The following is a 72,089-nucleotide window of genomic DNA, read 5'->3' as shown; positions in this document are numbered from 1 at the left end:
TTAGAAAGAAAACGACTCCGAACACAGATATTAAATAATGTCCAATAGGTACATGGAATGGCACATAATTATAGGTATACAATACTCAATGAAAAGTGGACTTAAAAACAAGCCACAATACATGTATATATATAAAGAATACACCTTAAAGTGCCTAAGTAAACCCAGTACACTAATGTAAACAAGAAGGACATATAAAGAAGTATAGCTAGTATAGTGTCATTTGCCCAGTGCTATCGGCAGTATGAATACAGGGAGACAAGGATGTTGCCCATACATATCTGAGGGGAAACAAACCACCTCGGTAAAAGTTGGAGCATCGGTTGTCCCTGAAAAAAGTTTTATTAAACATATAAGACTGTCCATGCACCTAGCCAACTGACACCCAGTTATACTTACAAAGGTCGGGAGCCTACCCCTACGTCGTTTCGCTCACTCGCTTCCTCAGGGAGATTTCATTAACAAAATCTTGGGAGACGGCAGGGGCGTTGCACAGGCCAAAGGGCATGACCAGATACTCAAAGTGTCCATCTCTGGTGTTAAATGCAGTGTTCCATTCGTCCCCCTCCCTGATGCGGATGAGATTATAAGCACCTCTTAAGTCCAGTTTGGTAAAGATGTGGGCACCTTGTAGGCGATCAAAGAGTTCCGAGATAAGAGGTAAGGGGTAGCGGTTTTTTACCGTGATTTTATTAAGTCCGCGGTAATCAATGCAAGGGCGTGGGGAGCCATCTTTTTTGGAAACAAAAAAAAATCCAGCTCCGGCAGGAGAGGAGGACTTGCGGATAAACCCCTTTTTTAAATTCTCCTGGATGTACTCCGACATGGCAAGAGTCTCTGGAGCAGACAGAGGATAGATTCTGCCCCGGGGTGGAGTAGTACCCGGGAGGAGGTCAATAGGACAGTCATAAGGCCTGTGAGGAGGTAAAGTCTCAGCTTGCTTTTTGCAAAAAACGTCAGCATAGTCCATATAAGCCTTAGGAAGACCGGATACAGAGGGAACCATAGGGTCACGACAGGGAGTACTGAGAACCGGTTTAAGACAGTCCTTGTGACAAGAAGTACCCCAGTTCTTGATTTCTCCTGTGGACCAATCAAGGGTTGGGGAATGACGTTGAAGCCACGGTAATCCAAAAAGAATTTCAGAAGTGCAGTTGGAGAGGACCAAAAATTCAATTTTTTCGTGATGAGGTCCGATGCACATTAGGAGAGGTTCCGTGCGGTAACGCACGGTACAGTCCAATCTTTCATTGTTAACAGAATTGATGTAGAGGGGTACGGCGAGACTGGTCACCGGGATGTTGAACCTGTTGATGAGAGAGGCCAAAATAAAATTTCCTACAGATCCGGAATCCAAGAAGGCCATAGCAGAGAAGGAGAAGGTAGAAGAAGATATCCGCACAGGCACAGTAAGGCGTGGAGAAGCAGAGTTCACATCAAGAACTGTCTCACCTTTGTGCGGAGTCAGCGTACGTCTTTCCAGGCGGGGAGGACGGATAGGACAATCCTTCAAGAAGTGTTCGGTACCGGCACAGTACAGGCACAGATTCTCCATGCGGCGTCGTGTCCTCTCTTGAGGTGTCAAGCGAGACCGGTCAACTTGCATAGCCTCCACGGCGGGAGGCACAGGAACGGATTGCAGAGGACCAGAGGAGAGAGGAGCCGGGGAGAGAAACCGCCTCGTGCGAACAAAGTCCATATCCTGGCGGAGCTCCTGACGCCTTTCGGAAAAACGCATGTCAATGCGGGTGGCAAGATGAATAAGTTCATGCAGGTTAGCAGGAATTTCTCGTGCGGCCAGCACATCTTTAATGTTGCTGGATAGGCCTTTTTTAAAGGTCGCGCAGAGGGCCTCATTATTCCAGGATAATTCGGAGGCAAGAGTACGGAATTGGATGGCGTACTCGCCAACAGAAAAATTACCCTGGACCAGGTTCAGCAGGGCAGTCTTAGCAGAAGAGGCTCAGGCAGGTTCCTCAAAGACACTTCGAATCTCCGTGAAGAAGGAGTGTACAGAGGCAGTGACAGGGTCATTGCGGTCCCAGAGCGGTGTGGCCCATGACAGAGCTTTCCCAGACAGAAGGCTGACTACGAAAGCCACCTTAGACCTTTCAGTAGGAAACTGGTCCGACATCATCTCCAAGTGCAGGGAACATTGCGAAAGAAAGCCACGGCAAAACTTAGAGTCCCCATCAAATTTATCCGGCAAGGATAATCGTAGGCCGGAAGCGGCCACTCGCTGCGAAGGAGGTGCAGGAGCTGGCGGAGGAGATTGTTGCTGGAGCTGTGGTAATAGCTGCTGTAGCATCACGGTCAGCTGAAACAGCTGGTGGCCTTGTTGCGCTATCTGTTGCGACTGCTGGGTGACCACCGTGGTGAGGTCGGCGACAACTGGCAGTGGGACTTCAGCGGGATCCATGGCCGGATCTACTGTCACGATTCGGCTGGCTGGAGGTGGATCCTCTGTGCCAGAGAGGGATTGGCGTGGACCGTGTTGGTGGACCGGTTCTAAGTTGCTACTGGTATTCACCAGAGCCCGCCGCAAAGCGGGATGGTCTTGCAGCGGCGGTAGCAACCAGGTCGTATCCACCAGCAACGGCTCAACCTCTCTGACTGCTGAAGATAAGCGCGGTACAAGGGAGTAGACAAGAGCAAGGTCGGACGTAGCAGAAGGTCAGGACAGGCAGCAAGGATCGTAGTCAGGGGCAACGGCAGGAGGTCTGGAACACAGGCTAGGAACACACAAGGAAACGCTTTCACTGGCACAATGGCAACAAGATCCGGCGAGGGAGTGCAGGGGAAGTGAGGTATAAGTAGGGAGTGCACAGGTAAACACACTGATTAAGCCTGCTGCGCCAATCAGTGGCGCAGCGGCCCTTTAAATTGCAGAGACCCAGCCCGCGCGCGTCCTAAGGAGCGGGGCCGCGCGCGCCGGGACAAGACAGACGGGGAACGAGTCAGGTACGGGAGCCGGGATGCGCATCGCGAGCGGGCGCCTCCCGCATCGCAAATCGCATCCCGGCTGAGAGTGATATTGCAGCGCACCCGGTCAGCAGGTCTGACCGGGGCGCTGCGAATGAGAGGATGCTGCGAGCGCTCCGGGGAGGAGCGGGGACCCGGAGCGCTCGGCGTAACAATAATGGGTGTACTGGCCCAGTAATTTCAGAGCTCCGGCGTGCGTGCGCCCTAGGAGACGAGGACGTGTGTGCCGGAGCTGAGAGGAGGAGGCGGCAGTGGAGCATGGTTATTGATGGGCTGGGACTCGCATGCGGGCCCTGCCGGCAGGGGATTCGGGGACCATGCGCTCACGGCCGGTACTTGCAGCCTGAGCGCAGTGTATGACAAGAACAGATCTGTTCATGGTCGACCAAAGAAGTTAAATTCATGTTCTCCTAATATTCAGAGGTTGTCTTTGGGAAATAGATCCATGAAGGTTTGGGGCATCAACCTGTCAGTGCTCAGATTATTTGCCACACACTGCAAGTTGGTCTGCATGGCTGTCATTCTAGAAGTAAGCCTCTTCTAAAGATAAAGCATAACGTTTACTGGAACCATGTCCTTCTGTCTGATGAGACCAAGCTAAACTTATTTGTTCAGATGGTTTCAAGTGTGTGTTGCAGCAACCAGGTCAGGAGTACAAAGACTAGTATGTCTTGCCTAATGTCAAACATGTTAGTGGGAATATCATGGTCTCGGGCTCCATGAGTGCTGCTGACAATAAGGAGCTATAGTTCATTGAGGGAACAATGAAAGGCCATATGTACTGTGACATAGCGGTCTATGATGCTATCACAGCGGCAGCAACTCAGGTCACAGAGGTTCGTCTTGGTGCTCTAGGTACATCCCCTAGTGTTTGAACATTCGTAATTTAAGACCAAATTTTTTTGGGGAAAACTAAAAAAATCTAAAGAACAAGCACTTCTTTGCAGTGCAGAGGATCCTTTTTCAACCTCCCAATGGAAAATGTTGTATAAATTCTTTTTTTTTTTTTTTTTTTGACATTTATAAAAGTGTTTTTTTACTGTCTTCAGAATGTCCACTATTTTGAGACACCGTCTCACAGTCAATCCAGTTGCTACTCCCAATAAAGGCAACATTTTTGACATGCTTGGAAAAAGCCTCTGGCCACTTCTAATACCTCTGCTGCCTGTGTACCTCTGGCAGGCATTTAAATGCAACCAGGGCTACTTTATGATGCTTTATTCTAGTGTGAACAGTGCTTTAAGTGGTCCGGAACGCGGCGGTTCCAAAAATGCCTCTTGACAGAACCAGCACCTCTCCGTGCGCCCAGAATGTGCTTTTAGCATACCAGAACGCTAATTTGAAAGCAAACAAGGTGAAAACCAGCTCACCCCACCCCGGACAGTAGAGCACGGATCCAGGTGCTGGACGGCATCAGCCAATAGCAAGAAAATGAAGGAGATCGGATCCAGCTCAATGCAGATAAAATCAAGTTTAATCCATAGAGCAAGGAAGGAACAAGTAACGCGTTTCAAGCGCTATAAGCGCTCTTAGTCATACAACAAATGCATGTTACAAGTCGGTTTAAATAGGCAGTGAGGTAATTGCGGCCGGTCACAGGTCATGTGACCGGCAGGAATTAACCCCTTACAGGTAAAAAGGGGCAGTGTAATAACATGAGATATAAGCTTCAAGTATCAGGAAGGTAAATAAACACAAATACAATACTGACTACAAAAAGAATGGTGTCTGAGAATAATAAATGACCCATGTGTAGAAAAAGAATGGGAAAACAAACTGAATGGCAAAAAATATACAGTGGTCCCTCAACATATGATATTATTTGGTTCCAGGAGAACCATCATATGTTGAAACCATCATATGTCGAGTACATATGTCTAAATGTGTAAAAATGGTAATTGGTTCTGGGGCCTCAGAACCATTGTATGTTGAATACATATCTCTTTGGGAAACTGCTAATTGGTTCTGGGATGACCATTGTATGTGCAGTGTATGGGGAGTGTTTAACAAACCAGGGTGCCTCCAGCTGTTGCACAACTACAACTCCCAGCATGCATGAACAGCCATTGACTGTCTGGGCATGCTGGGAGTTATAATTTTGCAACAGCTGGAGGCACACTGATAGGGAAACATTGATGTATGGGGTGTATAGTGTGTATATATATTGTATGTGATGTGTGACATTGCATACAGAACTGTACAGTTCTTTAAATACCTTCAGGGGGGGACAGAATGTCCTCCATTATGATCCTGCCCACTACAGCTCTATAGGAAAGGAAGGAGAAGGCAGCCAGCAGCTCATTGGATGCCTGCAGCAAGATACTGCAGGCTATTGGCTATGGCTGCACTGGGGGGCGGGGCTTACACGGAGCTCACAGTGGAAGCCTGCGTGAGTTAGCAGGACAGCATGTGAGTTACAGGAGGCAGAACGGGGCACACGGGGCACATTAAGCAACTATCTGTCAGCTGCTGAAATTGTCAGCGCTGTCAGATAGCTGTTTGTACAATGGACCCGACACACAGCAGCATCATATGTCGATGCCGCCTTCAACATACCATGGGCTCTGAGAGGCCATCATATGTTGAAATGATCATATGTCGGGGCCATCATAAGTCTGGGGGGGCACTGTACTATTATGCATATAGGCTGGAAATAAACCAATAGTCAGTAGTGTTTATTTACCTTCCTGATACTTGAAGCTTATATCTCATGTTATTGCACTGCCCCTTTTTACCTGCAAGGGGTTAATTCCTGCCGGTCACATGACCTGTGACCGGCCGCAATTACCTCACTGCCTATTTAAACCTACCTGTAACATGCATTTGTTGTATGTCAAAGAGCGCTTATAGCGCTTGAAACGCGTTACTTGTTCCTTCCTTGTCCTATGGATTAAACTTGATTTTATCTGCATTGAGATGGATCCGATCTCCTTCACTTTAGAATGCTAATTTGTACTGTTTTAATTCTTTGGCTGCGCGTTCGGCACTGCCCGGGGTGCCGCGGAATTTTGCCGTTAATTTTTTTAAAAGTTTCCCGCCCCGGCCTGCGCGCCTGTGACTCACAGCACGCAGGGGGGAAGGGAAGTATCTGTGCGCTTTGCTGTGTGTGCACACACAGCGTCCCCCTGCACATCCCATCGTCCCCCTGCATCCCACCATCATCTGCCCCCCCCTCCCCCTGTGGCACCGCCACCTGTGCCGTTGTAGGGATTCGTCCCCCTCCCCCCAGCAGCGCAGGGAGTGCCCTGCCGGAGCCCGGATAGGGGAGGAAAGTGGAAGCTCTGCCGGATTCCTGTGCCAGCCATACGGCACAGGTAAATTTAGTGTTCAGTCCCGTGCCACTTGAGAAACCTTGGCGTTGGTGTGCAGGCTCAGGTATGTCCTTCATTTAAGGATATACTAGCTAATGTCTAAATTTTTACATAATTTTGAGGGTTAGTCATATGTTACTGTCGACATCTACCATAGTAGTGCACCTAAATGAATGTATTATTCTATATGTTACACATCCACACTTTTCATCGGGTGTAGGATGCCATTGTGGCACTTGTAGTCTTCTGCTGGCATCCCCCATTGAATGCATTTTATGCTGGGGATTGCCCTTAGCAATGTAGCATAAGTGATCTGCTCCCCAGCATAAATGCACAACTGCATTTGGAGTTGAGCAATTCCTGCCATTTGAAACCAGATTTTTTTCTTGTTGTTCAAATCTTGTACTTGGAGGTGTATAAACTCCAAATCTAATTCGCCTTAATCACTATTATAGGCAGCATTAAGGTTCACCTGTGAGGCCGGCAACATATCAGCCTACTTGGGTGGGGCTCATAGCCTTCCTCCCTCCTCCCATTGTATGTGTGCCCAGCCACACTGGAGTGAACTGGGAGCAGGCTGTGAGTTGGACCTAATGCTGTTGTAATTGCCCACTGGCCCCTGGTATTGCCCATACAGCACAGGGAGGTTTAGTGTTAGGTCCCGTGCCACTTGAGAAACCTTGGCGTTGGTGTGCAGGCTCAGGTATGTCCTTCATATAAGGATATACTGACTAATGTCTCAATTTCAACATCATTTTGAGGGTTAGTCATATGTTACTGTCTACATCTACCAGAGTGGGGCACCTAAATTTATGTATTATTCAAGAAGTTGATGTTACTATGGATATTCTCTGCAGGTCTATTTGCAAATGATCTAACCTTAATGGAGTTTAATGATGAAACCTGTTCACATGTCACTTATTTATATTTCTGCAGATACAAAAAAAGAAGGCCTTTTTTATATAATGTGTGCAAAACCACTTTCTCATAGACTTACATAACGCACATAAATTTTTCAAATATGGACCCACAAGTTCTTCGATTCTAAAGATGCATTTTTTAAAGAAAAAACTAATAATTCCTAAAAATACACTGTGTATACATAGCCTAAGGCATATAGAAATACTACCAATAACACTGTATATGTATCCATACAAGAGTGCACATTTAGTACCTTTTCAATTTGTGGATCCTGTATACACTTGGGTCCTAAAGCTTTTCTTACTACTAAGATTTAAAAAAAAAAAAATAAATGTTGTTCAGTTTTAACAGATGTTGCTATGTAAAAATAAACAAAATAGGCAAAATAGGATTGTGGGATATCATTAACTAAATGTATTTTTCATTTAATGTGTGCAATTATGGTAATATACTAGAAATCATTGATATTCTAATAACCGGAGGCCAGACATCTACTGTAGATCTTCAGTATGTCACAATTAAACTCATGTAGTGGGGCACAGTTGGTGTTCATTAGCTTCAAAGCAATAGATAATCATGATTATTTCATCCCCAAATGTTAAAAAAGCTAAATATTTAAAGATTATAAACTGCTGCCAAAAACGGTACTTAAAGTGGATCTAATATATATGGCATATACTGGGGATAGAACACCAGATTATACCGGCTGCATAACCTCTTTGATTTGTCACATAACTAAATGTTTTTTTAAGAATTACATAGGGAAACTGATCAATATATGGAGTGCTCGGAATCAGTCAGAGGCCTGGTGGATGATCGCTCACAGTATGAGAAGACCAAATTTCTGCCCACATCTCCTCCCCTTTATCCACCCATACCCCTTCTTTCATCCATCTTCTCCCCTCCTTTGTTAAATTTAAAATGTGTCTTTTAACCACTGGCTATGCAAAAATTTGCTATGTAACCCACTATTCTCTAGTTATTCCTGTAGCAGTTACTAATGATATTTGTTGTGCATACACTGCTCACACTTGCCTCTGAAGTGCCTATCTAGTTAAAGGGTACACCGCCACTAGACATGTGACTGATCGTGGGAGGTCAAGCCTACAGCCATCATGCCCCCACACACAGACACGAATGGAGGGAGCGTGATGTCACGACCATGGCCACCTGAACCCAGCCTTCTGAACATAAATATAGTTGCAATAGAAGGTCAAGTGGCATTTGGGTCCAGGAGTTTATGCCCACAGTAGCCTTACAGAGACTATACCACTGGATTGATGCTGCTCTTTGTAAGGGCAGTATGAATTAATTACAGATAATTACCAGGATTTATTACTTAGTGTAATTCAGCTGTTCCTATGATTTTTTTTACTAATATCAAGGACACTGAGAACAGGGAAGTAGCCTTCCCCATTATGAATGTAAACTTGGTAGTGATGCTCCCTCTACCCACCTGCCACTTATTAAAAGTGTTCTTCCTATACTTTGTGTTGGCAGACAACAATTGGTGGCAGGTGGGTGGGAAATGATGGGCTTTGCTTCGTCTCCTGGATATGAAAAAAAAAAAAAACTGCTGTATTACACAATGTAGGTAATAAATAGTTGTAAACAGCTCAGATAGGGCAGCAAAAATCTAGTAAAAAAAATATATTTAACTACTGATAACTACAGAATGACTAGAAAATCATGTCATCAGCTTTATTTGAACTATTGAACATAGTTTTATATTATTTTAAAAAAAAGAAACATAACATTAAAGGAAAACATGAAAAAGTTTAACTAAAGTAAAATATTAAAACTTTCTTATCAGGTCATTTCAATATCACTCAACAGAACAACTGAGACCTAGTTAAACTTTGTTGGTTAACAAATAAGTGGTTTTAAGTCCTAGGAAACCATTAGGTTGTAAGTGATATTTATGTCTTCCTGCATTAGTAAGTCAGACATGTTACTTGGTTCTTTGCCCAGAAAGTGTTATAGACCAAAATATAGCTAATTGTTTTTAAATGATGAAAGAAAGTGATGTCTATTCAACTTTCCTCTGGAGTAAACAATACATTTAATTGTTGTCTTCACCAATAAATCTGAACCGAGCATCATGTTATTTCATTGATATGTTGGTGTTTGCCATTGCATATGAAAGAGGAATGCCTATAGAACAGAATTTTTAAAGTACAAAATTTATTTTATTTAAAGTTGGACCATTTAAGAAAAGATATTTGAAAACTAGACTATTACTTTTAACAGTTTATTATTATTATTATTATTAATAATAGTAATAATAATAATAATAATAATAATAATAATAATAATAGTAAAGCTAGATTCCCATAGCATTTTTTTTGGGTGCATTTCATTCATTCATTCATTTCATTGGTAAAAATGCATCTGTAAAATCATAAACAAATTGCATTTACATTTTTAACAATGTGCTCTATGTCTATGGGAAATTAGTTGTCAGTGGAGTGTATTTTTTTTTTTGTAGGTTTTAATTCCCCACAATTTTTTCCACAGTATTTACTAATGCTTCCCTATATTTTGCATTTTTTTTTATACATGCTCTGATCTGTCGGGTTTTTCTCAGCTCAAATCTGCCACATTTTCTGTGGAAACCTTAGTAAATATGTTGGATTTTTGTGAAAATGTTGGGGACATGCCCGCTTTTCGGCGACCACACCCACTTCTCCCAATGACCACGCCCCTTTATGCATTTTCTCAGTAAAATGGAGAGTTAGTCAGGTTTTTTTCAATTCTGGCGCAAATTCAGGTGCAAATTCTGGTACAGGCAGAATTTCTGGCGCAATGTGCCAGAATCTGGCGCACAACCTGACAAAAAGTGTCGGGTTTACAATAGTAAATCAGGGCCAATATGGCCTTTTTTTTTAAAGGCTGTGCAAATAAATAACATATGACATGAATTCTAAAGCTGATGGCACATTGCTTGGGTATGCATTGGGTAGTCAAGTCTTATAGAACTTACCAATCTTAAGTATTAAGGGGCTGAGTAACACTCATTGACACCTAGCCATGTGTTGTTCTGTGAACTGAAGCACATCTTATTGAGGTGAATGGGTCCAGCTGCAGTTCGGTGCAGGGAAAAGCTAGAAGTTCACCTGGTGTCAAACCAGCAATATAACTTTAGAAGATAGAAAACCCTTGAATATTAATGTCACTTAGAGAGGTCTCTCACTTGGGGCCTCATTTAATAAGCTGAAACTGACCAGTTTTTGTTGGGTTATTTTGGCACAGTGTCCGCGACAAGTCTGTGCCAGTGTGCACCAGAAAAATCAGACAAACCCAATGTTGCACTGTAAAAAGCCTGAAAAGGGGCATGGTCTGTTGCAAATGGGGTGTGGACCACCCAAAAAGGGGTGTGGTTTCACAACCTGACCTATTTACTATTGAATTCACAGAAAATCCTGTGGATAAATGTCTGGGAATTTCCACCTAGAAAAAAGCTGGTCAAAAAATTATCTCGACTTTTCCCCATAGTAAATAGAATGGAATCCTGCATGTCTGAAACAACATTTCCCACTAATAAAAACCCAACACTCTTAGTAAAGAAGGCCCTTGGTTTCTAAAAACATAGAGGACCTGGCTCAATCATGTTCAATATAGTTTATAATTGTTTCCAAAGGTCACCATAATACATTTTCTACAAAAAGATGTTTAGGGCTGTAGCCAAACCTCCCCAGAAAAATCACTAGTACACTAACCAATCAACGTCATGATGTATTCTTTTATGCCAACTCCCTGGGTGTCTATATACCTTGTATAGCCATCACCTGCCATGTCTCTCCTACTTTTCCTACCACTATAGGCAGGCACACTGTGTCATACTTCTCCAGCAGATGTCTACTGCACTTACACAGTATAGACATTGGCACTGTTTTGAATGTGCAGTTCCACTGGGTAGATGGTCTAGAGACCTAGTCAGCGGTGTTTATGTGTCAGTAAAGGGGAGAAGTAGATACATTGTTTGCCTTCCACTCTCTGCTGGGGTAATATATGTTGTCTATTCCCACCTTTCCCTGAAATTACAACCCACACTAACAGCAATCAGGGAACTAGATATGGTTAAAAAAAAAATCTCCTCTCCTCAATCCCAATGTGCCACCCTAGATACCAGACCTCATGTGCAACGTGGCCCTGAAAATATACTGGCTAATTCATTCAGTGATTGTCAACTGGACATATTACAATCTGCTCTGAGTGGTGTCTATAGTTCCAGAAACTTTCTCCTGATGCTCAGACAGATGAAACTCCCAGAAGGGGCATGAAGCAATTGTCACGGCACCTGTGCTCCTGCAATGGCGTCCTGCGGATGCTGTACTGCTCCAACCCTGCACTGAAAATAAAGAAAACTGCTGCACCGTGAAACCGTGAGTGCCTTCTCATTCTCTATTTCTTATTTATGGATGTTGCACTGTATGTTCTGGAGGATTGAGCACCTCGTTTGGTTCCAGCTAGTTGGTTGCTTTGCTGCAGCGCTGAGTGCTTGGCAGATAGCTAGAGCCTGCTAGAGACTGATTAAAACCATAGATGCCAGTGTCGGTATTTGTCTACCTTTTTCATTATTTACTGACCATTTTAACCAAAACAGTTTTGAAAAAGAGGAATCTACCACAGTATTAACCTTATAGTCACACTGTATGGTTGCTAAACAGCAGATTTAATAGTAATGGCTGGATAACCATTTAGCCACTTAGACGCAACTGGAAATTATAAGAAAGAAAGGACACCCTTTATCAACACATTCCCCTCGGGACATGATTATAGGGCAACTCTGGGTTGTTATGGCTAGAGATGAGCGATTTTTTGAATAATTTGATTCGGCCGATTCGCCAAATTAACAAAAAACAAAAAAACTATTTGTTCCGAATACATTATCGGCAAAGTTTTATTAGTAATGTATTTTAATGATTTGTTTAATAAAGTGTGTGTGTGTGCATTTCAGTTTTTTTTCTCTATTTTTTTTTTTTACATATTTTAGGTAGTACTACTACTCCCAGCATGGAATAGACTGTTCCATGATGGGAGTAGTAGAACCTGTGCTAATGACAGATCGCCCCGGGTGTCACTCCCGACACCCGCTGCGATCGTTCTGTATAATGTATAGATGCGGGCAGCTTTCTCGCATTGTGTGTCGAGGAGTGACACCTGCTGTGATCTGTCCTTAACTGCAGGTACTACTGCTCCCAACATGGAGCACACTCTGCTCCATGCTGGGTGCTGTAGTACCTGCATTATTCGACAGATCTCAGTGGGTGTTACTTCTGACACCCAATGCGATCATCTTGTATAATGTATAGATGCAGGTGGCCGGCCGCTCTTCTCTGGTCCCACTGTAGTATGAGTATATGCCGTATTTATACATATTATTCATATTTCATGCAGAGAGCTGTGAGTGGCTGGAACCATCTGGCCAATCACAGCTCTCTGCAGGAAATTTGAATAAGTGATGTGAATTCTATTCGGAGTATAACGCAGAGATGCGAGTACAGGAGAAAGCCGCCTATCTCTGCAATAGAGAGGTCAATCACATCAGGTATCAGGAGTGACACCCAGGGCGATCTGTCTTTTAGTACAGGTACCACAGCTCCCATCATGGAACAGTCTGTTTCATGTTCGGAGTAGTAGTTCTACGTAAAAAAAAATTAAAAATAGAGAAAAAAAAAGTGAAACACACATACACACACACTTTATTAAACACAATATTAAAATACATTACTAATAAAAAATAAAAATGAATTATAAAAAATATATTATTTTTACATTTAAATGGCCCCTTTCAACATTTTTAGGTTCCTGCCCGCCCATATAAATTGATCCGTGTTTAAAAATTAACATACATTTTTTTTTTTTTTTTTGGTGGCTTTATAATTTTTTACACACCCAAGAATGGAGTCTACATTTTAGGCTGCTTTCACAATATGAGTATTCATCCGTTAATAAAGATTTTTATTGAAAATTTAACAGGTAAGTAAAACATGTTAATATACATTTTGAGACAATTTTCTGTATTGTATAATTGAAAAACAGATGTATAATAGCGGATGGAATAACGGGCATAATCATCCGTTAAGACCCGTTATAACTAGAGATGAGCGAACTTACAGTAAATTTGATTCATCACAAACTTCTCGGCTCGGCAGTTGATGACTTATCCTGCGTAAATTAGTTCAGCTTTCAGGTGCTCCGGTGGGCTGGAATAGGTGGATACAGTCCTATGAGACTCTTTCCTAGGAATGTATCCACCTTTTCCAGCCCACCGGAGCACCTGAAAGCTGAACTAATTTTGGAAGGCTAAAGTCAGCAACTGCCGAGCTGAGAAGTTCGTGACGAATCAAATTTACTGTAAGTTCGCTCATCTCTAGTTATAACATCCGTCATGTACAGTTATTTTATGGATGTTTTAACACCTCTGCCTACAGACTCCCGCAGTTGGGACTACTACTACTCCCCATCATGGACCAGACTCTTCCATGATGGAGGTTGTAGTACATGGACTGAGGGATTGATCGCACCAGGTCTCACTTTTGAGACCCAATGCGATCAGAAGTTATTAAACACCTGCAATGTACAATGTATTTTTACTTTAACTTTTAAATTCCCCGCTGGGAGCCCTTAATGACTGCCACTGAGGAGCTATTCAGGGCTCCCGGCAGGGTTTTTAAACTACTAATTTGCCCCTCAAATGCATGACCCCATGCATATTTTTAATAATTCATTGGCCCCAGTGTGTTTATAATAATTCATTGGCCCCAGTGTTTTTTATAATAATTCATTGGCCCCAGTGTATTTATGATAATTCATTGGCCCCAGTGTACTTATCCTTATTCCTCTCCCTCCCCAACAGTATCCTTATTTCCCCTTCTGCTGCCTGCTCCTCATCTTCTTGGAGCAGGGCAGCCGTGGGACCTGTGGCTGTGAATGAATGAAGCCGACATGTCCTGCATGTAGGCTTCATTCATTCACCACCGCCTGACATGACCCCGCTGCTGCCCTGCTCCTAGCGCAATCAGCGCTCCACCAGGAGATGCTTATTCTCTGCTGCTCATCTCCATACGGTGATGAGCAGCAGAGAGTAGACAGAGATGAACAGCAGAGAATAGACATGTCCCGGCGGTGCGCTGATTGCACTAGGAGCAGAGCAGCAGCAGGGACATGTCAGGCGGCGACAGTGAATGAATGAAGCCTACATGTGGGACATGTCAGCTTCATTCATTCATTCACCGCCGCCGGCTATTGACATGTCGAGAGGCAGAGGGAGGGGAAATAAGCACATTGGGGGGGATAAGCACACTGGAGCCAATGAACACACTGGGGCCAATGAATAATTATAAATATGCATGGGGGCATATATTTGGGGGTTAAATTAGTAGTTTAAAAATCCCACCAGGAGCCCTGAATGGCTCCTCGGTGCCAGCCATTCAGGGCTCCCGGCGGGAATTTAAAAGTGAAAGTAAAAATATACCGTACATCGCAGGGGATCGGAGCATGCTGCCAACTTCCCTGTTTAATAACTTCTGATCGCATATGTGATCAATCCCTCAGCCTCTGTACTACAACCCCTATCATGGAACAGAGTCTGTTTCATGATGGGGATAGTAGTACAAACACCAATGTAGCCTGCCCAGCTACCAGCAGACTCCCGCAGCCGGGGAACTACTACTCCCATCATAGAAACAAGTCTGTTCCATGATGGGTCTAGTAGTAGTCCTGGCTGCGGGAGTCTGTAGGTAAAGGTTTTAAAACGGCCAAAAAATAATGGTACATGACAGATGTTATAACGGGTCTTAACGGAAGAATATGCCTGTTATTTTGATGGACATTATTCAGCCATTAGCATCCGTTATTAAACCCCTTAACCCCTTAAGGACTCAGCGTTTTTCCGTTTTTGCATTTTCATTTTTTCCTCATCACCTTCTAAAAATCATAATGCTTTCAATTTTGCACATAAAATTCCAAATGATGGCTTATTTTTTGCGCCACCAATTCTACTTTGCAGTGACATTAGTAATTTTACCAAAAAATCCACGGCGAAACGGGAAAAAAAATAATTGTGCGACAAAATTGAAGAAAACATTTCATTTTGTACATTTTGGGGGCTTCTGTTTCTATGCAGTGCATTTTTTTGTAAAAATGACACCTTATCTTTATTCTGTAGGTCCATACAATTAATATGATACCCTACTTATATAGGTTTGATTTTTTCGCACTTCTGAAAAAAATCATAAATACATGCATGAAAATGTATACGTTTAAAATTGTCATCTTCTGACCCCAATAACTTTTTTATTTTTCCGCGTACAGGTCAGTATGATGGCTCATTTTTTTGTGCCGTGTTCTGAAGATTATATCGGTACAATTTTTGTTTTGATCTGACTTTTTGATCGGTTTTTATTCATTTTTTTATGATATAAAAAGTGACCAAACATAAGCTATTTCGGACTTTGGAATTTTTTTGCATGTACGCCATTAACCGTGCGCTTTAATTAATTATATATTTTTATAGATTGGACATTTACACACTCGGCAATACCACATATGTTTATTTTTATTTTTATTTACAGTTTTTTTTTCTGGGAAAAGGGGGGTGATTCAAACTTTTAATAGGGAAGGGGTTAAATGACCTTTGTTAACTTTTTTTTTCACTTTTTTTTTGCAGTGTTATAGCTCCCATAGGGACCTTTAGCACTGCACACAATGATCTCTTATGCTTATCCTTGCAGAGCCATAGCTCTGCACGGATCAGTGAGATAGGGGCTTGATTGCTCAAGCCTGTAGCTCAGGCTTGGAGCAATCAAACCCTGATCGGACGCTGCGGACACAGGTAAGGAGACCTCCGCCTGTGTCCCAGCTGATCGGAACATCACGATTTTTATCACGATGTCCCGATCAGCCCGACTGAGCTGCCGGGAAGCGTTTAGTTTCACTCAGACCCGTCGCAAGAGGACATGTAAATCAAGCAATTGCTTGGGGCCCCGAGCTGGCCCGGGTCCCCCGAGCAGAGCCGGTCTCTGCCTGTCCTCCTGCGCTATACTGTTCTGCAGGCAGCTCGCCCTGTCGGCCTGACGGGCCAGCAGTGCGAGACCCTGCCTGGAGCGGGAAGCAGAGACTGAAGTCCCTTACTCTGGCTCCTTTTTGTGCCCCGTTCCGGCTCACCTTCACTCAGTCAGTCCAGGATGCGTAATTTTGCGCGTCACCGTCATGACATCACAGCGCTGAGTCCCATAATTCAAAGGCTGGCATCCTTACGTCGGCCCTAGAGCCAGACATGACGTGTCACGTGATGGTGTGCGGTGCGCAAACTCACATCCTTGTCACAGGATTACCGTGCGCCGTTTGGTGCTGCGATAGTGACAGTGAGTAAATGCAATGTTATTTAAAGTTCTAAACTACGTGCCTACTGGGTCTGGGGGGAGGAGGGGAGGGGGTTAATCAGGGGTACCGACATACTACCTTCCTACAGGGAGGGGGGTTAATTGGGGGGGGTACTACCTTCCTACAAGGGATGGAGGGGGGTTAATCTGTGGGTTATTACCTTCCTACAAAGGAGGGGGGTTAATCTGCGGGGTACTACCTTCCTACAAGGAAGGGGGAGTTAATATGGGGGGTACTACCTTCCTACAAGGGGGGGGCAGTTAATCTTGGGGGGTACTACCTTCCTACAAGGGGGGGGGTTAATCTGGGGGGTACTACCTTCCCACAAGGGATGGGGGGGTTAATCTGGGGGTTACTACCTTCCTACAAGGGAGGGGGGTAATCTGGGGGTTACTACCTTCCTACAAGGGAGGGGGTAATCTGGGGGGTACTACCTTCCTACAAGGGAGGGGGGTGATTAATCTGGGGGGTACTGCCTTCCTACAAGGGAGGCATAATCTAGGGGGTTCTACCTTCCTACAAGGGGGGGGGTTAATCTGGGGGGGTACTACCTTCCTACAAGGGAGGGGGGTTAATCTTGGGGTACTACCTTCCTACAAGAGAGGGGGGGGGTAATCTGGGGGGTACTACCTTCCTACAAGGGAGGGGGGTAATCTAGGGGGTACTGCCTTCATACAAGGGAGGGGGGTGTTAATCTTGGGGTACTACCTTCCTACAAGTGAGGGGGGTAATCTGGGGGTACTACCTTCCTACAAGGGAGGGGGGTTAACCTGGGGTGTACTACCTTCCTACAAGGGATGGGGGGGGGTTAATCTGGGGGGGTACTACCTTCCTACAAGGGATGGGGGGTTAATCTGGGGGGTACTACCTTCCTACAAGGGGGGGTAATCTGAGGGGTACTACCTTCCTACAAGGGAGGGGGTTAATCTGGGGGGTACTGCCTTCCTACAAGGTAGGGGGGTTAATCTTGGGGAACTACCTTCCCACAAGGGAGGGGGGGTAATCTGGGGGGTACCACCTTCCTACAAGGGAGGGGGGTTAATCTGGGGGGTACTATCTTCCTACAAGGGATGGGAGGGGGGGTTAATCTGGGGGGGTACTACCTTCCTACAAGGGATGGGGGGTTAATCTGGGGGGTACTACCTTCCTACAAGGGTTGGGGGGGGTTAGTCTGGGGGATTATACCTTCCTACAAGGAAGGGGGGGGTTAATCTGCGGGGTACTACCTTCCTACAAGGGAGGGGGTAATCTGGGGGGTACTACCTTCCTACAAGGGATGGGGGTTGGTTAAACTGAGGGGTACTACCTTCCTACAAGGGATGGGGGGGGGGGTTAATCTGGGGGGTACTACCTTCCTGCAAGGGATGGGAGGGGGGGGGGGGTTAGTCTGGGGGGTGCTACCTTCCTACAAGGGAGGGGGGTTAATCTGCGGGATACTGCCTTCCTACAAGGGAGGGGGGGGGGGTAATCTGGGGGGTACTACCTTCCTACAAGGGGGGGGGGTTAATCTGCGGGGTTCTACCTTCCTACAAGGGAGGGGGGTTAATCTGGGGGGTACTGCCTGTCTACAAGGGGGGGTAATCTGGGGGTACAACCTTCCTACTGGGGGGGGGGGCAGGTAGTACCCCCAGATTAACCCCCTCACCCCCAGTAGGAAGGTAGTACCCCCAGATTAACCCCCTCCCCCAGCAGGCATGCACTGCCCCCAGATTAACCCCCCCCCCCAAGTAGGCAGGTAGTGCCCCCATACCGTATGCACTGACTGGGTGCCTGGTAGCGCCCCCTACAATACAGGGAGGTATTACATGCTCTGTACTCTTTACCTATATTACTGAAGTGTATGTACTGACTGGTGTCTGGTAGCGCCTCCTACAGTAAAGGGAGGTATTACATGTTCTGTACTCTTTACCTGTATTACTGAAGTGTATGTACTGACTGGTGTCTGGTAGTGCCCCCTACAGTACAGGGAGGTATTACATGTTCTGTACTCTTAACCTGTATTACTGAAGTGTATATACTGACTGGTGTCTGGTAGTGCCCCCTACAGTACAGGGAGGTATTACATGTACTGCACTACTCTTTACCTGTATTACTGAAGTGTATGCACTGACTGGTGTCTAGTTGCGCCTCCTACAGTACAGGGAGGTATTACATGTTCCGCACTCTTTACCTGTATTACTGAAGTGTATGCACTGACTGGTGTCTGGTAGCGCCCCCTACAGTACAGGGAGGTATTACATGTTCTGTACTCTTAACCTGTATTACTGAAGTGTATACACTGACTGGTGTCTGGTAGTGCCCCCTACAGTACAGGGAGGTATTACATGTTCTGCACTACTCTTTACCTGTATTACTGAAGTGTATGCACTGACTTGTGTCTGGTAGCGCCCCCTACAGTACAGGGAGGTATTACATGTTCTTTACTCTTTACCTGTATTACTGAAGTGTATGTACTGACTGGTGTCTGGTAGCGCCCCCTACAGTACAGGGAGGTATTACATGTTCTGTGCTCTTAACCTGTATTACTGAAGTGTATACACTGACTGGTGTCTGGTAGTGCCCCCTACAGTACAGGGAGGTATTACATGTTCTGCACTGCTCTTAACCTGTATTACTGAAGTGTATGCACTGACTGATGTCAAGTTGCGCCCCCTACACTACAGGGAGGTATTACATGTTCTGTACTTTTTACCTGTATTACTGAAGTGTATACACTGACTGGTGTCTGGTAGTGCCCCCTACAGTACAGGGAGGTATTACATGTTCTGTACTCTTAACCTGTATTACTGAAGTGTATACACTGACTGGTGTCTGGTAGTGCCCCCTACAGTACAGGGAGGTATTACATGTTCTGCACTACTCTTTACCTGTATTACTGAAGTGCATGCACTGACTGGTGTCTGGTAGTGCCCCCTACAGTACAGGGAGGTATTACATGTTCTGTACTCTTAACCTGTATTACTGAAGTGTATACACTGACTGGTGTCTGGTAGTGCCCCCTACAGTACAGGGAGGTATTACATGTACTGCACTACTCTTTACCTGTATTACTGAAGTGTATGCACTGACTGGTGTCTAGTTGCGCCTCCTACAGTACAGGGAGGTATTACATGTTCCGCACTCTTTACCTGTATTACTGAAGTGTATGCACTGACTGGTGTCTGGTAGCGCCCCCTACAGTACAGGGAGGTATTACATGTTCTGTACTCTTAACCTGTATTACTGAAGTGTATACACTGACTGGTGTCTGGTAGTGCCCCCTACAGTACAGGGAGGTATTACATGTTCTGCACTACTCTTTACCTGTATTACTGAAGTGTATGCACTGACTTGTGTCTGGTAGCGCCCCCTACAGTACAGGGAGGTATTACATGTTCTTTACTCTTTACCTGTATTACTGAAGTGTATGTACTGACTGGTGTCTGGTAGCGCCCCCTACAGTACAGGGAGGTATTACATGTTCTGTGCTCTTAACCTGTATTACTGAAGTGTATACACTGACTGGTGTCTGGTAGTGCCCCCTACAGTACAGGGAGGTATTACATGTTCTGCACTGCTCTTAACCTGTATTACTGAAGTGTATGCACTGACTGATGTCAAGTTGCGCCCCCTACACTACAGGGAGGTATTACATGTTCTGTACTCTTAACCTGTATTACTGAAGTGTATGCACTGACTGGTGTCTGGTAGCACCCCCTACAGTACAGGGAGGTATTACATGTTCTGTACTCTTAACCTGTATTACTGAAGTGTATACACTGACTGGTGTCTGGTAGTGCCCCCTACAGTACAGGGAGGTATTACATGTTCTGCACTACTCTTTACCTGTATTACTGAAGTGCATGCACTGACTGGTGTCTGGTAGTGCCCCCTACAGTACAGGGAGGTATTACATGTTCTGTACTCTTAACCTGTATTACTGAAGTGTATACACTGACTGGTGTCTGGTAGTGCCCCCTACACTACAGGGAGGTATTACATGTTCTGTACTCTTTACCTGTATTACTGAAGTGTATGCACTGACTGGTGTCTGGTAGTGCCCCCTACAGTACAGGGAGGTATTACATGTTCTGTACTCTTAACCTGTATTACTGAAGTGTATACACTGACTGGTGTCTGGTAGTGCCCCCTACAGTACAGGGAGGTATTACATGTTCTGCACTACTCTTTACCTGTATTACTGAAGTGTATGCACTGACTGGTGTCTGGTAGCGCCCCCTACATTACAGGGAGGTATTACATGTTCTGTACTCTTTACCTGTATTACTGAAATGTATGCATTGACTGGTGTTTGCTAGTGCCCCCTACAGTACAGGGAGGTATTACATGTTCTGTACGCTTTACCTGTATTACTGAAGTGTATGCACTGACTGGTGTCTGGTAGCGCCCCCTACAGTACAGGGAGGTATTACATGTTCTGCACTCTACCTGTGCCAGGGTTAGCTGCTCCTTTTGGACACCAGGTGAGGGTGGCTACATTTTGTGTGTACTGTACAGGACCCTGAAGAAGCTCCTGTCCTCTATATAGACCAGTCTGTTCAAACCAGGGTCCCTCCAGCTGTTGCGAGCCTACAACTCCCAGTATGCCTGGACAGCCTTTGGCTGTCCAGTCATGCTGGGAGTTGTAGTTTTGCAACAGCTGGAGGCACTCTGGATGGGAAATAACTGACAGACATTGATTTACAGCTCCCAGCAGATCTTTCTTACCTTTACAGTAACCCCCCGACCTGCCATGGCCCCGACATATGATAAAATCGACATACGATGGTCTCTCAGAGGCCATCGCATGTCGATGTCAGCATCGACATACGATGCTTTTATATGTCGGGGCCATCGCATTAACTGCTATCCGACAGCGCAAAATGCTTAAGCTGCTGTCGGATAGCAGTTTACGCATCCCGGGCAGGTTCGCCTACCTATTCCTGCTGCTTCGGGTCCACTTCGCGATCCTCCGGCGTCTTCTGCATCTTCTCCAGGGTCCGGGCCTCGCTTTCTGGCGTCGTTATTACATCACGCCGCACGCCACGCCGGCGCAGCAGCGTAATAACGTCACCAGAAAGCGAGGCCCGGACCCTGCAGAAGATGCGGAAGAAGCCGGAGGATAGTGAAGAAGACTAGTGTTGCTCGCGAATATTCGCAATTCGAATTTTATTCGCGAATATCGCAAATTCGCGAATTCGCGAATATTCGCGAATATAGCGCTATATATTCGTAATTACGAATATTCGTGGTTTTTTTTTTCATTTTTTTTTTTTCACAGTACACATCACAGTGATCATCCCTGCTTCCAGCTTGTGTGGTGTAAAGAAGGCTCTAATACTACTCTGTGAGACCGGTGTGCGAATTTGCGCATATGCGAACATTTGCATATGCTAATGTTCGCATATGCGAATTTTTACTTATGTTAATTCTTGTATATGCAAATTTTCGCACTCGCAAAAATTTGCATGTGCGAAAATAAAACGAGAATATTACGAATATGCGAATATTCACGAATATGAATATGGCCTATGCCACTCAACACTAAAGAAGACACCGGAGCAGCGGGACAGCATCGGGAGCCCCTTGGACAGCATCGGGAGCGGTGAGGACCTGGTCCTGAGTGGCGGGGACAGGTGAGTACAGCTTCCTATACTTTACATTGCACGGATCCCTCAACATACGATGGATTCGACAAACGATGGGTCATTTGGAACGAATTACCATCGTATGTTGAGGGACCACTGTATATGTAAGGATTTGCTTTATCTATATTAGTTATCTACTTATTTTTCTTTAATCCTCACCTTTTCCTATTTCGGATGACATTTTGGGGCTTCAGAACCAATTATCAGGTTTCCATAGAGTTATAGTCTCAAAATACAATGGTTTCAACATACAATGATCGTCCTGGAACCAATTAATATTGTAACTTTAGGGACCACTGTATATTGGATTGTATCCAATATACATTAAACATTTGTAAAAAAAAACACCACTGTACCTTACAGTTTGTATGGTACCGTGTTTTTTTTTTTTTTTTTTTTTGTTGCTAATGTTCATTTGTTCAAAATGTGCAAATTTCATGCACATTAAATGCAACAGCAGTATCTGCACAATACTGCTGTTGCATTTAATGTGCATGAAAATTGCACTGTAAACCTCCTTTATTATTTATATAAAGTGTGTTTGAACTTAAACTGTATGGCTATGCTGTGGATCCTGTAGGCTTTGCGTGCGTAAGGTGGGGGGGGGGCTCCATGTCTAACTTGCTTGGGGCCCCCAAATTCCTTCAAACGGCCCTGTTCTCACTTTCAGACGCGGCGGTCAACTTTGATCGTCTCGTCTGAATGGTTAACAGCGTGCGGCACAACGATCGGTGCCGCGCGCTGTTAGCCCAGGGTCCAGGCTATGATTACCAGCCGGGACCGACCCGGTGTGATGCGGGGTCACGGCGTGACCCCGTTTTAAACACCGGGAGCTTGGCTCAGGACGTACCAGTACGCCTTTGGCTGTCTGGGCATGCTGGAGGTTGCAGTTTGGCACCCACTAGGAAGGGCAGCAGTAAATATCCCTTACTTCCCCCTTCCTCCCCCCCACCCCCCACCGTCGATTCCCTACCTGCGATGTGATCTCCGCTGACTCTGCGATGATCTTCGGTCCCCACGCATCTTCTTTCCTGGTACCGGCCTCTATCTTCTCCCCCCCCGTTCTGCCCAACATCTCCCCCCCAGTTCTGACCAATGGCAGGGGATAGGAGGAGATCGCAGTCACTGACAGCTCCGATCATCCCTATTTTCCGGGTGATGAGGTCACCAGAGACCCGATCAGCCCGGAATAGCAGAAAATCGCATGTCTGAATTGACATGCGATTTTCTGCGATTGCCGACATGGGGAGGTCTCAGGACCCCCCTCGGTGATGTGTCGGGATGCCTGCTGAATGATTTCAACAGGCATCCCGGTCCGGTCCCCAACCGGCTAGCGGTGGGGACCGGAATACCCACGGGCGTATGCATACGCCCCACGTCCTTAAGGACTCGGGATGCAGGGCGTATGCATACGCCCGGCGTCCATAAGAGGTTAATCTGATATTATATATCTGTTTTTTAATTATACAATACAGAAAATGGATGTTTAATAACGGATGAATACTCATAGTGTGAAAGCAGCTTAAAATGTAGACTTGTTTTTAACAGGTTTCAATTTATGTGGGCGGGCAGGGACCTAAAATGTAGCCGACAACAATAAAAATGGGCCATTTAAAAAGGGGCCATTTAAATGTAAAAATAATATATTTTTAATAATTAATTTTTTATTAGTAATATTTTTTAATATTGTGTTTAATAAAGTGTGTGTATGTGTGATTCACCTTTTTTCTCAATTTTTTTATTTTTTTACGTAGTACTACTAATCCCAGCATGGAACAGACTGTTCCATGATGGGAGCTGTAATTCCTGTACTAATAGACAGATCGCCCCGGGTGTCACTCCTGATAGCCAATGTGATTGTCCTTTCTATTGCAGAGATGGAGCGGCTTTTTCCTGTGCTCGCATCACTGCACTATACTCCGGCCGGCCAGTGATGTGAAAAGAATAGTGATGCGATCGCGGATGTCCGTCAATACCGCAGGGTCCCTGGCTGCTGATAGCAGCCGGGACCTGCCGGGCATGACGCGAGCACGGCTCCGGTGCTCGTGATCATTGCGGTGCGTAAATGTACGTCATGGTGCATTAAGTACCACGTCACCATGACATACATTTACGTCCATTGTCGTTAAGGGGTTAAGTGTGGGAAGCCTTGCTTCTATAAAGACATGTTATTTTTTCTGCATCATTGACAAAGTATTTCATCTTATCAAAAGTTTATTTTGCTATTCCTTGTTAGTTCCACTTTCACTAAATTATGAAGTGCTACTTTACACAACATTTGAAGTAATGAAAAAGGTTCTAAGAGAATGGAGGGAAAGCATACTTTATGTACTTTAAGTGTTAAGCAAGATTCTGAGAATAATATCTTTGTTTAGTAAAATCCAGTATTTAAAGGGTACATAAAATGTAAATGTTCATCTTGTCTGTGTTTACTTTGTGTGACCCCATAGCAGCAGACCTAAACAGATGATGAGTTGAGGTAAGTAATTTTTCTTTCTTTTTTCTTTTCATTTTAGTCCCCACAGCCATTCCGTGCCATGAAATGATTTTGATATCAGAAGATGCAATATTGGCCCTTGGCATCCAAGACGCTGATCCTCTCTGTACACATACATAGCACACACACGCACACAACACACACACACTAGCAGTGTGCAGTAAATTAGGGTGATTAAAAGATTAAATAATTATTCCTTGTTAGATATTTTAAAAAAAATGTAGAGCCAAATTATGTTATATCTGGCACTAATTATTTATTTATTTTTTACCCAGGATGAAATCTATTTCCTCTTATGATGGGTGGGGAAGTGAAAACTTCAATTTTGTGCTCATAGATTTGTCTGTAACTTCTTATCCCCTAAAATTTTAATTTCTTGAATTTCCTAACATAAGTAACTTAAAGGGGTATTCCAGGCAAAACCTTTTTTTATATATATTAGCTGGCTCCGGAAAGTTTAACAGATTTGTAAATTACTTCTATTAAAAAATCTTAATCCTTCCAATAGTTATTAGCTTCTGAAGTTTTCTGTCTAACTGCTCAATGATGATGTCATGTCCCGGGAGCTGTGCATGATGGGAGAATATCCCCATAGGAACTGCACAGCTCCCGGGACATGAGTCATCAGAGAGCAGTTAGACAGAAAACAACAACTCAACTTCAGAAGCTGATAACTATTGGAAGGATTCATATTTTTTTTATAGAAGTAATTTACAAATCTGTTTAACTTTCCGGAGCCAGTTGATATATAAAAAAGTTTTGGCCTGGAATACCCCTTTAAATAATATCTGCAATTTATCGGAATGAGACAGGTCCTGTTCATTGTTGACTATCACCATTGATCCTACTGTAATACATCACTAAATGCTGTTAAAAAAAAACAGCTCAGGCAAGATGGTAACCCCTATAATAATGTGATTTTTTTTTAAATATAAAATACAATCAGAATATAGAAAACAGATAAGAAAAAAATACCATGTCTTAGTATCTGTCTCTAACTAGAAAACAAAATCTAAAATAGTAAACCTTAACCCCTTAAGGACCACAGGTTTTTTCATTTTTGCCCTTTTGTATTTTCCAACTCACCTTCTAAAAATCAGAACGCTTTCAATTTTGCACCTACAGACCCATATGAGGGCTTGTTTTTCATGCCACCAATTGCACTTTGCAATGACATTAATCATTTCACCACCAAATTTACGGCAAAAGCAGAAAAAAATTATTTGTAGTGAAAAATTGAAAAGAAAAAAAATGCTATTTTGTAACTTTTGGCGGTTTCCAATTCTATGCAGTGCACTTTTCAGTAAAAATGACGCCATATCTTTATTCTGTAGAACCATACAGTAAAAAGGATACCCAATTTATATATGTTTTATTTTATTTTACTACTAAAAAAGAAATTATAACTACATGCGCGAAAATTTGTATGTTTAAAATTGTCGTCTTCTGACCCCTATAACTTTTTTTTATTTTTTTGTATACGGGGCAGTATGGGGTTAATTTTTTGTGCTGTGATCTGAAGTTTTATGGGTACCATTTTTGTTTTGATGAGATGTTTTAATCACTTTTTATACCTTTTTTTAAGGTATATAAAGTGACCAAAAATGTTTTACGATATATTGTTATAGTTCGTACATTTATGCATGTGGCGATACCACATATGTTTATTTTTATTTTTGTTTACTTTTTTTTTTATAAAAAAAGGGGGGGTGATTCAAACTTTTATTACTGAAGGGGTTAAATCACATTTATTATTATTATATTTTTTTTTTTTACACTTCTTTTTTTTTCAAATTAGAAGTTTATTGAAGTTTAAATAGTGTAGTACAAACAAGGTGTAGATATGTAAACATAATACCATCTAACGTACAAGATATCCATTTCTCACTGCAAGCGTTTAAACAAGACACAGCAACAAATCACAAATATCACTATATTGTTACGCCTAGCGCTCCGGGTCCCCGCTCCTCCCCGGAGCGCTCACGGCGTCTTTCTCCCTGCAGCGCCCCGGTCAGTCCCGCTGACCGGGAGCGCTGCACTGTCATGGCCGTTGGGGATGCGATTCGCACAGCGGGACGCGCCCGCTCGCGAATCGCATCCCAGGTCACTTACCCGTCCCGGTCCTCTGCTGTCATGTGCTGGCGCGCGCGGCTCCGCTCTCTAGGGCGCGCGCGCGCCAGCTCTCTGAGACTTAAAGGGCCAGTGCACCAATGATTGGTGCCTGGCCCAATTAGCTTAATTGGCTTCCATCTGCTCCCTGCCTTTATCTGACCTCCTCCCATGCACTCCCTTGCCGGATCTTGTTGCCTTGTGCCAGTGAAAGCGTTTAGTGTGTCCAAAGCCTGTGTACCTGAACTTCTGCTACCCATCCTGACTACGAACCTTGCCGCCTGCCCCCGACCTTCTGCTACGTCTAACCTTGCCTCTGCCTAGTCCTTCTGTCCCACGCCTTCTCAGCAGTCAGCGAGGTAGAGCCGTTGCTAGTGGATACGACCTGGTTGCTACTGCCGCAGCAAGACCATCCCGCTTTGCGGCGGGCTCTGGTGAAATACCAGTAGCCTCTTAGAACCGGTCCACTAGCACGGTCCACGCCAATCCCTCGCTGACACAGAGGATCCACTACCTGGAAGCCGAATTGTGACAGTAGATCCGGCCATGGATCCCGCTGAGGTGCCGCTGCCAAGTCTCGCTGATCTTCCCACGGTGGTCGCTCAGCAATCGCAGCAGATTGCCCAACAAGGACAGCAGCTGTCGCAGTTGACCGCCATGTTACAGCAACTTCTGCCTCTGCTACAGCAGCAACCATCTCCTCCGCCAGCTCCTGCACCTCCTCCGCAGCGAGTGGCCGCTCCTAACCTCCGCTTGTCCCTGCCGGACAAATTTGATGGGGACTCTAAACTCTGCCGTGGATTTTTGTCTCAGTGTTCCCTGCATATGGAGATGTTGTCGGACTTGTTTCCTTCAGAACGGTCTAAGGTGGCGTTCGTAGTAAGCCTTCTTTCAGGAAAGGCCTTGTCTTGGGCCACACCGCTCTGGGACCGCAATGATCCTGCCACAGCCACAGTCCAGGCCTTCTTCGCTGAACTCCGGAGTGTCTTCGAGGAGCCAGCCCGAGCTTCTTCTGCCGAGACTGCCCTGTTGAACCTGGTCCAGGGTAATTCTTCCGTTGGCGAGTACGCCATACAATTCCGTACTTTTGCTTCTGAACTATCCTGGAATAATGAGGCTCTCTGCGCGACCTTTAAAAAAGGCCTATCCAGTCGCATCAAGGATGTGCTGGCCGCACGAGAGATTCCTGCCAACCTCCAAGAACTCATCCATTTGGCTACCCGCATTGACATGCGTTTTTCTGAGCGACACCAAGAGCTCCGCCAGGAAAAAGACTTAGATCTCTGGGCACCTCTCCCACAGCATCCTTTGCAGTCTTCGCCTGGGCCTCCCGCCGAGGAGGCCATGCAAGTGGATCGGTCTCGCCTGACCCAGGAAGAGAGGAATCGCCGTAGAGAAGAAAATCTCTGTCTTTACTGTGCCAGTACCGAGCATTTCTTGGTGGATTGCCCTATCCGTCCTCCACGCCTGGGAAACGCACGCACGCACCCAGCTCACGTGGGTGTGGCGTCTCTTGGTTCCAAGTCTGCTCCTCCACGTCTCACGGTGCCCGTGCGGATTTCTTCTTCAGCCAACTCCTCCCTCTCAGCCGTGGCCTGCTTGGACTCCGGTGCCTCTGGAAATTTTATTTTGGAGTCGTTTGTTAATAAATTCAGCATCCCGGTGACCCGTCTCGTCAAGCCGCTCTACATTTCCGCGGTCAACGGAGCCAGATTGGACTGCACCGTGCGTTACCGCACAGAGCCCCTCCTCATGTCTATTGGACCCCACCTTGAGAGGATTGAGTTCTTCATTCTCCCCAACTGTACCTCTGAGGTCCTCCTCGGTCTGCCTTGGCTCCGGCTTCATTCCCCCACCATTGATTGGACCACCGGGGAGATCAGGAACTGGGACTCTGCCTGCCACAGGAAGTGCCTCTCCCCCCCTCCCAGTCCCGTCAGGCAAGCCTCTGTGCCTCCCCATGGCCCCCGTCCTGGTGTCACACTGCCCCGTGCCAGGCCTCGCCCTCTGCCCTCCCTCCCCATCCCCACTCCTGCTGTACTGCCTGCCGTTGAGGAAACCCTCCATTCTTTCCCGGTGTCCTCATCCCAGGGGAGGCAGTTACCGGACAAAGAGAAGGGGAGACCTAAGGGGGGGGGTACTGTTACGCCTAGCGCTCCGGGTCCCCGCTCCTCCCCGGAGCGCTGACGGCGTCTTTCTCCCTGCAGCGCCCCGGTCAGTCCCGCTGACCGGGAGCGCTGCACTGTCATGGCCGTTGGGGATGCGATTCGCACAGCGGGACGCGCCCGCTCGCGAATCGCATCCCAGGTCACTTACCCGTCCCGGTCCTCTGCTGTCATGTGCTGGCGCGCGCGGCTCCGCTCTCTAGGGCGCGCGCGCGCCAGCTCTCTGAGACTTAAAGGGCCAGTGCACCAATGATTGGTGCCTGGCCCAATTAGCTTAATTGGCTTCCATCTGCTCCCTGCCTTTATCTGACCTCCTCCCATGCACTCCCTTGCCGGATCTTGTTGCCTTGTGCCAGTGAAAGCGTTTAGTGTCTCCAAAGCCTGTGTACCTGAACTTCTGCTACCCATCCTGACTACGAACCTTGCCGCCTGCCCCCGACCTTCTGCTACGTCTGACCTTGCCTCTGCCTAGTCCTTCTGTCCCACGCCTTCTCAGCAGTCAGCGAGGTAGAGCCGTTGCTAGTGGATACGACCTGGTTGCTACTGCCGCAGCAAGACCATCCCGCTTTGCGGCGGGCTCTGGTGAAATACCAGTAGCCTCTTAGAACCGGTCCACTAGCACGGTCCACGCCAATCCCTCGCTGACACAGAGGATCCACTACCTGGAAGCCGAATCGTGACATATATGATGACATGACAGTACATCATATCAATAAAGTAGAGGGTAGGAACATGTAACATAGTGAATATTCAATGTGTGACTCAACAGAGCGTAACATGAAATAAGAGGTAGTGGCATTTATACTTATCTTTAGTCCCCATAGGGGACTATTACATGCAATTTTTAGATTGCATACACTGAACAATGCTATGCCATAGCATAGCATTGACAAGTGTTATCTGTGCTTGATTGCTCAAGCCTGAATCAGACAGCATAAAGGAAGCTAAGCACCCTCCCACTGTCCTCTCAGCTGTTCAGGATGCCATGATTTTCCCCCGGCAGTCCCGAACAGTACTGCTGAGCCAACCATTTTAGACACCGCAATAAAAGGGTTGATACCTGACATCAGCCCGATCGGCAATGTCCTATGTTTTTGAAGTGGGTCCCGGTTGCTGATAGCTGCCAGTTACAAAGCGTGCTTCACATAATGGGAGCCTGCCACAGACGTAAATATACGTCTGTGGTCATTAAGGCGCTAATTTACCATAAAGGGATACTCCCCTGGAAAAATATATTTTTTTTAAATCAATCAGGTACCAGAAAGATAACTCAATCAGATACCTGGATACGAATATATGAAAAAAACGACCTTGGCAGCAGGCGCTCAGGATCCCAGAAGAAGTAGTCACATTCAGGTCATAAAGTGGCAAAGTGCTGCGACTTTATTTGATGTATAAGCATTAAAACAATGACGCATTTCAGGGTGAAACTATCCCTTCATCAGATTACTGTGGAACAATCAGATACCAGAATGATAAACAGATTTGTAAATTACTTCTATTTAAAAATCTTAATCCTTCCATTACTTTTCAGCTGCTGTTGTCATCCACAGAAAGTTTTTTTCTTTTTGAATTTCCTTTCTGTCTGACAACAGTGTTCTCTGCTGAAACCTCTGTCCATTTTAGTAACTGTCCAGAGTACAAGCAAATTCCAATAGCAAACCTACCCTGCTCCGGATAGTTCCTAAAATGGGCAAAGGTGTCAGCAGAGACCACTGTGGTAAGACAGAAGGGAATTCAAAAAGAAAATAACATCCTCTGGAGTATACAACAGCTGATGAATAAAGGAAGGATTACGATTTTTAAATGGAAGTAATTTACAAATCTGTTTAACTTTCTGGCACCAGTTGATTTAAAAAACAAAAAAAGTTTTCCAGGAGAGTACCGCTTTAATAGTGAACCTTATTTTAGTTGTAGAAGCCCGGGCATTATGGTAATTTTTTTTTTTTTTTGCCAGATTTCTTCTTTAAATACATGAAAGCCAACATTTCTTCAATTTCTTCATATCCAGTTATACATAGGTCAAAAAGGATACAATATGAACTTGTTGTGCACTTAGGTGGTGAATCTTGGGTAGAACAAACCCCACTTTTTGTGTCACACGCCTACCTAAAAGCCAAAATTAAATTCAAGTTAACCCCTTAAGGACAAAGCCTATTTTAACCTTAAGGAACAAGCCAATTTTATTTTTGCGTTTTCGTTTTTTCCTCCTCACCTTCTAAAATCCATAACTCCTTTATTTCCATCTACAGACCCATATAATGGCTTGTTTTTTGCATGACCAATTGTACTTTGTAATGAAATCTCTCATTTTACCATAAAATATACAGGAGGAAATTTTAATGAAATGAAATTTTATTTTCACACTATACACTTTACGGTAAAAATGATATGTTTTCTTTATTCTGTGGGTCAATATGATTAGAATGATACCCATGGCTAAATACTTTTTTTTTTTTTTTTTTGTACTGCTTAAAAAAAATCTAAAACTTTTTGCACAAAATCAGTAATCTAAAATCGCCCTATTTTGACCACTTATAACTTTTTCATTTTTCCATAAATAGGGCGGTATGAGGGCTAATTTTTTGCACCGCCATCTGTACTTTTTATTGATACCACATTTGCATATATAGAACTTTTAGATAATTTTTTGTACATTTTTTTTTAATAAAATGTGACAAAAAAGCTTTTTTAATTTTTTTAATTTACACCATTCTTCGTACGGGATAATTAACATTATGTTTTTATAGTTCGGACATTTACACATGTGGCTATACCAAATATGTTTATTTAAAAAATTACGCTTTTTGGGGGTAAAATGGGAAAAACTGACAATTTTAATTTTTTTGGGGGGGAGGTAATTTTTCACTTTTTTTTACTTTTTATTTTAAAATTTTTCAACTTTTTTAAATACTTTTTATGTCCCCATAGGGGACTATCTATAGTAATCCTTTGATTGCTAATACTCTTCATTGCTATGTATAAGACAAAGCACTGATCAGTATTATCGGTGATATCCCGCTCGGTCTGCTCGATCTCAGACCAGAGCAGAAGACCCCGGGAGATGGCTGGAGCCAGGTGAGAGGACCTACGGCTGCCATGCTGGATGACCGGATCGCCGCGGCAGCGCTGCGGGCGATCGGATCATCCATTCAAAGTACCGCACTGCCGATCAATACAGATCACGGCATCTGAGGGGTTAATGGTGGACATCCGCACGATCGTGGATGTCGGCCATTACCAGCGGGAACCTGCCGTGTATGATGCGAGCACCGTTCCGATGCTTGCGGCCATACACAGGACGTAAATGTATGTCCTGGTGCGCGAAGACCCGCCAAACCAGGACGTACATTTATGTCCGTGGTCATTAAGGGGTTAAGTAAGCCATCAAATTGATGACATAGTCTAAAAGCTTTCCTCCTTCCAACTATTTAGTGTCTTAAATTGGATCTCCATTTGCCAAACCATTTTTATTTTATACTGGTGTTTCCTTATTCTCAAGACAACCTGTATAATAGACTGTGGCATGTATTGTAACTATTGAGCATTTGGATTTGCATTTATTTCATTATATATTGTGTAGGTGTGCATGTAGTTGATGTCTAAACAAAAAAGCAAAAGAAACTTTTAGTGCATACTATAGCGGTTTACTAAACATAATTGTCTGGTACACTATTTATGGGCTAACAAATTTCCGTTATTCCCTATTATTTTCTATAACTTTGTTCTTATTTATGTCTTACTAGCTGAGTACCTGGTGCTGCCCGTTTTTTCCTACCTTATCCTTGTGGGGGAGGAAGGAGGAAGCTTTTGCCTTATATCCAGTCCCTAAATCCTGACCCCATATCCCCTACTCATATCCCATCCCCAAATCCCGTCCTCATATGCTGTCCCTATATCCTGTCCTCATATACTGTCCTTCATATCTTGACCCATATCCCATCCCCATATCTTGACCCCATATCCCGTCCTCATATCCCATCCTCATATCCTGAACTATTATCCCTACCTCATATCCCAACCTCATATTCCATCCTCATATCCCGACCTCCTTTCCAGACCTCATATCCCTACCTCATATCCTGTCCTCATATGCTGCCCTCATATCCCATTATCATATTCTGTCCTCATATCTCATCCTCATATCCTGTCCTCATGGCTAATCCTCATATCCCGTCATCAAGTGGGGTTACGTTGTGGTAAAAATATTGTAAGCTGACAATAAGCCGGGCGTGTCTTTGTGAGATGGGACATGGCATGCAGGGAGGGTTTGGTTTACCAGCTGGACTGTCGCATTCACCAGGAAAAGCAGAGCGGAGCTTGTGGAGTGAGGCACCAGAAGACCTATATACTAGCAAGGGACTTGAAACAAAAACCCCATCCTTCACATATGGGGCAGGTTAGGGGTCAATTTAACTATTTTATATTTTTATTTGACATTTAAGTAACATGTGACCAAGTATTATCGAAATATCTCCAGCCGTTTGGAAGTTATGTAGTAACATATATTTCCCATAGACTTGTATGGAACTTTAAATAAAAAGCCTCTTTCAAATGGGGGTGGGTAAGGGTTAAATTACCTATCCTATGTTTGTTGTTGACATATAAGTAACATGTGTGCCAAGTTTCATGTCAATATCTTTAGCAGTTTGGAAGTGATGCTGGAACATACACACACATACATACACACATACGTACACACCCACATTGAGTTTTATATCTATATATATATATATATTGTTGCCAGGGTTTTTCCTTCCTCATCCTTGTTGGGGAGGAAAATCAACAAAGGAGGAAGCTTTGGACTTCATACCCCTTCCCCATATATTGTTGTCATATCCCAACCCCATATTCCGTCCTCATATCTCACCTCATATCCCGACCACATATCCTGTCCTCATCCCGTCCTCATATCCAGTCCTCATATCCCGACCTCATATCTCGACCTCCTATCCCGTCCTCATATCCCGTCCTCATATCCCGTCCTCATATGCCGTCCTCCTATCCCGTCCTCATATCTCGACCTCATATCCCGACCTCCTATCCTGTGCTCATATCCTGTCCTCAAATCATGTCCTCATATCTCGACCTCCTATCCTGTCCTCATATCCCGTCCTCATATGCCGTCCTCATATCTCAAGCATATATCCCGTCCTCCTATACCGTTCTCCTATCCCAACCTCAAATCCTGTCCTCATATCCTGACCTCCTATTCCGTCCTCCTATCTTGACCTCATACCTCGACCTCCTATCCCGACCTCATATCCTGTCCTCATATCCTGACCTCCTATTCTGTCCTCCTATCTTGACCTCATATCCCATCCTCATATCCCGACCTCATATCCCATCCTCATATCTCGACCTCCCATCCCGACTTCCTCTCTTTGTGAGATGGAGTGTGGCTTGCAAGCCGGATTGACACATTCATCAGGAGATGCGGAGCTTGTGGAGTAAGGTACTGGAAGTCCAATATACTTGCATGGAACTTGAAACAAAACCCAATCTTTTATGTAAGGGTGTAGGTAAGGGTTAATGTAACTATCATATCTTTTTACTTGAAATATAAGTAATATGTGTACCAGGTATTATTGAAATATCTCCAGCTGTATGGAATTTATGTGGGAACATACATTTCCAATTGATTTGCATGGGACTTTAACCCCTCAAGGACCAAGCCTAGTTTCACCTTAAGGACCAGAGCGTTTTTTGCACATATGACTCCTGTCACTTTAAGCATTAATAACTCTGGGATGCTTTTATTTTTCCTTCTGATTCTGAAATAGTGTTTTCGTGACATATTCTGCTTTATGTGGTAATTTTTTGTTGATACTTGCATTTGATGAAAAAAATAAAAATTTAGCATTTTTCTAACTTTGAAGCTCTCTGCTTGTAAGGAAAATAGATATTCCAAATAAATTATATATTGATTCACATATACATGTTTGCATCATAAAGTTGACATGTTTTTACTTTTGGAAGACATCAGAGGGCTTCAAAGTTCAGCAGCAATTTTAAAATTTTCACAAACATTTTCAAAATCTGAATTTTTCAGGGACCAGTTCAGATTTGAAGTGGATTTGAAGGGCCTTCATATTAGAAATACCCCATAAATGACCCCATTATAGAAACTTCACCCCTTAAAGTATTCAAAATGACATTCAGTAAGTGTGTTAACCCTGTTTCACAGAAATAGCAGCAAAATGTAGGAGAAAATTCAAAATCTTCATTTTTTACACTCACATGTTCTTGTAGAGCCTGATTTTGAAAGGGTAATAAGAGAAAAAGCCCCCAGAAATTTGTAACCCACTTTCTCTCAAGTAAGGAAATACCTCATATGTGAATGTCAAGTGTTCGCTGGGCGCATTAGAGGGCTCAGAAGGGAAGGAGCTACAATGGGATTTTGAAGAGTGAATTTTGCTGAAATGGTTTTTGGGGGGCATGTCACATTTTGAAAGCCCCTATGGTGCCAGAAAAGCAAAAAAAAAAAAAAACATGGCATACATTTTGGAAACTACACCCCTCAAGGGACGTAACAAGGGGTCCGGTAAGCCTTAACACCCCACAGGTGTTTGAAGACTTTTTGTTAAAGTCGGATGTGTAAATGAAAAAAAAATGTTTCACTAAAGTTCAGCTTCTTTCCCAAATTTACAATTTTTACAAAAGGTAATTGGAGAAAATGCCCCCCAAAATTTGTAACCCAATCTCTTCTGATTATGGAATTACCCCATGTTAGGATGTAAAATGCTCTGCGGGTGAACAACAATGCTCAGAAGAGAAGGAGTCACATTTGGCTTTTGGAAAGTAAATTTAGCTGAAATGGTTTTTGGGGGGCATGTCATATTTAGGAAGCCCCTATGGTGCCAGAACAGCAAAAAAAAAGAAAAAAACACATGGTATACTATTTTGGAAACTCAACCTCTCAAGGAACATAACAAGGGATACAGTGAGCCTTAACACCTCACAGGTGTTTGACGACTTTATGTTAAAGTTGGACGTGTAAATTAAACAATCATTTGTTCACAAAAATTGGAAATTTTCCTATCTTAGGTGACGGAAAATTTGGATTTTATTAAAAACAAGACGCTAGTATTATGCTTTTAAAACTTCTTTACTGAACTTCAGCAGCAAATATAAACTGTATGTATTAACAAGAAAAAAAAAATTTTTTGAGGCATATAAAGAGTATATGGCTGAACAATCTAGGGTGCAACCTAGTATCATGTCCTGTATCATTGGCCAATCAGACAGCAAGGCAGGTGATAAAGGTGACCGATTCCCAGGCATCTCCCTTCTTCTTTGCAACGTTACATCAAACACGGGATCCATGAAGTCTTGTCAACATTGATGTTCAATGATGGTTGGAAATCACTGAGGAGCTGTTTGAGAAATAAGCAAAAAACAACAAGTTATAGGGATGGGAATTGGGAGGGATAATACTCGCGACTTGTTTTTAATAAAATCCAAACTTTCCGTCACCTAAGATAGGAAAATTTCCAATTTTATGGCAAAACAAGACGCTTCGTATTATGCTTAGTTTAAAGCTTAATCGTAATAAACACAATATATATTGAAACAACCAATTCTGAGTAACATTAGCAATTATTACAATAGTAACATAGAAACATGGGATTCGGGTCTGAAGTAAAAGGTTTTGAAAGTAGAGTCGGAAGACCAATCGGCCGCTTTTAATAGATCTGAAAGGGAAGCGCCAGATTGGAAAAGTTTAGTTGAGACTGCACTTCTGGCAGAATGGGCCGTAAATTTGGATGCATCGATACCGGCTAAATGCATGGTTTGTTTAACCCATCTACCTAGAGTGGGAGAGGATACAGGAGCGTGAGGTTTGCAGAAGGAAATCAGCAATTGGGAAGATGATGGAGACCGAAGAGATTCAGTTCTGGATTCATAGGAACGAAGACAGCGAACTACACAAAGTTTCTCCTGATGAGGAAAAGAAGGGTAAAAAACGGAATGGAGATTTGTTTTCGTACGCCGAAATATGGAAAAAACAACACCTTGAGGTGTAAACTGTCTGCGAGAAATGTCTAGTGATCTTACATGGGAGACTCTTTTGATTGAAACAATACACAAGAGAGTGGTAAGTTTGAATGATAGGAATTTTAATGATAAAGAATCATTATCTTCCCAAGAAATGAACATGTCAAGAATAATATTTATATTCCACGTAGAAGTATATTTCGGTACAGGAGGTCTACGAAAGCGAATGCCTTTAAGGAGCTGACAAACTAAAGGGTGTCTACCCACCGGAATGGAGTCTATCGGAAGGTGTTTAGAAGAAATTGCCGAACGATAGAGATTAATCGTCCTATAAGCTTTGCCAGCATCAAAAGAGGCTGCTAAGAAATTCAAGATGTGGGATATAGATGTTCGTAAGGGATCCAGATGTCGTTGATCGCACCAATGAGACCATATTCCCCAGGCTGTTCGGTAAGCTGATTTGGTACCCGGGGCCCATGCATCTGAAAGGATGTCCTGAGTCGATTTTGAAAATTGGAGGTTAGATCTTGGTGACCCGAAATCATCCAAGCCACGAGAAGCAGTTGGCCTGACGTTATCAGAGGATGACAATTCCCCTGAGGGTCTAGGAGAAGATTGTGAGTGGATGGAAGGAGACGAGGAAAGTCTATGAGAAGATGTAGGATTTGGGGAAACCACGATTGAGTCGGCCAAAGAGGAGTGATAAGAACTAGATAAGAACTAGAGTAGATTTCTGAACCGTGGTTTGGAATAAGACTCGAGGGATGAGGTTGAATGGAGGAAACGCGTATAGGGTTTTTTGAGGTCAAAATTGCAGGAAAGCGTCCACACCCAGAGCTTCTGGGTCCAGACGCCAACTGAAAAATAGAGGCAATTGAGTGTTCAAACGGGAGGCAAAAAGGTCCATGTGAAGAGGACCCCATAGAGAATTGAGTTCCTGAAAGATTGGAAGAAGTAACTTCCAATCGCTGGAATCCGTAAGGTAGCGAGAGTACCAATCCGCTACTGAGTTGGAAATCCCGGGTAGATATTCCGCTTTTAGGGTTATCTGTCTGTCTAGACAAAAATGACAAAAGTCTTTGACAAAGTTCGCAAGAGTCTTGGATGCTGTACCTCCCAAGTGGTTGATGTACTGGACAGCGGAAATGTTGTCCATGCGAAGGAGAATACAACAATGGGAGGAATTTTTTGCAAAACTTTTTAATGCAAAAAATCCTGTCAGAAGTTCCAGACAATTTATGTGTAGTTGGGCTTCTGATGGGGACCATTTCCCTCCAGTGGAAAGAGAACCGCAGTGAGCTCCCCATCCGGAAAGGCTTGCATCCGATTCTATAATGATGTCTGGATTCGGATGGAAGATTGCCTTGCCATTCCAGGTCTCTATGTGAGCGAGCCACCAAAGAAGTTCTTCTTTGGCTTCTGAAGATAGGGGAATCTCGTCTGAGTAACCGAGACCTTCTCTTAAATGACGAATCTTTAGGCGTTGGAGAGCCCTGTAATGAAGAGGGGCTGGAAATATAGCCTGGATCGAGGCTGATAAAAGACCCACTATTCGAGCTATCGTCCTCAAAGATATTATGTCTTTGCGGAGAATTTGCCGGATTTCCTTCCGGATAGTCTTCAATCTCCTTGGGGGAAGGCTCAGAGTGGTCAACTGGGTGTTGATCATGAAGCCTAAAAATTCTAGATTTTGAGAGGGGATTAAGATTGATTTCTTGTGATTTATAAGAAAACCCAGATGAGTCAGAAGAGTTAGAGTCCAACTCATGTGGAGCAAAAGTAACTCTTTTGATTGGGCCATAAGGAGAATATGGTCGAGATAGATGATAAGACGAACCCCTCGACTTCTGAGAGAGGCCACTACTGGTTTCAGTATTTTTGTAAAACACCACGGGGCTGATGATAGACCGAAAGGGAGGCAAGTGAATTGCTATATCTTGTCTTCCCACAGGAATTGAAGGAAGATTTGAGAAGAAGGATGAATTGGGACTGTCAGATAAGCATCCTTCAAATCTATTTTTATTAGCCAGTCGTGTTTCATTAGAATGTCCCTTAGTAAGTGTATGCCCTCCATCTTGAAGTGGCGATAGATCACTAAGTTGTTCAAAAGTTTCAGATTGATCACTAGGTCTGTGACCACCGTCTTTCTTTTTCACCAGAAATAAGTTGCTGATGAAACCTGGTGAGTGGGACTGAGCTGGGATAATTGCTCGTTTGGCAATCAAATCTCTGATTTCTTGGTCTATAAGAGTCCTGTCTGCTTGAGAGAATTGAATTGGATGGGGTAGGTAAGTTTGGACAGGAAGGGTGACAAACTCTATTTGATAACCTTTGATTGTGTTTAGAATCCAAGAGTCGGATGTAATTGTATGCCAGTTGTGGAAAAAATAGGGGAATATCTTGGGAAGAAAATTGTGGTAGGCTTACCTGTGGGAGGTCTTGAGCGAGGGTATCCTCTTTGACCTCTAGCCCTCCATGGTCTGCCCCTGTAGGGAAAAAAGGGAGGGGGGGCAGAGGAGGACCCTGAAAATTGAGAGGATGGGTGGGGATAGGAACCTCTGGTGTATTTATGTTGGGAGGATCGTCCGGAAAAACGGCCCCGTCCTTTTCCGGCCTTTCCAAAAACACGTTGGGAGAAAACTTTTTTCATAGATACTTGGGCCTTATTCAGTGAGGAGAAAAGGCTGACGTATTTATTTAATTCCTTAATAAAATCTTCCCCAAATAGCATGCCTTTGGTGGAGTTGGGAGGTTCCACCGTGGCCAAATTAGTCAGCTGGGGGTCAATTTTTAAAAGAATTGAACGTTTTCGTTCATTAGAAAGGGAATTGTTTGCGTTCCCGAAAAAACATATGGCCCTTTGGGCCCACCCTTTGAGGGTTTCCGTATCTACCGGAGTATTGGAGATGGAAGCTACCTCAGCTAGGTCCAATATTTTAGTTAGTGGACCCATAAGATCCATCAGTTTGTCTTGACAAGACTGGAAGCTTCTATCTATCCCTTTTTTGGAATTTTCCCCTGTTTTAAAGAGAAATTTGGAAATTAACGGGTCCAACTCTGGAGTGCAAGAAGCATTATTCGGCAGTGTTGGCCTAGGGCATTCTGCCTTTAACTTATTGCGTGATGGTTTATCCAGAGGTTTGTTGGCCCATAGGGAGAAAAACTCGGCCACTTTAGAGTTTGGAAGCCGTTCCCCCGATCGGGGATGGCATATTAAAGCCGGGTCAAAATATGTATCTACGGATTCAGTTAGCATAGCTTCTTCCTGACTGCCAGGGTCATCATGATTAGAATCACTGTCCTCCGAAACATGGAGTATTTGATCCACGTCCTCTATATCGGAGTCTTCTGACTCATTGGAAGAGGGAACTCGGTAGGAGTCTGGTTTAGCTCTGAAGCTAGATTTTCTAGTTTTGCTACTATGAGCCTCCTCATGGGATGAGGGTGAATTATGGGGCTTATGGGAATCACTACTGATGGATGTCTGCTTGCGCTCTGTAGAGTGGGATCGTGAAGAATCTTGGCGCATCCCAGAGGTAGTTTTATCACTCTTAGAGGGATATGGGCCGTCTGATGTGTGGCGTTTTTTAGATTTCGCCTTACCTGGTCCCTTAAGTCCCTTAGCCAGTTGGGACACAGACTCTTTTGGGGACCAGAATTGATCTGATGGAGTCATGGGAGGTAAAATGTTCATAGGTAAGTTAGTCATAGTTGTGGGCTGTGATCGTGCTAACGCCAGAGCCACTGACTGGTCAATGGAATTCTGCAATGCAGAGACCGCGGTTTGAACCGCTGTATTTATAGACTTTGATATTGAAGCATCTACCAGAGATTGTAAATTCTCTGGTAATGCATTCTCAGTAGATGGAGTCTTATTATCAGCAGACATTGTGAGGATATAAGAGAGGTATTGAATCCAAATATCTATATGAATATGGATAAGGAATAATAATAGGTGAAAGTTAATTAACTATGATTAATTATACACTAAAACAATGTATTATTACAATGGATAATGGACTATCAATGTAAGTAAGATTTATGAGAGAAAAAATGGAGGAAACTACTGAAAACTGCCACAAGGTGGCAGTACAGGATAAGGGATGAAACAGTTGTTTAACATGAGGGGAAACAGGTAATAAAATGGAGGATACTGAAGTAATGTTGTATCTATTTGTTGCCCATGGGCGACGCGTCCGCCGGGTTCTGTCACTCTGAGGAGAATGACGAGATCCCGCGGACGTTAGACAGAGGATGACCGCTCTGTCTGCAAGTCTCGCGAGACTTGCGCGTGCGCGCGGGCCGCGAATATAACAAAACGTTTGCGACGCAGTAATGGCGGCGGTGCGCCAAGGGAGAGGAAAAAAGAAAAGATAGAAAGGTATGTATAGTGGGAGCAATTGTGAAATTGAATATTATGAGGGTCGGAATGACCATAAGCACCGGAAAGAACAGGGAATAATAATTGGGTGAGATATGAAAGGAAGAATAGTTGAGGGAGGAATAAGTTAAAATAAAGAGTATTGAGGAAAAAATTACTAATTTCTTAAGAATATAGAGAGAATGAACAAAGGGTATAGGACCCGGACAATGTATATAGAAATACAATGTAAGAAATTCAATGTACAGAAAACCATTAATAGGATAAGGTATGAAATGGAAGGAAAAATAAATATGGAAAATGAAAATAAATTAGTAAATGAATTAATCAAAATAATAATGAAATAATAGAATATATGAGGTAATTGTTTGTGAGAGAAAAAATGAACTTATCTTTGTCACACTGCTGAGCAGCAAAGAAGAAGGGAGATGCCTGGGAATCGGTCACCTTTATCACCTGCCTTGCTGTCTGATTGGCCAATGATACAGGACATGATACTAGGTTGCACCCTAGATTGTTCAGCCATATACTCAAAAAAAATTATTTTTTCTTGTTAATACATACAGTTTATATTTGCTGCTGAAGTTCAGTAAAGAAGTTTTAAAAGCATAATACGAAGCGTCTTGTTTTGCCATAAAATCCTGTTTTTTCCACAAATTTTTAAAAGGGGTAATAGGAGAAAATGACTCCCCAAATTTGTAACCCCATTTCTTTTTAGTATGGAAATACCCCATGTGTGGACGTCAAATGCTCTGCTGGCGCACTACAATGCTCAGAAGAGGAGGGGCGCCATTGAGCTTTTGGAGAGAGTATTTTTTTGGAATGGAAGTCAAGGGCCATGTGCGTTTACAAAGCCTGCCATGGTGCGACAACAGTGGACCCCCACATGTGACTCCATTTTGGAAACTACACCCCTCACATAATTTAATAAGGGGTGTACTGAGAATTTACACCCCACTGGCATTTGACAGATCTTTGGAACAGTGGGCTGTGCAAATGAAAAATTACATTTTTCATTTTCACAGACCACTTGTTCCAAAAATGTGTCAGATACCTGTGGGGCATAAATGCTCACTGTACCCCTTATTACCTTATATGAGGGGTGTAGTGTCCAAAATGGGGTCACATGTGGGAGGGGTCCATTGTTCTGGCACTATGGTGGCTTTGTAAATACACGTGGCCTTCAATTCCAGACAAATTTTCTTTTCAAAAGCCCAATGGAGCTCTTTCTCTTCTGAGCATTGTAGTGCACCAGCAATTTCTCCCGAGTACGGAAATACCCCATATGTGGCCCTAAACTGTTTCCTTGAAATACGACAGGGCTCTCAAGGGAGAGAGCGCCATGTGCATTTGAGGACTAAATTAGGGATTGCATAGGGGTGGACATATGGGTATTCTACGCCAGTGATTCCCAAACAGGGTGACTCCAGCTGTTGCTAAACTCCCAGCATGCCTGGACAGTTGTTTTGCAACAGCTGGAGTCTCCGTTTTGGAAACACTGCCGTATGATACGTTTTTCATTTTTATTGGGGGAACAGTGTAAGGGGTATAAATGTAGTGTTTTACCCTTTTTTATGTGTTTGTGTAGTGTAGTGTTTTTAGGGTACATTCACACTGGCAGGGGGTTACAATGAGTTTCCCGCTAGAAGTTTGCACTGCAGCAAAAAAATTGCCGCTTCTCAAACTTGAAGAAGGAAACTCACTGTAAACCCGCCCATGTGAATGTACCCTGTACATTCACATGGGGGGCAAACCTCCAGCAGTTGCAGCTGTTGCATAACTACAACTCCCAGCATGTACTGATCGCCGAAGGGCATGCTGGGAGATGTAGTTATGCAACAGCTGGAGGTACACAACTACAACTCCCAGCAGGACGAGACAGCTGTTTGGGCATGCTGGGATTTACAGTTTTACAACATCTGGAGGGCTACAGTTTAGAGACCACTGCACAGTGATCTCCAAACTGTGGCCCTCCAGCTGTTGCAAAACTACAAATTCCAGCATGCCCAAACAGCAAACATCTGTCTGGGCATGCTGGGAGATGTAACTTTGCAACATCTGGAGGGCTACAGTTTAGAGACCACTGTATAGTGGTTCACCAAACTGTAGCCCTCCAGATGTTGTTAGGCAACTCACGAGCATCCGCAGGATCCAGGGAGCCGCATCGCTGTCCTCTGCGGCCGCCGATCACCGCCCGAAGCATGCTACTTCCCAGCCATATACTGTGTACTTTTACTTTTATTTTTAAATTCCCCTCCGAGAGCCTTGAATAGCTGGTACTGAGGAGCCATTCAGGGCTCCTGGTGGGGTTTTCAAATAGAAGCGCTGTGGTGGGGATAGATATGTAGAATCGCTGGGGGGGGGGTGAATGTATATGTCTGGCCCACCACAGCTTCTATATATCTTGCCCCCTGCTGCGCTATATGTCCTGTATGTTTATATATACATTCCCCTGGCAGCGCATTTGTATATATACCTTCCCCCATAGTGCATGTGTATATATATATATATATATATATATATATATATATATATATTAGTTGAGTACCGGCGTTTCCCGGTTCTTCCTTCCTAATCCTTTTTGGGGAGGAAAATCAACGAAGGAGGAAACTTTTGACTTCATATCCCGTCCTCATATATTGTTGTCATATCCCAACCCCAAATCCCATCCTCATATCTCAACCTCGTATCCCGACCTCTTATCCCGTCATCATATCTTGACCTCCTATCCCGACCTCATATCCTGTCCTCATTTCCTGATCTCCCATCCTGTCCTCCTATCCCGACCGCCTATCCCGTCCTCCTATCTCGACCTCATATCCTGTCCTCATATCCCGACCTCATATCCCGTCCTCATATCCTGATCTCCTTTCCCGTCCTCCTATCCTGTCCTCATCTGCCGACCTCATATCCCATCCTCATATCCTGACCTCCTATCCCGACCTCCTATCCCGTCTTCATATCCCGACATCATATCTCGACCTCCTATCCCGTCCTCCTATCCCCTCCTCACATTCCGTCGTCATATGTCAACCTCATATTCCGTCCTCATATCCCGACCTCCTATCTCGACCTCATTACCCGTCCTCCTATCTCAACCTCATATTCTATCCTCAGGTGGGACTGATCTGTGATGAAGATATTGTAAGCAGAAATTAGAAGGGGACGTTGCTTTGTGGGACTGGGCATGATTTGCAAGCCAGACAGATGCACAAAAAGGGTAGATAATAAAAGGGGTGGGGCTTAAACAGTGGGCATGTCTTTGTGAGATGGGGAGTGGCTTGCAAGCCAGATTGACACATTCACAGGAGATGAAGAGCGGAGTTTGTGGAGTAAGGTACTGGAAGTCCCATATACTAGCATGGGACTTGAAACAAAAACCCATATTTTATATAAGGGTGTATGTAAGGGTTAATTTAACTATCATATATTTTTATTTGACATATGAGTAATATGTGTACCAGGTATTATTGAAATATCTCCAGCCGTACGGAAGTTATGTGGGAACATACATTCTCCATAGATTTGCATGGGACTTTAAACAAAAACCCTGACCCTCACAAATGGGGGTATTTCAGAGTTAAATTAACTATCCTATATTTTAAGTGGACATATAAGTAACATCTGACCAAGTATTATCGAAATATCTCCAGCCGTTTGGAAGTTATGCAGTAACATATATTTCCCATAGACTTGTTTGGGACCTTAAATAAAAAACCCAAAATGGGGGTGAGTAAGGGTTAAATTATGTATCCTATGTTTGATGTTGACATATAAGTAACATGTGTGCCAAGTTTCATGTCAATATCTTTAGCCATTTGGACGTGATGATGGAACATACACACACACATTGAGTTTTATAGATATAGATATATTTCCCCCGCAGCGCTATCATATGCCCTCCGTAGCGCATGTGTGTATATATATATATATATATATATATGCCCCCGGCAGTGCTATGATTGACAAGCATTCTATTAGCAGTGCATCTGGCCGGGAAGCCGGCTGCCCCATGCGCTGCTTAACCCCTTAACGACCACGGAGGTAAATGTACATCCTGGTTTGGCGGGACTTCCCGCACCAGGACGTACATTTACGTCCTGTGAATGACCATGAGCATCGGAACGGTGCTCGCGTCATACACGGCAGGTTCCGGCTACCAGCAGCAGCCGGGGACCCGCCCGTAATGGCCAACATCCGCGATCACGCGGATGTCCTCCATTAACCCCTCACATGCAGTGATCAATCCAGATCACAGCATCTGCAGCATTGCGGTACTTTGAATGGATGATCGTTTCGCCCGCAGTGCTTCCGTGGCGATCCGATCATCCAGCATGGCGGCCGGAGGTCCCCTCACCTTGCTCCGGCCATCTCCCGGGGTCTTCTTCTCTGGTCTGAGATCGAGCAGATCAGAGCAGAAGATCACCGATAATACTGAGCAGTGCTGTGTCCCATACATAGCACTGAACAGTATTAGCAATCAAAGGATTGCTCTAGATAGTCCCCTATGGGGACTTAAAAAGTGTAAAAAATAAGTTGAAAACTGTGAAAATAAAAAGTAAAAAAAAGGTGAAAAATCCCCTCCCCCAATAAAAATGAAAATTGTCAGTTTTTCACATTTTACCCCCAAAAAGCGTAATTTTTTAAAATAAACATATTTGGTATTGCTGCGTGCGTAAATGTCCAAACTATCAACACATAATGTTAATGATCCCGTACGGTGAATGGCGTAAACGTAAAAAAAAAAAAAAAAATTCCAAAAATCCTGCTTTTTGTCACATTTAATAAAAAAAAATGATCTCAAAGTTTTATATATGCAATTGTGGTATCTAAAAAAAAGTACAGTTGATGGCACAAGAAATGAGCCCTCATACCGCCCTATATACGGAAAAATGAAAAAGTTATAGGTGGTCAAAATAGGGCGATTTTAAATGACTGATTTTGTAAAAAAAGTTTTAGTTTTTTTTAAGTGATACAAAAATATAAAAGTATCTAGCCATGGGTATCATTTTAATCGTATTGACCCACAGAATAAAGAACATATAGCATTTTTACCGTAAATTGTACAGTGGGAAAACGAACCCTTCCACAATGTGCAAAATTTTGTTTTTCATTTAAATTTCCTCCCTAAAAAAAAGGTTTGCCGTACATTTTATGGTAAAATTGGAGGTTCATTACAAAGTACAATTGATCATGCAAAAAACAAGCCCTCATATGGGTCTGTAGATGGAAATATAAAAGAGTTATGGATTTTAGAAGGGGAGGAGGAAAAAATGAAAACGCAAAAATAAAATTGACCTGGTCCTTAAGGTGAAAATGGGCTTGGTCCTTAAGTGGTTAAAGAATACTTGTCATTCATAGTGCTGTGGCGGCATGTGTGTATAGATGCGCTGTGCTATGAATGAGAAGTATTCTTTTAGCAGCGCATCGGGCAATTGGCTTCCCGGCCGGATGCGCTGCTAATAGAATGCTTTTCATTCATAGAGCTTCAGAGGCATATGCTTATAGAAGCGCTGTGGGTGCCAGACATATAGCGTCATCTGGCCCCCACAGCGCTTCTATACACAAATGCTGCCACAGCGCTATGAATGACAAGTATTCTTTAAGCAGCGCATCGGGCAGCAGGATTCCCAGCCAGATGCACTGCTAATAGAATGCTTGTCAATCATAGCGCTGCAGGGAGCTTATGATTGCGCTGCGGGGGCATATATATATATATATATATTCATATATATATATATATATATATATATATATATATATATATATATATATAAATATATATATATATATAGAATGAAAAGTAGAAGCGGCACTCCAAAATATCAATAAAGCGTGGGTTTATTCACACATCTGTGCAGAAAGCTGTCTATATATATATATATATATATATATATATATATATATATATATATATATATACAGGTAAAGGAGAGGAGCAGCACACCGAGTATGTGGATGAGGCGGGTGCAAGCGGGCCCAATCGCAGCCCGGGTCACAGGCAGCAGAGTAGATGCAAAGCAAGGAAGTTGTCCCACAGCACTCCAAAATTGTGGATAACAAAGTGTTTATTGCCTCATGGTAGGATACAACGTTTTGACCGTCACCACGGTCTTTTTCAAGCATGCAATGTGACACACACATCCCATTTTTATATGGGTTACATGTAAATTACAATCAGTGAACAATAAAGCAAAATAAGTGAAATATATAACAGTGTTGATGCAAAAAATATGAAAAAATGTATCACAGTGAGTACTGTATCTAACGCAAAGATAATAAAGTGACAACATTGCTGTACATTATATACATAAGTGTCCCATGTCGTGTACAGTGTTAAAGACATAATTACAGTGCAGGTGTATGGTTAAAAGCAATCAAGGGGAACTCCTAATGATGAAACACTCACCCATCTGGAGTCAGTGGCGGCCATTACCTGCCGCTGTGTGTACACACGGCTGTACAGGATTCCGCAGGCTAGACCGGAGCACAGCCAATCACAGGGAGGCGTATGGCGCTGCTATGCAACGCCACTATGTCGCACGGTCCGCGCACACTCACTGTGCTTCCGGATACCGTGTGCGCCATGTTGCTTGAGGGCAGATAGTGCCCGTCTGGAGGAGATGAGGATGTGACGGCCATGTAGGTGTCGGGCATTAGACCCGATGCATCTGTGAATGTTAATGCTGGGCAGGGGAGCTGTATATGTGTAGGGATCTGATGATTGGGTGGAAGGTGTGTCATAATATGAGTAGATAAAGGATGTAAAAAAAATGTTGAACTTGTGTATTAATAAAAAAGTGTAGGAGCTGGTGAACACCTGTGTGGGGCGTGTATGGAATGGTTAATTGAAAAGTGAGCGAGTGATAAAGGCAGAGAATATGTGTGTGATGTATGTGAAATATATGTGAAAAAAGAAGGTGGTAAGGGGGAGGGAAGGGAGGAGGGAAAGGGGGGGGGGAAGGGGGGAAGTGAGGAAAGTGTGGTGATTGTGTGAAAAGATGTCAAAACTTGGATAAAAAATAAAAATGTAAATTAAAAATCAACAGATGAAAAAATACAGATGAAAAAATACTTATGTATATAAAATTCAGAAATCGCAAAAATAAAAATAAAAGATGATACCCTTAAATGAAATGAATGCCCAGGGGCAGTAAAAACAAGTATGAATAATGAAAGTCTGCACAGGCAACAATTGATCTGTGCTAATGGGAGATGTAAAGCAACAGGCAAAAAACTGACACCTGTGTCCCTTGTCCTGGTTAGCTGTGCCCTGGCAGAGGGGTATAGCAGTACACGGGCTTGATGGGAGTAGATGGTGGTGCTTGATCTAGGTTTCCCTGGGAAATCTGCATGAAACTACAACTACTCTTACAAGTGAGGAGTTTTCAAAATTACAGTCTAAACAAACTACATTTCTGGCTAAACTCAAAACTGATCAGGAGAATACTAAACGTCATAAATGGTTCCGGGATTCACAAGATTACCAAAATGGACGTGTCTACAATTGGGGTACGGTCTCCACAAGTTCAAGGAGAACCAGGAAACCGCGTGAACAGCCGAGCACCTCTCGTCAGAATACGCATTCAAATGAAGCTACACCAAGTCCACCCATTGCACCCCATTTTTTAGGGCTGCGACAGACTCAACAACACGACCCACCAGAAGGGGAGGCCACAAATGAAAGCGACCCCTCAAGAACCAGAAGCCGGGGAGCGAAGAATCCACAACAGAAAACGAAACCTCTGAAAAAACAGTGGTAAATATTTCTTCCATTTCTTTGACAGACACTCAATGCATGTTACTTGCTAATGGTTTAAGTTTCTGCCCCATGAACCATACAAACTGGTTCCAGCTAGAGTTGGACCTTATTCAATTTTTTAGGAAACTCAAATTGCGCGTTTGGTTTATGAATAATCCTGCACAGCAGAATGTCAATGTTACTGATGTTGTTAATCATGCTCAATTCCGTGCCAGTGATTATGCTTTAACTATACCAAGTAATTTTTCACCACAGATACAGGTACCAGCCATTGATACTTTGTATACATTGATCAAAAGAGAGATAGACAAATTATGTCATACCAACAATACCCACTCATCTCACAACATCCCCCGTGAACAACTTCTGGCTATAGACGAATTGGTCCATAGTCATAATTTGATCATAAAACCGTCCGACAAGGGCGGAGCGGTGGTAATTATGGACCGTTCAAAATATATAGCCGAAGCATTACGACAGCTGGGGGATAGTAGTACATATACTCCACTTTTACAAAGATACGAAATTTGATTTGCAGAGGAGGATCAACACTGTCTTGGTAGATGCTCTAACCACACAAACCATAGACCGCCCCCTGTTCAACTTTCTAACGGTTTTGAATCCCAAGACACCGATGATATATTTTCTCCCTAAAATACACAAAAGTCTGGTGGACCCTCCCGGGAGACCGATAGTCTCTGGGAGGGATTCACTCACCAGCAACATATCCATCTTCCTTGATCAAATCCTTCGCCCATACGTTCACAAGGTCAAATCATACATCAAGGACACATCTGATTTCCTCCGCAAGATTCAACAAATTTCAGTACCAAATGACAGCATATTAGCATCTCTAGATGTCACAAGTCTCTATACTTCAATCCCACATGATCTAGGTATTCAGACCATACATAAAGTGATTTCCACTGACTTCTCTCCCATACAGATTTCATTTATCCTGCAGCTGTTGGAATTGGTTCTACAATGCAATTACTTCACATTCAATGACTGTTTTTACCTACAGAGGGCTGGGACCGCCATGGGGACCAACGTGGCGCCCAGTTACGCAAATTTGGTCATGACAGAATTGGAGGAGACGTTTGTCTATGTGTCCCACCACGCCAGACATGTGCTGGCGTGGTGGAGGTACATAGACGACGTCTTTCTCATTTGGACGGGCACGGTCGACCAACTACAAGATTTTTTGACATATCTGAACAACATCAACGATCATATCAAATTCACTCTTACACATTCCAAACATGCAGTCCAATTTCTAGATACATTTGTGACAATTCATGATGGCAGATTGAACACAGACCTATTTGTGAAACCCACAGACAGTAACTCCATTTTGCGCTACAACAGCCATCATCCACGCCCAATGGTAAAGTCTCTCCCTAAAAGTCAGATGCTGAGGGCACGACGCATAGTAAGCACTGATGACAATATAGAACCCACCCTCAACAAAATGATTAACAACTTCACACAAAGAGGGTACCCCAAAACACTGACAGAGAGGAGCAAACATGAAGTTCTAACCCTGCAACGCGAGACACTTCTACAACCACCCATGCCCAAGGAACCCAACAAACGTATCAGCTTTGTCTCCACCTATAATGACAGATCCACCTCTATAGCCAGAATAATCAAACGACACTGGCACATCCTCAAAAATAGTTTTCCCCAAGTGGAAGAATTCCAGAATCACCCTTTGATGTCATATCGTCGCCCACCCAACCTCAGAGACAGACTAGTGAAAACAGATGTCTCGAGGGGTGTGGGTGGGCGACAACGCTATTTCGGCACACAAAACAAGGGGAGTTATCCATGCCGAAGTTGCATTAATTGTAACCGCATGGATAAGGGCCCACATTTCCAACACCCTAGTACCAACAAAATTTACAAACTTAAATGGTACTTAACATGCACCTCTGAATATGTGGTGTATGTGCTCACCTGCCCATGCCACCTACTCTATGTAGGTGAAACTACACTTGAATTTCGCACGCGACTGAATCAGCACAGGTACTCCATCCGGAAAAAACGGCTGGATCTACCTGTGTCTAAACATTTTACTGAAGCTGGACACCAAGAACACGAACTTAGATTTACTTTACTGGACCATGTACCAGTACCCAAAAGGGGAGGCGACAGAGTGAGCATACTCAAGCGATGTGAACTACGCTGGATCCATGAACTGGGCAGCCTTCGCCCTCATGGACTCAACGTAGATTTTACAGTCACTGCCGGCATTTATAAACTATCTAGATGACCTGTCGAGTACCAACTTTATGTGTATACATTGTGTGACACACCATCATTTTCTTCATCTGCATTTTTTTGATCTTGCATATACGGTATATTTACTCTGAATTTGTTTCATGCAGATTTCCCGGGGAAACCTAGATCAAGCACCACCATCTACTCCCATCAAGCCCGTGTACTGCTATACCCCTCTGCCAGGGCACAGCCAACTAGGACAAGGGACACAGGTGTCAGTTTTTTGCCTGTTGCTTTACATCTCCCATTAGCACAGATCATTTGTTGCCTGTGCAGACTTTCATTATTCATACTTGTTTTTACTGCCCCTGGGCATTCATTTCATTTAAGGGTATCATCTTTTATTTTTATTTTTGCGATTTCTGAATTTTATATACATAAGTATTTTTTCATCTGTATTTTTTCATCTGTTGATTTTTAATTTACATTTTTATTTTTTATCCAAGTTTTGACATCTTTTCACACAATCACCACACTTTTCTCACTTCCCCCCCTTTCCCCCCCCTTTCCCTCCTCCCTTCCCTCCCCCTTACCACCTTCCTTTTTCACATATATTTCACATACATCACACACATATTCTCTGCCTTTATCACTCGCTCACTTTTCAATTAACCATTCCATACACGCCCCACACAGGTGTTCACCAGCTCCTACACTTTTTTATTAATACACAAGTTCAACATTTTTTTACATCCTTTATCTACTCATATTATGACACACCTTCCACCCAATCATCAGATCCCTACACATATACAGCTCCCCTGCCCAGCATTAACATTCACAGATGCATCGGGTCTAATGCCCGACACCTACATGGCCGTAACATCCTCATCTCCTCCAGACGCGCATGCGCCGATTTCGGGCACTATCTGCCCTCAAGCAACATGGCGCACACGGTATCCGGAAGCACAGTGAGTGTGCGCGGACCGTGCGACATAGTGGCGTTGCATAGTAGCAACATACGCCTCCCTGTGATTGGCTGTGCTCCGGTCTATCCTGCGGAATCCTGTACAGCCGTGTGTACACACGGCGGCAGGTAATGGCCGCCACTGACTCCAGATGGGTGAGTGTTTCATCATTAGGAGTTCCCCTTGATTGCTTTTAACCAGAAACCTGCACTGTAATTAAGTCTTTAACACTGTACAAGACATGGGACACTTATGTATATAATGTACAGCAATGTTGTCACTTTATTATCTTTGCGTTAGATACAGTACTCACTGTGATACGTTTTTTCATATTTTTTGCATCAACACTGTTATGTATTTCACTTATTTTGCTTTATTGTTCACTGATTGTAATTTACATGTAACCCATATAAAAATGGGATGTGTGTGTCACATTGCATGCTTGAAAAAGACCGTGGTGACGGTCGAAACGTTGTATCCTACCATGAGGCAATAAACACTTTGTTATCCACCATTTTGGAGTGCTGTGGGACAACTTCCTTGCTATATATATATATATATATATATATATATATATATATATATATATAGCAACAGAAGAATGCAGCAGCACACTGCCAGCACAAAGATATAGATGAAACATGAATATGCAGTTAAAACATGGAGAGGTATACGGATATGGTGTAATAGATGCAAATGTGAAACTATGAAATAGTGAGGCACTTAGCTCGCAAATTTGTCTCCGCCGGCGGTCAAATAGCTTGGACCGTCCCACCGCGATAAGGTGGCCTCATTGGGACTGACCCTACACTGTGAATATGCCTCTGTGTGAACAGTTCAGTAAGCATGGCAGGGTCTGGAACATCCAAGACACCTTATATACACACCTGATAGAGGTGGGTGGGGTGCAAGGCCAACATGGAGGTAGCCACTCCCTCGTTTGTGCAATACAGACAAAGAATAAGTCAGCCAGCACTTTAGTTGATACCAATGCATTCTTCTGTTTCTGTATATCTAGCCTAGTAGCGTGCACCTATAGGCCAGGTCCATACAATAGTTTGGTATCAACTAAAGTGCTGGCTGACTTATTCTTTGTCTGTATTGCACATACGGGGGAGTGACTACCTCCATGTTGGCCTTGCACCCCACCCACCTCTATCAGGTGTGTATATAAGGTGTCTTGGATGTTCCAGACCCTGTCATGCTTACTGAACTGTTCACACAGAGGCATATTCACAGTGTAGGGTCCGTCCCAATGAGGCCACCTTATGCCGGTGGGATGATCCGAGCTATTTGACCGCTGGCGGAGACAAATTTGCGAGGTAAGTGCCTCACTATTTCATAGTTTCACATTTGCATCTATTACACCATAGCTGTATAGCTCTCCATGTTTTAACTGCATATTCATGTTTCATCTATATCCTTGTGCTGGCAGTGTGCTGCTGCATTCTTCTGTTGCTGTATATCTAGCCTAGTAGCGTGCACCTGTAGGCCAGGTCCATACAATAGTTTGGTATCAACTAAAGTGCTGGCTGACTTATTCTTTGTCTATATATATATATATATATATATATATATATATATATGCGCTGCAGGGGGCATATGATAGCGCCAGGGAAATATATATATATATATATATATACACATGTGCTGCGGTGGGTATATGATAGCGCTGCAAGGGACAAGAACTATAGCGCAGCAGGGGGCAAGATATATAGAAGCTGTGGGGGGCCAGATATATACCCCCCCCCCTCCCAGCAATTCTAGATATCTTTCCCCACCGCAGCTCTTCTATTTGAGAACCCTGCTGGGAGCCCTGAATATTGAAGCGAAATTTACAGGTTTTTCTGTGAGTTTTTCATCATACTCAAAGTTTTTTTTTCTTTTTTGTCGGGAAGACGCCCCTTTTTGGGCTAACCACCACCGTTTTTATGGGTTTAAAAAACTATTGATATCTTTTGTCGGGAAGTTGTGTCACACAAAGTTTCACATGGGCTATTGCGACACAAAATGGTCACACAACCAGAGAAAAAGAGTCTGGTTGACATTAGTGAATCAGGGCTATTGAGTTATATATATATATATATATATATATATATATATATATATATATATATATATATATATATATACAGGCATAAACACAGTATATTTTTCTAGAAGGAAATAAGGAAAGATTGACAGTTGTCATTTTTGAATTGATAATCTATTTTACAATATATTCAGATTTGCGTACTAGATAAGCAGTTGTTTTTTTAGTTAGAGCACAATGGGCTAAAATTGGATAACAATATGAATTGCTAATCTTTAGTCACCACATATTAAAAAAAAAAAAAATAGAAGATAAACCGTCAAGAAGTGGCTAAGAATTAAAAATGAATCCTTCTGGAATATTAGCATCTAGTGACAATAGTTTAGGGAGTATAAGCATAACCATCTTGAATTCTATGTAGACATCACAAGGTAATGTAGAATTAATGATGGAGGAAGATATCATTAAGAGTGAGGACAGAAATACTGCAACATTTTAGAACATGCTTCAAATAATGATCCAAAAAGTAATTATCATTTAAGAAAATTAATATTTATGCAGCACAATGCTCTATTACATGTATCATATACTTGTGGGCTCTAAGCATTAGCTTGAGAGAATTAAAGATCCATCTTTAACCTCCAAAAACATACTGATAGGATAAATTTAGAATTCAGATAATTTTTCCTATTCCAGACAATTTGCTTTATAGTGTTACAGATTTTGGCATTCTATAAATAAATAAATATTAAAGAAACAAAGAAATTAACCCCTAAAGTAATGCACTATTTGTGGCCTCAAGAAGACAAGTGATAGGTCTTATATTTTTACGCTAATGCATTTGTATTCTTTTTACCAAGGTACCATATTTATTTTACTTTTTATTGTAGGGATTTATTTATTTATTTTTTATCCAGTGACAGCATTTTTTAAAAACTTTTTTTGTGGGGTGGAATGGAAGAAGCAAAAGACAGCAAATAAGCATTTTTTGAGCTTATTTCATTTGTGTATCATAGAAATGCATTGGAAAAAATATTTTTTATGTCCACACATTAGACAATGTGTGAATTGTACAGAAAGGGGGACATGTATCAAAGATTTTACCCCTGTTTTGTGTGTATTTTTTTGCGCCAAATTTTGTGCAAGCCCTTTTTTGCGCATTTTTTTTGCGCACGTTTTGGTAGAGCATGTCCTCCAGATGTGGCCGAAACGGGGTACCTTGGAGTGACATCTATAGTACACATGGATTTATTAACTGCGTACTTTTCCTTTACACCAAAAATTTTGCCGCAAGAGCTGTTTTTTTTGCGCAAATATTAACCATCTTGGACTTAACGTAGCAAGATGCTCTAAATCATCGATTCTATTTTCCAAAGAGTGGATTGAGGAGATTACTATATTTACCCGCAATTTATGAAGCTCATTGCACTTGATTGATAAATTTAGCGCTTCTGCGCATAATTTAGAATTCGGGAAAAGGGGTAAACTGCTTCTACCATACACAAATAATGATACATGTCCCCCAAAGAGTGCAGCTTATGTATAACAGCAGGCATTTATCCGCATGGCTATTTACCTTATGCCCCTTACTAGTGTTGAATTAAAAATACATATCTGACTGTTGCTTTCAATACATTTTTAGTTTAGTTGTAAATAACAGAAAATTCTCTTTAATGGGGGTGAGACTAGAGTTAGAAAAGGAACTGGTGGACCACAGTAAAGTCATGTGTTAAGGTAGTCAGCCAGCCCAGACAATAGTACTTTACATATGATAAAAATGAGAAGTATGTAAAATAATAATTATATACATGAACTCTGGTAAGGAAATGTTTGGGACATACTTGAATGTGAACGTGTAAATGTTTATTGAATACCATTTATTTTAAGGTTAGTATGGGAGTGAATTAGGTAATTATGCCATGACCTCCAAGAGCTTTTTCCACCTTTGCTATATGATGTGCATTTCATGATGCTCTAGCTGAGGGAAGCATAAAATGATGTTCCTTATGCCAATACATGATGTAGATTTAGAAAATACACATGCGCAAGCTGCCAATGCATTGCATAAAAAAAGAAAAGTAAAGTTATTGTGTCTTCTTTCCTGCCCACATGTTTTATTTGTATAGATACAAACTATAAATAAAAAAAATTAATAATGTTAAATATCAACATATTCTAACAGTTAATAACTGAAAAATTGTGCCATGCCACGGTTTTTCATAAAAATAAAAAAAAATAAAAAAATGAGGAATTGCATACCATGAATAATAAGAAAAATCCAAACTTTTCTTTCTTGAAATAGACAACTTGACAATTACAATTCTCTTGATGAACTGTTAACAGTCATGTCCACCCTCGGGTCAGGGGGTTTAGGTGTAGGATTATGCAATAGTTTTTAAATAGTAATACTCAAAATTCATGATAAATGGTATGTACGTCAGGCACTTCATATCATTCAACTACACTGTCCATTCATTTACTCTGTCTCAGGCAGTAGTTGCTAAATTAAATACATAAGTTAATCTAACTACTTGTGGACCATCCATAAGCTTAAAATGTTAAGTTGGTTCACAATTGACCCTACAAGAATGTTCCACAACACCTTGCAGAGTGTCCAGTGGTATTGAGATTGTGGAACTGAAGGAGCTGTCTGTCCGCAAATATCAGGCTCTCCAGAGAGAAGACAGAGATGGTTTCACATTCTCTGTCTTTCCAATCACTAAAAACACAATGCTGAATGAGACCTTAATCATCACTTTTAGAGATGAGCAAACTTTTCAAAAATCCGATTCGGCCGATTCGCCGAATTTTCCGAAAAAGTTTGTTTTGATCCGAATTTTTTTGCGGCAAATCTATATTAAAAAAGGCTTTTTCTAGCCTACATACAGCCTATACAGGGGTATAGAACACTTTGCTGTGTTCTAAAATGCATATGGAGTGTGCTGGGGTAGTGAAATAATACTGTTATTCAGAATAACATGCAGATTACCGGCATCGCTTTTAGAATCACTGCCGCACAGCAGCACAATTACAGAGCCTGGTGGTGGCATCAGTGTCAGGAGACCATATAGTGACTGAATGACATAGCGTGGAGGTGTTGGCAGCATGAGGAGACCATTTAGTGGCTGAATGGCAGTGTGGAGGTGTTGGCAGCATGAGGACACCATTTAGTGGCTGAATGGCAGTGTGGAGGTGTTGGCAGCATGAGGACACCATATAGTGGCTGAATGACACAGCTTGGAGGTGTTGGCAGCATGAGGACACCATATAGTGGCTGAATGACACAGCATGGACATGTTGTCAGCATGAGGAGACCATATAGTGGCTGAATGACACAGCATGGAGGCATTGGCAGCATGAGCAGCATGAGTAGGCACTAGGCCTTTACAATCCCTAAGATTAAAAGATGAATTAAGAAATTTAAACCGAAGATTTTGGATAGCTGTTACGCCGAGCGCTCCGGGTCCCTGCTCCTCCCCGGAGCGCTCGCGGCGTTCCTCTCTCTGCAGCGCCCCGGTCAGACCCGCTGACCGGGAGCGCTGCACTTACATTGCCAGCGGTGATGCGATTCGCATAGCGGGACGCGCCCGCTCGCGAATCGCATCCCAAATCACTTACCTGTCCCGGTCCCCGGCTGTCATGCCCTGGCGCGCGCGGCTCCGCTCCTTAGGGTGCGCGCGCGCCAGCTCTCTGAGATTTAAAGGGCCAGTGCACCAATGATTGGTGCCTGGCCCAATTAGCCTAATTAGCTTCCACCTGCTCCCTGGCTATAATACCTCACTTCCCCTGCACTCCCTTGCCGGATCTTGTTGCCTTGTGCCAGTGAAAGCGTTTAGTGTTGTCCAAAGCCTGTGTTTCCAGATCTTCTGCTATCCATATTGACTACGAACCTTGACGCCTGCCCCGACCTTCTGCTACGTCTGACCTTGTCTCTGCCTAGTCCTTCTGTCCCACGCCTTCTCAGCAGTCAGCGAGGTTGAGCCGTTGCCAGTGGATACAACCTGTTGCTACCGCCGCAGGAAGACCATCCCGCTTTGCGGCGGGCTCTGGTGAATACCAGTAGCATCTTAGAACCGGTCCACCGGCACGGTCCACGCCGATCCCTCGCTGACACAGAGGATCCACAACCAGCTAGCCGAATTGTGACAGTAGATCCGGCCATGGATCCCGCTGAGGTGCCGCTGCCAAGTCTCGCTGACCTATCCACGGTGGTCGCTCAGCAATCGTAGCAAATCGCCCAACAAGGACAGCAGCTGTCGCAGTTGACCGCAACGTTACAGCAACTTCTGCCACTGCTACAGCAGCAACCATCTCCTTCGTCAGCTCCTGCACCTCCTCCGCAGCGAGTGGCCGCTACCAGCCTCCGCTTGTCCCTGCCGGCCTAATTTGATGGGGACTCTAGACTCTGCCGTGGCTTTCTGTCGCAATGTTCCCTACATATGGAGATGTTGTCGGACCAATTTCCTACAGAACGGTCTAAGGTGGCGTTCGTAGTGAGTCTTCTATCTGGAAAGGCTTTGTCTTGGGCCACACCGCTCTGGGACCGCAATGATCCTGCCACAGCTACAGTCCAGTCCTTCTTTGCTGAAGTCCGTAGTGTCTTCGAGGAACCAGCCCGAGCTTCTTCTGCCGAGACTGCCCTGCTGAACCTGGTCCAGGGTAATTCTTCAGTAGGCGAGTACGCCATCCAATTTCGTACTCTCGCTTCCGAATTATCTTGGAATAACGAGGCTCTCTGCGCGACCTTTAAAAAAGGCCTATCCAGTAACATCAAGGATGTGCTGGCCGCACAAGAGATTCCTGCCAACCTGCAAGAACTTATCCATTTGGCCACCCGCATTGACATGCGTTTTTCTGAGAGACACCAGGAGCTCCGCCAGGAAAAAGACCTTGATCTCTGGGCACCTCTCCCACAGTATCCTTTGCAATCTACGCCTGTGCCTCCCGCCGAGGAGGCTATGCAAGTGGACCGGTCTCGTCTGACCCAGGAAGAGAAGACTCGCCGTAGGGAAGAAAATCTTTGTCTGTACTGCGCCAGTACCGAACATTACTTGGTGGATTGCCCTATTCGTCCGCCACGTCTGGGAAACGCACGCACCCAGCTCACGTGGGTGTGGCGTCTCTTGGTACGAAGTCTGCTTCTCCACGTCCCACGGTGCCCGTACGGATTTCTTCTTCTGCCAACTCCTCCAACTCAGCCGTGGCCTGCTTGGACTCTGGTGCCTCTGGAAATTTTATTCTGGACTCTTTGGTGAATAAGTTCTGCATCCCGGTGACCCGTCTCGCCAAGCCGCTCTACATTTCCTCGGTCAACGGAGTTAAATTGGATTGCACCGTGCGTTACCGCACAAAACCCCTCTTAATGTGCATTTGATCCCATCATGAAAAGATTGAATTGATCGTCCTTCCCAACTGAAGTCCTCCTCGGTCTGCCATGGCTCCAGCATCATTCTCCCACCCTTGACTGGACCACCGGGGAGATCAAGAGCTGGGGTCCTGCTTGCCGCAAGAGATGCCTCACGTCTCCTCCAAGTCCCGTCAGGCAAGCCTCAGTGCCTCCTCCTACACCTGGTCTCCCCAAGGCCTATCTGGACCGTGCCGTGCCTCCTCATGGCCCCCGTCCTGGTGACACCCTGCCCCGTGCCAAGCTTCACCCTCTGCTCTCCCTCCCCATTCCCACTCCTGCTGTACTGCCTGCCTTTGAGGAAACCCTACAATCGCTCCCAGTGTCCTCGTCCCAGGTGAAGCAATTGCCGGACAAAAAAAGGGGGAGACCTAAGGGGGGGGGTACTGTTATGCCGAGCGCTCCGGGTCCCTGCTCCTCCCCGGAGCGCTCGCGGCGTTCCTCTTTCTGCAGCGCCCCGGTCAGACCCACTGACCGGGAGTGCTGCACCGACATTGCCGGCGGGGATGCGATTCGCATAGCGGGACGCGCCCGCTCGCGAATCGCATCCCAAGTCACTTACCTGTCCCGGTCCCCGGCTGTCAAGTCCTGGTGCGCGCGGCTCCGCTCCTTAGGGCGCGCGCGCGCCAGCTCTCTAAGATTTAAAGGGCCAGTGCACCAATGATTGGTGCCTGGCCCAATTAGCCTAATTAGCTTCCACCTGCTCCCTGGCTATAATACCTCACTTCCCCTGCACTCCCTTGCCGGATCTTGTTGCCTTGTGCCAGTGAAAGCGTTTAGTGTTGTCCAAAGTCTGTGTTTCCAGATCTTCTGCTATCCATATTGACTACAAACCTTGCCGCCTGCCCCGACCTTCTGCTACGTCTGACCTTGTCTCTGCCTAGTCCTTCTGTCCCACGCCTTCTCAGCAGTCAGCGAGGTTGAGCCGTTGCCAGTGGATACGACCTGGTTGCTACCGCCGCAGGAAGACCATCCCGCTTTGCGGCGGGCTCTGGTGAATACCAGTAGCATCTTAGAACCGGTCCACCGGCACGATCCACGCCGATCCCTCGCTGACACAGAGGATCCTCAACCAGCTAGCCGAATCGTGACAATAGCGGGTGCTACCTATGAGAAAATTTGAAATTCCCAGACCCAGGCCCCACAGCGGCATCAGTAAACCATATATTGCCTGAATGACACAGCCTGGAGTTGGCTGATGCACGAGTACACAGCAGGGCTTCACAATCCCCCCCAAAAAACACCACAATTTTAGAAATCTTTGCAAAAAATTTTGGATAGCGGGTGCTACCTATGAGAAAATTTGAAATTCCCAGACCCAGGCCCAGCAGCGCCATCATTTTTTGATTTGAAATTTAAAACAAACTTTCAGTGTCCCGGACCCCAGCGTGTGGGTACTAAGGACCAAATCCAACAAGCCCCCACAGGGCTCATGTGGCCGTGAGATTTAGGTGCAATTCCTCCATTGCCCTTGTTTGACACAGCCTGGAGTTGGCTGATGCATGAGTACACACAAGGGCTTCACAATCCCTCCAAAAAAACACAACTATTGTAGAAATTTATAAAGAAGACTTTTGGGTGTAAAAAAGGCCCCCATTTTGGGACGGTAGCGAGGGTCTAATAAGGTGGAGATCCAGAAGTCATCCCGCTGAAGAATTTTGACAATTCGGGGGTCACTACGCAAGCGACTGAGCATGCATCATGCCATTTGCGCCAGTGACTCAGAGGGACAACCTGCCTCCATCTCCACTGCATACTGCCACGGTGTGTCTGGGTCCTCTGTCTCACATTCCTCATAACCCTCCAGCTCCTCTGGCTGCTCCTGCTCCTCCTCTCTTGTCCGATGACTAGAAACACCGGCCATCTCATCCAACCTAAACTGTTCTTCGCTCTGCCCCTCATCATCCTCCTCCTCCAGTTCAGCCCCCACAGGGCTCATGTAGCCTTGAGATGTAGGCGCAACTTCTCCATTGCCGTGACCAGCCATGGTTTCAATCATTTGTTGTAGGAAATGTAGGAGTGGAATTACGTTGTTCATGGCGTAATCCAGGCGACTCACAAATAATGTGGCTTCCTCAAAGGGCCTCAGCAAACGGCAGGTGTCACGTATGAGCTGCCACTGGTTCACATTGAAATTACACAGGGGAGTATCCTATCTGCTTGGATCATCAAGAAATTGGTGATGGCTTTTCTTTGTTCGAATAGTCTGTCCAACATATGGAAGGTGGAATTCCAATGTGTGGCAATGTCACAAATAAGACTATGTTGTGGGATACCATTATGACGCTGCAGCTCAAGGAAGGTGTGCTTGGCGGTGTACGAGTGGCTGAAGTGCATGCACAGTTTCCTTTCCATTTTCAGGATGTTTTGCAAATGGGATGAAGACTTGAGGAAGTTCTTGACAACCAGATTCAACACGTGTGCCATGCAGGGCGCATGTTTCACACTTCCTTGTCGCAGCGCAGGCACGATGTTCTTCCCGTTGTCGGTCACCATGGTTCCCATTTCCAGATTTCGTGGAGTAAGCCATACTCGGATTTCTTTACAAATGAACTTTAGCAGTTCCTCCCCTGTGTGACTCCGTTCGCCAAGGCAAACCATGTGAAGAACAGCTTGACACCGCCGTGCCCTACACACACGGTACGATAAAGGGCCACCGAGATTTGGACGTGCAGTGGAGGCCGAGGACACGGTGGAGGATGAGGAGGCGCATTCGCACACTGTAACAGGACCAACTGCCTGGGAGCGAGAGCGTGGAGGAGGAAGCGGTGTGACCTTTTCAAGTTGCTGTTGTGGCTTTGCAGGAACCAAATTTATCCAGTGGGCCGTAAAAGATAAGTATTGTCCCTGCCCGTAGTTACAGCTCCACACGTCGGCGCTGCCGTGCACTTTTGAACACACCGACAGGCTCAGGGACTGGCCCACCTTCTCTTGTACAAACTTATGCAGGGCTGATACTGCCTTCTTCGCAAAGAAATGACGTCTTGGGACTCTCCACCTCGGCTCGGCACAAGCCATCAATTCTCTGAAAGGTGCAGAGTCCACCACTTGAAAAGGGAGGGACTGCAACACCAGCAACTTGGACAGGAGCACATTCAACTTCTATGCCGTTGGATGAGTGGGCGCATTCTGTTGTCTCTTGGACATGGCTTCGCTGATGGATTGTTGGCGGAATGGCTGACTAAAAGCGAGAGAAACAGGAGCGACAGAAGGAGGGTTTGACACACAGCTCCCTTCGGCTGAGGTGGTGGAGCCTTGGCTGGATGAAGGAGGGAGCGGATGGCCACTGGGTGATGAAGCAGGCTGGACCACTACATCGGAGCCACGGTTCTCCCAGGCCGCTTTATGGTGGTGAAGCATGTGTTGACGCAGGGCCGTGGTGTCGACATTGGGACCCTGGCCACGCTTCACCTTCTGCCGACAGATCTTGCATGTTGCTACGTGAACCTCCTCCGGATGCCTTATGAAAAACTTCCACACCGCCGAGTAGCTGATTTTCCCACCCGCAGTCTGTACTAATTGACTGCTACTGGCCCCATCTCCAGGAACCCCTGTTCCACTACCTCCCGGAAAAGTAGGCTGCCGCAAAGCAGGTGGTCTCCCCCGGGCACGTTTGGCTCCTGAGTTTCCACTACTGCCACCACGCTGACTGCCAACCGTGCTACCGCCTTGCTGCCTCAAGGGCAACCTGCAACTCTCTTCTCTGATGATGATGAAGCCCCTTCTGCACCCGGCTCCCAATTGCGATCGGCTTCATCATCATCAACAGGTGTGTTCACGTCACTGATGTCCTCCTCATGTTCCCCAACAGTGTCTGCTTCAGGACCCTGAACCCTTGCAACACCGCCACCCACGTCACTCTCATCACTACTTGGCCGCCTAGTGGAGCAAGCGGCGCATGTCTCCTCCATTTCTTGGCTGTCCAGTAGCTGCTGACTGTCCTCTATTAGATCGTCCTCAGTAAATAGTGGAGCTGAACCCACTGCATTAGATACTTCTTTAGGAGAGGGAACAGCATAGGACAAAGGCAATGGGAGGACAGGGACTGCTCCTGGGCCATGCCAACTGAGGGTTGTGTCTGAGGAACCCACCGACTGTTGACTGGGGGTGTAAGATGTCACTTGTGATGATGTGGATGAGCGTGTTAACCACTCGACGACGGCAGATGGGTTGCTGGTGGAGACACGACCGCTGGCTGATAACGGGAGCTCAGGCCTCTCGCTGCGACTCCTGCTGCCACTCACCCAAGTCTGCTGCCAACTCTGCCCGAAGTATTTAGGCCTCTGCCACTCCTCTGTGCACATCCTGGCACTTCTCTGCCTGACATACTTAGTGCGTTTATGAGGGTATTACAATACGCTACACTACTCTTTAAACAGTATTTGTCTAGAACAGCAGCAGGTGATTACTTACGGCTGTCCTTTCACAGTATGTAGGCCCTTGACAGATTAACAGGTACTAAATGGTACAATACTTGGATGTACCTATGCGGTATGCACTGATGAGGGCAGTAATATGCCTAACTATACGTAAAAAAAAAAATCTGTATTTTTGTAAAAACACCAGCCGGTGAAGACTATTGTTTGGACTTTGACGGTATGGAGCACCTCGACAGCTTAACAGGTACTAAATGGTACAATACTTGGATGTACCTATGCTTTATGCACTGTTAAGGGCAGTAATATGCCTAACTATAGGCAGAAAAAAATCTGTATTTTTGTAAAACACTAGCCGGTGGATACTATTGTTTGGACTTTGACGGTATGGAGCACCTTGACAGCTTAACGGGTACTAAAAGGTACAATACTTGGATGTACCTATGCGGTATGCACTGATGAGGGCAGTAATATGTGTAACTATACGCAGAAAAAACTCTGTATTTTTGTAAAACACCAGCCGGTGAATACTATTGTTTGGACTTTGACGGTTTGGAGCACCTTGACAGATTTACAGGTACTAAATGGTACTATACTTGGATTTACCTATGCGGTATGCACTGATGAGGGCAGTAATATGCCTTACTATACGCAGAAAAAAATTCTGTATTTTTGTAAAACACCAGCCAGTGGATACTATTGTTTGGACCTCGACGGTATGGAGCACCTTGACAGCTTAACAGGTACTAAATGGTACAATACTCAGATGTACCAATGCAGTATGCAATGATGAGGGCAGTAATATGCCTAACTCTACGCAGAAAAAAATCTGTATTTTTGTAAAACACCAGCCGGTGAATACTATTGTTTGGACTTTGACAGTAGGGAGCACCTTGACAGCTTAACAGGTACTAAATGGTACAATACTTGGATGTACCTATGCGGTATGCACTGATGAGGGCAGTAATATGTGTAACTATAAACCGAAAAAACTATTTAAAAAAAAAAACAGTAGGTAAATACTATTGTTTGGACTTGCACAGTATGTAGCCCCTTGACAAATTAACAGGTACAAAATGGTACAAATGCCCTACAGTCCACTGAACAATCACGTATGTCTGAACAGCAGCAGGACCCAACAGTACAGCACCACAAAAAAAAAAAAAAAAAGAATTCCAGGGATTAAACCCAAAATTGCCACAAAATTTGTCACAAAATTATGAGCAGCAGAAGATTTGTGGAGCAAAAAAAAATAAACTCAATTGGGCTGAAAAATTAGGAGATAAGATGCTTCAGAAAGTTCAGGCAGCTTGGAGATCTGTATGAGGCAGCTGACAGCTATCTGCCCCTCTCTGCTGCAATGCTCAATAACGTGAATAGGAGGTTTAGCTATCAATGATCCTTCTCAGAGTAACAACACAACACTCTGCACTCCTGTCTTTCCCTAATGCTGATGTGACTAGCAGTTGCAGTGTAACACTGTGGTATGAGCTATTCACACACACACACAGTCCCGTCCTCTCCCTCTGAGTGCATAGATGAAATGAAGTGAGGCAAGATGGCCGCCAATTATATAGGGGCTGTGACATCACAGGGGTCAGTGAACACTGATAGGCTGCATCTCACATACTGTGAAAGTCCAAACAATAGTACTCACCGGCTGGTGTTTTACAAAAATACTGATTTTTTTCTGCTTATTGTTGCACATTTTTCTGTCCTCATCAATGCATACCGCATACGTACATACAAGTAGTGCACCATTTCGTACCTGTTAATTAGAGATGTCGCAAATTGTTCGCCGGTGAACAGTTCCCGGCAAACTTAGCTGCTCCTGCTGTATAGGGAAAGTGATAGCTAGGTTGCTACTAGGTGGTGTATTCAGGGTCCACTTTACTCCTAAAGCACTAGTCTAACATCTGCTTTAACCCCTTAAGGACTCAGCCCATTTTGGCCTTAAGGACTCAGACAATTAAATTTTTACGTTTTCATTTTTTCCTCCTCGCCTTCTAAAAATCATAACTCTTTTATATTTTCATCCACAGACTAGTATGAGGGCTTGTTTTTTGCGCGACCAGTTGTCCTTTGTAATGACATCACTCATTATATCATAAAATGTATGGCGCAACCAAAAAACACTATTTTTGTGGGGAAATTAAAACGAAAAACGCAATTTTGCTAATTTTGGAAGGTTTCGTTTTCACGCCGTACAATTTATGGTAAAAATGACGTGTGTTCTTTATTCTGAGGGTCAATACGATTAAAATGATACCCATTATTATATACTTTTATATTATTGTTGCGCTTAAAAAAAATCACAAACTTTTTAACCAAATTAGTACGTTTATAATCCCTTTATTTTGATGACCTATAACTTTTTTATTTTTCCGTATAAGCGGCGGTATGGGGGCTCATTTTTTGCGCCATGATCTGTACTTTTTTTTGATACCACATTTGCATATAAAAAACTTTTAATACATTTTTTATAATTTTTTTTTTAATAAAATGTATTAAAAAAGTAGGAATTTTGGACTTTTAAAATTTTTTTTCGTTCACGCCGTTCACCGTACGGGATCATTAACATTTTATTTTAATAGTTCGGACATTTACGCACGCGGCGATACCAAATATGTCTATAAAAAATTTTTTTTACGCTTTTTGGGGGTAAAATAGGAAAAAACGGACGTTTTACTTTTTTATTGGGGGAGGGGATTTTTCACTTTTTTTTTACTTTTACTTTAACATTTTTTTACATTTTTTTTTACACTTGAATAGTCCCCATAGGGGACTATTCATAGCAATACCATGATTGCTAATACTGATCTGTTCTATGTATAGGACATAGAACAGATCAGTATTATCGGTCATCTTCTGCTCTGGTCTGCTCGATCACAGACCAGAGCAGGAGACGCCGGGAGCCGCACGGAGGAAGGTGAGGGGACCTCCGTGCGGCGTTATGAATGATCGGATCCCCGCAGCAGCGCTGCGGGCGATCCGATCGTTCATTTTAATCGCGAACTGCCGCAGATGCCGGGATCTGTATTGATCCCGGCACCTGAGGGGTTAATGGCGGACGCCCGCGAGATCGCGGGCGTCGGCCATTGCCGGCGGGTCCCTGGCTGCGATCAGCAGCCGGGATCAGCCGCGCATGACACGGGCATCGCTCCGATGCCCGCGGTTATGCTTAGGACGTAAATGTACGTCCTGGTGCGTTAAGTACCACCTCACCAGGACGTACATTTACGTCCTGCGTCCTTAAGGGGTTAAGGACAGGACCCAAAAAAGCCCTTTTTAGGGCTCAAATATCAGTCCGTGTGTCTTGCAACAGCTGGAGGCACCCTGGTTAGGAGGGAACCACTGGTTAAAAGGGGTACTCCAGTGTAAAACTTAAGTTCCTTCAAGCAACTAACTACAGTATTAAAAGGGCTATAAATTAAGTCCTTGTGTCTTGCAACAGCTGGAGGCACCCTGGTTGGGAGGGGACCCCTTGTTAAAAGGGGTACTCCAGTGTAAAACTTAATTTCCTTTAAGCAACTAACTACAGTATTAAAAGGGCTATAAGTTCAGTCCATGTGTCTTGCAACAGCTGGAGGCACCCTGGTTGGGAGGAAACCACTGGTTAAAAGGGGTACTCCAGTGTAAAACTTAACCTCCCTGGCGGTATGATTCTGTCTGGAAATGTGTACCAAAAGCGGTACAATTTTTTTTAACTGAATTTCACATCTCCCTCCGCCCATTTCACATCTCCCCCGTCACATTCCCCTCTCCCTTGTCACATCCCCCGTCACATTCTTCCCCCCTCCTTGTCACATTCTCCCCCCTCCTTGTCACATTCTCCCCCCTCCTTGTCACCTTCTCCCCCTCCTTGTCACATTCTTCCCCCCTTGTCACATTCCCCCCTTGTCACATTCTCCCCCTTCATGTTACATTCCCCTCCCCCTGTCACATCCCTCCCCCTTGTCACATCCCCCCTTCATGTCACATTCCCTCCCCCCCTGTCACATCCCCCCTTCATGTCACATCCCCCTCCCCCCCCCTGTCACATTCCCCCTGTCACATTCCCCCCCAGTCACATTCCCCCCTTGTCACATTCCCCCCTTGTCACATTCCCCCTTTGTCACATTCCCCCCCAGTCACATTCCCCCCTTGTCACATTCCTCCCCTGTCACATTCCCCCCTTGTCACATTCCCCCCTTGTCACATTCCCCCACTGTCACATTCCCCCACTGTCACATTCCTCCCCTGTCACATTCCCCCCTTGTCATATTCCCCCCTTGTCACATTCCCCCCAGTCACATTCCCCCCTGTCACATTCCCCCCCTGTCACATTCCCCCTTTGTCACATTCCCCCCTTTGTCACATTCTCCCCCCATGTCTTGTTCTGCAGCAGCATACACTGGGTTTGCCGGCAGATTTCAAACCTAGTGTATTTGCTGCAGAACAAGCCCTTTCCCCTTCAGCCAATCACAGGCTTTACACCACTGCGGCCTGTGATTGGCTGAAAAGTGAAAGGTCCTAGAAGATGAATAGTGAAGAGAGGACACCCCGGACCGCACGGAGGGGAACGACATCTGCAGGGACCGGGACTAGGTGAGCAAAAGTTTTTTTTATTTTACTACTTCTTCCTTTTACACTTAGCTCAGTGTTTTTCTCACAGGGGGCCTCCAGCTGTTGTGAAACTACTACTCCCAGCATGTCCGGACAGCCTTTGGCTGTTCGGGCATGCTGAGAGTTGTAGTTTTGCAACAGCTGGAGGCCCCCTGGTAGGGAAACACTGACTTTTAGTATTTTTCTTTACCTGCTCTGGCCGGCCCCCGCAACGGGAGCCGACCAGAGCAGATAATCGCAAGTTTTCCCGGGGGGCCGCATCGCTATATCGCATTGCTTTTGCGATATATCGTGCAGCCCGGCCGGAAACTCTGTAATTCTACCCCGAGCGTGACTCGGGGTTACCGATCCTGGCAGGGAAAATTAACCCCGAGTAACGCTCGGGATTACCGCTCAGGAGGTTAAGTTCTTTCAAGCAACTAACTACAGTATTAAAAGGGCTATAAATTAAGTCCTTGTGTCTTGCAACAGCTGGAGGCACCCTGGTTGGGAGGGGACCGCTTGTTAAAAGGGGTACTCCAGTGTAAAACTTAATTTCCTTTAAGCAAATAACTACAGTATTAAAAGGGCTATAAGTTCAGTCCGTGTGTCTTGCAACAGCTGGAGGCACCCTGGTTGGGAGGGAACCACTGGTTAAAAGGGGTACTCCGGTGTAAAACTTAATTTCCTTTAAGCAACTAACTACAGTATTAAAAGGGCTATAAGTTCAGTCCGTGTGTCTTGCAACTGCTGGAGGCACCCTGGTTGGGGACCTCTGCTTAAAAGGGGAACTCCGCTGGCAACCTTTTTTGCTCATTGTCACACTAGTGCAAATCACGTAGTCAGTTGGCCGATGCATATCAGCGACATGGTCCATCCACTCGCAGGTCTGACTCCTTCCACTGCCATGGCTGCTTGGGTGGGGAGGGGTGGCAGGAGCAGTACCAGCTCCATCAGCAGCAGCCTGAGTCTACATATCGCTGATGATTAGCTTTCTTCACCCGCATTGTGAAGCAACTAATCAGCAGCAGGTAGACATGGAGCAGGACCTGAACCAGCAGATGGTGGCATACCTTGACATGGCCATGCCGACAAACATTGAAGATCCGCTGGACTTCTGGGCAGCCAAACTTGATTTATGGCCGCAACTAGCATAGTTTGCCCTGGAAAAGCTGTCCTGTCCGTCCAGTAGTGTGCCATCAGAGCGGGTGTTTAGTGCAGCCGGGGCCATAGTCACCCCAAGGAGAACCCGTCTGTCCACGAAAAATGTGGAAAGACTGACGTTTATGAAGATGAATCAGGGATGGATCAGCCAGGATTTCCAGCCACCAATGCCAGATGCCTCAGAGTAGATTGACCATGCTGCTACACCAACACTTCAATAGTGGTTATGAAACCCTCTTGGGTTATCAATTAGTGTTATGAAACCCTCTTGGGTACTGTGAATGCCTGCTTCTGACTCATCCTGTGTCTCTTTCAGGAATTACTTGCCTCACTGAAGCTTCTGGCCTTGTGCCTTTAATTTTTGGAAGTTTAGCAGTAGCTAAATACATACTTAATGCAAATTTCATCATTGATCTTTAAATGTATGGGGTTATGAAACCCTCTTGGGTACTATGAATGCCTGCTCCTGACTCATCCTGTGTCTCTTTCAGGAACTACTTGCCTCACTGATGCTTCTGGCCTTGTGCCTTTAATTTTTGGAAGTTTAGAAGTAGCTAAATACATGCTTAATACTAATTTCAACATTGATCTTTAAATGTAAGGGGTTATGAAATACTCTTGGGTACTGTGAATGCCTGCTCCTGACTCATCCTGTGTCTCTTTCAGGAACTACTTGCCTCACTGATGCTTCTGGCCTTGTGCCTTTAATTTTTGGAAGTTTAGCAGTAGCTAAATACATGCTTAATGCAAATTTCAACATTGATCTTTAAATGTAAGGGGTTATGAAACCCTCTTGGGTACTGCGAATGCCTGCTCCTGACTCATCCTATGTCTCTCTCAGGAACTACTTGCCTCACTGATGCTTCGGGCCTTGAGACTTTAATTTTTGGATATTTAGCAGTAGCTAAATACATGCTTAATGCAAATTTCAACATTGATCTTGCAATGTAAAGGGGTTATGAAACCCTCGGGTGTACTGCTGATGCCTATGTCTTTCAGGAATTACTTGGCTTACTGATGCTTCTGGGCTTGGGCCTTACATTTTTGGAAGCTAGCACTACCTAACATGCATCTTCTATAGAGATTTCAAAGTTCACCTTTTAATTTTAGGGGTTGTGAACCCCTCTTGTGTACTCATGCTGCTTACTGCTCCACTCTGTCAGCCCGTTGATCCTGTGACAGTGTGCGACTCCGCCTCCACATCCTCCACAGTGTCCTAAGCCTCCACTGCCCAGACAAATCTCAGTGACCCTTCAGCATACCATGTCTGCAGGGCACAGCGGTGTCACGCTGTTCTTCACATGGTTTAACTTGGGAAACAGTCTTGGAAACAATGGCCAGTCAGGGCAATGGAGACATTGAGCCTACATCTCATGGCCACATGAGCCCTATGGAGGCTTGTTGAATTTGGTCCTTTGTACCCACATGCTGGGGTCCGAGACAATCAAACTTTAATTTAAATTTCAAATAAAAAAATCAGACATTTCAATGGTCTCCTCATGCATCAGCCAACTCCAGGCTGTGTCATTCAGGCAATTTATGGTTTACTGATGCCGCTGCTGGGCCTGGGTCTGGGAAAAAAAAAATGTTATCATAGGTAACACCCGCTATCCAAAATATTCAAAAATTTTAAAAATTGTGGTGTTTTTTGGGGGGGAATTGTGAAGCCCTGGTGTATACTCGTGCATCAGGCTGTGGCAACTCCAGGCTGTGTCATTCAGGCAATATATAGTTTACTGATGCTGTTGCTTGGCCTGGGTCTCGGAAATTCAAAGTTTCTCATAGGTAGCACCCGCTATCTAAAATCTTCTTCAAAAATTTCAAAAATTTTTGTTGTTTTTTGGGGGGGATTGTGAAGCCCTGGTGTGTGCTCATGCATCAGCCAACTCCAGGCTATGTGATTCAGGCAATATATAGTTCATTTATGCCGCCGCTGGGCCTGGGTCTGGGAATTAAAATTTTATCATAGGTAGCACCCGCTATCCAAAATCTTCTTAAAAAATTTCTAAAATTGTTGTGTTTTTTTTAGGGATTGTGAAGCCGTGGTGTGTACTCATGCATCAGCCAACTCCAGGCAATATATTGTTTACTGATGCCGCTGCTGGGCCTGGGTCTGGGAAATTCAAATTTTATCATAGGTAGCACCCGCTATCCAAAATCTTAGATTTAAATTTCTAAATTAATCTTTTAATCTT

This window comes from Hyla sarda, chromosome 2, assembly GCF_029499605.1.
Source record: "Hyla sarda isolate aHylSar1 chromosome 2, aHylSar1.hap1, whole genome shotgun sequence".
NCBI classification, from domain to species: domain Eukaryota; kingdom Metazoa; phylum Chordata; class Amphibia; order Anura; family Hylidae; genus Hyla; species Hyla sarda.
Note: the sequence above shows the minus strand (reverse complement) of the source record.